At 37.4% G+C, this 67,999-nt stretch overlaps 1 protein-coding gene across 1 annotated transcript; it reads left to right on the forward strand.

The window, feature by feature from the left end:
- The first annotated feature begins 4,434 nt into the window (after window positions 1-4,434).
- On the forward strand, window positions 4,435-41,129 carry LOC139117827 (lysosomal-associated transmembrane protein 5-like). Its single transcript, XM_070681069.1, has 7 exons — window positions 4,435-4,706; window positions 21,391-21,454; window positions 24,662-24,747; window positions 25,620-25,712; window positions 31,156-31,215; window positions 35,631-35,708; window positions 39,809-41,129. The coding sequence occupies exons 1-7, from the start codon at window positions 4,632-4,634 to the stop codon at window positions 39,920-39,922; spliced, it is 570 nt and encodes a 189-aa protein (XP_070537170.1). The 5' UTR covers window positions 4,435-4,631; the 3' UTR covers window positions 39,923-41,129.
- Window positions 41,130-67,999: the final 26,870 nt, after the last annotated feature.

A 67,999-nucleotide genomic window follows, 5' to 3' on the forward strand; every position in this document is an offset into this window, starting at 1 on the left:
GATTTGAAGGGTATTACCAAGGCTTGTCAATGCACAAATTTCAACCGAAAAATGTGCAGCGTGTTCGCTTAAGGGAGAAAACTCGGATTTTTGGAAGGTTCAACAAAATGTCTGTCACGTGACTATTATGCAAATAATGACTATGTATTGTGCACGGTCGGATTTCCCAATATCAGAGCTTTCAGAAAATATGTTTCATTGTGGTTTGGGACTTCTATAACTGAGAAAAAAATAAAAATGTGAAAGTGTCTATAAGGTATGTAGCTACCTTTAAGTAAACGTTAGAGTAACGTTTCGCGTAAGCCAGACGTGCATGCACAGTTTGTTTCCAGATATGATCACCAGATATAATAAGATACGTGGCAGGATACAATTGCTTTGTCAATCAACAAAGTTCAGCATCGTTGAACAAGCAAGCGACCTACCATACATTAGGCCTAAAACAACCATACTGAAATATTCACCAACGACAATCATTGCGCAATACTGTTTTTTTTTCGAGTGAACATGTTTAGTACGTTTTATCTACATATGACACTGTACGTAGCACATGATTTGACAAGTTTCCTGGTGAAGTGCGATTGATGGCATGATCATGTACGAGACTACTATCAGAAGTGAAAGACGTTATAAAACTCGGATGGCATGCTCCTGAGCAATCCGGTACTGGAATCAATATCTGTGTAGTTTTCACCACATCCACCACCAGTACCAACAAAGCATCACCATCATCATCATCATCATCATCATCATCATCATCATCATCATCATCATCATTAACAACAATGCGAGATTATCTTTTATCATAATTTTGACCTGAATCAAAAGCAACGTCCTGAAAATTCACTTCTCGGGTTTGTTGGTACTATCGTACATGATATCAGGTGCCTTTGTTTTGAAGCAATTAACACAATAAATGCAATACTCGCTTCCGCGCATAAACCAAGTCCAAAGTTTTTCACCAATTTGACGAATTGAGTCTTTTGGAGAAAACGAGACTGCAATCAGTTTGTTACATGTCTCCAGGCTTTTTTAGGGATGCCATGATGAAAATATTGCCCACGTCTAATATCCTATGAAAAGTGAAGAAGGAAATGTATTACTTGAATCCCTATTTGTACATATGTATGTATAAACTTATGATAACACGATTGGAACTAATTTAGGATAATTGGATTTTCATATTTTTCAAATTTCTCAGGTGCCCTATAGCTGAATGTTGTGATATTACAAATTACTCATTATAACAAGTGTATAACCTAAAAAGAAAAGCAGAAGGGCTCACATTTGAAGATCAAATAAACATTACTTCATCATCCAATTATCCCAAATTAGTTCCAATCGTGTTTGGTATAACCAAGCAGTGCATACTGCTTATTAAATGTTGATGAGAGTGTGACAAACTCCTTCCCCTGTACTGGAATTGCACGTCTGTTCCTCCGAAATGAATTTTGTCTAACCCTTACATGTGCAAGTCGCTTTGTCTATCAGTTTCCCTCGTTTATCGACGATGAGCGTCAAGTTTGTCTGTCTACTGATAATATTTTCCGTAAATTTTCATCGTGCACAACACCTCCATATGTTAATCTAGTTTCGACGATGTCAGGTCAACCGGGTTAGGAGCACGCGCATCAGCTTTATATTTTTGTGTTGCCTGACAACCATTTTTTCTTACAAAGTCTGAGGTGCATTTAAAATACCTTTTTTCTTCCATACACTGATTTCTATAGTTTTTGTTCTTCATAAATTTATCGAAAGGATCGATTCAAATAACCTCAGAATCGTTTTACGAAAACATATTAACCCTTTGAGTGCTGTAATTTTTCCCTCCAAAATTTTAGTGCACAATTTTACCAATTTAAAAAAAAAAATTCTGTAATTTCTTTGATAATTTTGGACCAAATGGAAATTGCATTTCATAGGCTACAGTTTTTTTATCAAAATTTTGGCAAAAATCTGAAAATAATTGACTGGGGTATATTTTATAAAGGTGAAAAAAATTGACTTTGGCGCTCAAAGGGTTAAATGGACATGGAAGAGTGAAATCCATCACGAAGAAAGTGATAAAAACGTTATGAAGGAATATAAAAGAATGACCGGAAAGCTTGTCAACAGCATGACGTAAATACAACAGTTTTCAAAAGATTTTATCTATCTAAGACAACAAAAGCTGTTACCTAGCTAAATAAATCCCCTTTGGCAAAAATACACAGCGACATAGGATAAAGGTTCCGATTGACTAATGCTGCCGACCCGCAGTATATCACTTTCTTCATCGTAAATGGCTAATTGCTTTTAGGGCGACACCTACGTTGGAAACTGGGTGACACATAAATAAACGTACGATGTGGAGCATTATCGTTTATTGCAATCTTCTCGTTCGAGTCGTAAAATGCATCCACCAATTTCCCATTTATCAATTCGCGTTTCAACTGGAGCTTAGTATGTCAGCGTTTTTACCTTAGTACTCAGAATCTGCTGGTTCATCTCTTTAAGGAAGTAAGGAAGCGGACATAACTTACCGTGGTTGGGTTGATGGGTTTTAAAGACTTGGGGCCTAAAATACTTGATATCCCTATGCTTCACAATAGAATGCCAACCTGTCCTCTTAATCCTGCATGAGAATATATGACACTCCCAACTTTCACAATACACCATCTTGCTTCATTTATATAGATCTACTGGTCTTTGTATAGCGGAGGCTCATGGATATTTAATGAATTGAAAGCACTTGAATCGCTCTAATCTGCAAGCCGTCAGGTGGTACGACCATGGATTACATATCTAATGAAGCCAGGATTTTACAACCTCGTTCGTAACTAGTGAGTCCTAGTTGTTTTTAGTAGTGGTGATGACGGTTATAAGATAGTGATACTGCTGATATCGATGATGATTGTGTGATGATGATGATAATAATAATAACAACATGTACAACGTATTAAGATAATACAAATAGTTGCAGCGACAAGAGGAGCAAAATAACAAGCAAATATTTGAAAATCAGAAGTGACAATTCTATATTTTGTGTCACAGAAATGTTTCTATACAATAACAAAAGAGCAAATTTTTATCGCCGGTTGTAATGACAGTGATATCAAAATAGGGATGATGAAAAGTAAGTGTCATCAAATAAATTAAAAATATGTGAAATAAATAAAAGGAAATAGTCATCGGGTTTTAAGTTTTCCAATTCATACAAAAGGAAGGCATTTAATAATCCGCACGTCACTTCAACGCCTCAACTCTCATTACGTTGCGGGAAAACCATGTCTGGTGAATGCTGCTAGAATCACATGTGTAGATATGCAGGGTGCGTCATTTTCAAAAAGTACATTATGATTCAGATGTTCAGGTCTTCATCAAATACAATGCTTTAAGATTGTGTTTAATCAATGCTTTTTATTTCTCTCTGAAACCATACCCACTTTCAAGTAAAATATTAGTGAAAGCCAACTGCTGTTAAAACACTGTTTTAATCTTGGAATAATGTATTTATAGGTTGTTTTATTTTAATCTGTATAGTCATGTTATTGATACAAACTGTAATATTTTCACCCTAATGTTCTTTAATTTTTACGTCCAGCGCATACCCTTGAAGACAAATGTGAAAAGACCTATTAATCTCTTTGCTGGGACTGAATCTAACCCATCAATACGTTAAATTGTGACACACCTTCCATAAATGATATGTAGTCTCCCTTGCTTTAATAAGCACCGGTTCGAACAGGCATAGCCTTCAGCGGAACGGGAAATACAAGTGAAGGACGAGTTCTGAACAAATTTAAGTAGGCCTTGGCAATCTTTTTATTTCGAACATGTACGCAATACATACACGTAGCTGCCAGGGTGGCGCTCTCCATCGGCGAGAACTGACAACATGATGCAGTGAGTTACAAACCCAGGGAGACAGAAATTGTACAACTGTAGGGTGGGACATGGATTGATTCAGGGACTAGGAAAGGGTAGCTGGTAGGGTGAGTTTAATTTCTTTAAAGCTGTCAGGGAGGGTGACAAAATCAAGATTTGAACTTCCTACTGTTTGAAACCGAATATGCGTTTGTAACTAATGAGACCAACCTATTAATTAGTCAACGTGATTATGTTCAGGCAGATTTCGTGTCATGAAAAAAATCGACCAAATCAACAATAACTACTTAAAATCAACAGCGAAATGACTATAACACGACAAAATCTACATAACAAACAAATAAACATAAAAACGCAGTCTGTTTCGGATATTTTATTTTTGTCATGATTTTCCTCATAAAATTATTTATGATAGCGGTTACCAATCACCGTGTCACAAAATTTAAGTAAACGGAGATTATACCGTTTAGCGACTTTATCGTTAACGTTGACAGCTGTGCAGCCCACTTCAGTCTCCACAGCAACGAGGAGACACACAATAAATGGAACAGCCATCCAGTTAGCCTCAACAAGACGATTTCACTCAAGAGCAAAACGGTTATTCCGTAAATGTGCGGAGGGGAGATTCAGAATTGAGAGGGGCATTTCCTCGAGAATAGGCGTTTGTGAGATTTATTTAAGCTGGCTTTAACATAGTCCTTTTATAAGTTTTATCGCTACCAGCCAAACGACATAAGATCGCGCGCGCGGGAACGACAGAGAAAATGGGCCTGCTATCGACGTGCTGTTGTTGCTGCAACGTCAGAACGGGTAGTTTGGTGATCGCAGTCTATACACTGGTAAGTTGTACGAAAGAGAAGTGTGTGGCAGTGCATGTTATTGCTATTGGAATCTTTTTTTTTGCATGTGTAAGATTGTACAAGATATTTCCTTTACGTTTTGAAAACTTCTTTCTAGGTGCAAAAGTCAACGAGGAATTCACGTTTGTCTAAAACGCTTCAGAAAATGGGAAAAAATTCAAAGGCCTCTCATTTGCATGTACGAAAAACAGGAGGCAAAGTTACCTGTTTGTTTTTCGTTGCAAAAAAAGGACGATGGAGAGATTTGGTCTTGCTAAAAATTCAGATCGCCCCTTACTCCGGAACGCTTGACCTATGATATTCGTCGTTAACTCTGTAGCCCATACAGCATGGACCGACCTCGATTTTGCTTTACTCAGTTTTTCCCTCACCGCGCTCCTGCCGGGCTTCTCCAAATTATATCGTCAGTGGCGTGGTGCCGTTGGCGGAGTAATGGCTGCTAATAGCACACCTGTAAAGACTGCGACGGACCTTGACATTCTTGGCAGACTACTGCATACTACATTGTCATCAGAAGCCACCCAGAGCCTTGCGTGTTTTTCTTGATCTTCTATAGCAAGTCAACGACTCCTCCCTGTACCCAAGGTTAAAGTGGGTATGCATACAAAAAGGCAAACTGGGAGTAGATAGACTGACGAGTCGTACGACACGCAGACATGTGTAATTTCTTGTACATGTTGTGATATGCAGATACTCAGCACTTCAGATACCCTTTTAAAACAAACAAAAAAACTAAATCGGTTTATCATTATCACTCCTTTTTCTTCAATATCGCGCCAGTGTAATTCTGGGGCTGTAAGGCGGCTTTTGAATATAAAGTTATCATGTAATCTGTAAAATGGTTAAGAATATCCACTTTTTTCGACAGATGGTCAGATCGTTCACTCGTCTCTTCAAAATAGCTTGTAGGTGTCCGCCAATCAGTATAGCTCATCAATCCGAATGACGCTTAAACCTCTCATAGGACCATTACGGCGATATCAGGTGTGTAAGATTTTCAGATGAAATAAAGTCAAAATGGTTAACTCACCACTCAGCATTTCCTCAAATGCAATTTTCCTGAAAGGCTAATAGTATGTGAAAATCTTAATACAGATTTACAAGCACAAACAAAATATGACCGGAGAGAGTGGCACGATTTCTGAAGCAAGATGGATATTAATATGTGGATCTCGTGCGTTTATGTCATGAATTAGTCAAAATATCGTGGTACACCCTACGCCGGGGTAGGAAATAACTTTAATTTATATTCTTCTTTTGCGTCACAGTACACGATTCAATTATCGTTGTATTTACCAAGTTTCAAGACTTACCAGGTGCGTGTATAATTCGATATGTGTTCAAACACCCAGCTGTGTCGACTCGATATGAATTTTTTATTCTCCTTTCGAAGAAATATGTATCAACGCAGAAAAGTGGAAGACGACATGAATAGCAAATGAGGTGTTTTTCAGTAGTTTGCTGTGTTCAGATTGGACATCCAGCCATATGTACCGCCTGTTAGAACACAAGAAGATTATTAAATCCGTATAATTTTCGAATATTGAAGAAATCAAATGCTTCTGGCGTTTCCATTTTCTCTTACATTGTTTATCGTCAAATTTTCTCGTTTCGCTCCGATAAGAGAAACGATAAATCATGATGAAACAAGAATTGTTTTTTATTCGACCGCCGAGAAAGGTATTATTGGTGTAGGGCAAGTATTTAGCACTTCAAAACAATGAATTCTCTGCAAAAAACTGCGCTTGTACCTTATTTAAAGTATACATTTACTGAAAGCCTGGATATTGGCAAATCCTGTGATTTGTATTTGTAACCATATCTTCACATAAAGATCATGTGACAGTCAATTTGAAGAGCCTCTGAAACTAAATCGGTTTTACCTTCGCCTCTGTTCGAACGCTGAAGTGTTTTTTGGTCGAATTAGCACCAGAAATTGACGGCATAATAAACTCGAAAAGCGCGCTTAAGCTTTCTTTTATCTGCTTTAGTTTTTTGTTATGGATTCTTAAAGTTTTTAGACAAACTAAATTGTCGCGTCATAGAAAATGACCTGGAGTATAAAACAAAATTCGTGGACTTACCTTGCAAGCTTGATACAGCAACTTTTATGATGCAAATTTCAACTGGAATTACTGCAGCGCTTGTACAGCGGAAGAAAATACCACAGATTTTATGCTCAGAATTTATTGTTTGAAAGTGCCTAATACTTGTCCTGGAACCCTTTTTTACATGTCTCCGAGGTCAAGATAATGGAATGGTGTCATTAGAATGGTGCGGAGAATTCAAAACAATACATAATTTGCTGTCATTATTTTTGGAACATTTTGTATCCCAAATTCATCAAAATGATGAGATGGCCGTCTTTCCTGTTGCTTGAGCTGCCTGCGACACAGTCCTTTTCTTTGGGATTTTTTTTTTCAAAACAAATTGCGTAATTCGTCTGTCTGCTCTAGACTATCAACCTGAAAATGTCGAGCGAGATTCAATTAACAGGGGAAAAACAAACCAAAAAAGAGTCAGTCATCCCCGCAAATCAATAAATTAATAGGAAAATCGGAACCGGCATATTACATGCAACAAATTGTGTTTACAAATATTAATGATAATAGATAGAAGTTACAAACACCGAAACTGCACACGCTGAACTGAGACTGCGCAGAGACAATGGTAATAATTGTCTTAGTTAAATAAGCCATGGCAACCAAGTTACCTGCCAAGTTAAGTATTCTTAGATTGTAGACACTTCATAAATCCATCCTTGCCTTGAACGTGTCTAATAATATCATGGAAGGAGCTAAAGTTGTACTTAATACTCATTAAAATGTACAGAGAAGTATTGCTCGTTCTCAAGCAACCATTTCGTCCTGTTTTTTCAAAGATGCAATTAAGATGGCCGCGTTGATCTTACGTTACAGTAGCGTTTAATGTCTGTGCGATTTTCAGGACATTTCTTACTGTCCATCGTGATCACGTTGGCAACTACGCTCACATGCTTAACATTCAAAGGAGTCAGAGAAATCAATTATCGGTCAGTATTTGAGACACGCGTATTTCCCCCCGCCAGTTACAGTGTTTGTAATCCAAGTAATCTTCAACAAAAGCAGCCGAATAATCACGAAGTCAAAACCATCTGCACACTCATTTGCAATGACCTATGTCAGGTGCAGCCAACGAACAATGCACTTTTAAAGGGGTCCTTACTATGATAAGATATATTGTACATGACAAGTAATGTGAACTGACTAATTTTAAGTCAAGAGGGTAATTAATTAGCTGTTCATAATTTGCCCTCCCAATGAAAATTTTTCGAATTACCCTATAGCACTCAAACTTCATTTTTACCCGCTCCCCACACATTTTGCCTGTTTCCCCTCCCCACTGTGAATGTTTGAAGCTCCCCTGCCCTGTAGCGAAAAAAACTTGCCGATTTCCCCTGCCGTGGAAAAAATTCCCCTAAAATTTTGTTATTCCATTTCCCCTGCAGACATGAAGCTACCCTACCCTGTGATGAAAAAAAAAACTGTCGATTTTCCCCTGCCCTGAGAAAATATTTAACATTCCCATGCAGACACATACTGCAGTGGCCTTGTATTTTGTTTCCATCTCGCAGTACATAGAGTGAGATGTGGGGTCAATCGATAGGCTAAGTAGTCTGGGTAACCTTTAAAAGGTATAAGTACTTGCCCTGTGTCCCCATCCCCGGAAACACCATGGCTGAAATTCCCCTGTCCCCGTTTTAAAAGTAGCTTCCCCTCTCCTCGTTTTTCGCCAAGCCCTGTCCCCAGGACAATCAACCAATATCTGCCCTGCCCGACAAAAAAAACTAAAATTTGCTCCCCTGCCACCTAAAAATATGTCCCCTGCCCAAGCAAAATTAAAATTTCCCCTGCCCTCAAAATTTGCTTCCGGAATATAGCTTTTTCAATGAATAGCTCCGTTGGCTGACCCTGCTATGTGCTAATACATGAGCAAAGATGTATCGTTTTAAACAAATATATATAAGGTGCAAACCTATACATGCAAAGAGGATTTTTGTTTTAAACTGATACTAGCATGAAACAATCATTTCCGCTAATCTGGTAAATTTAAACCGTAAACTCATAGAACCCTATAAACCCTATAAATTCAAAAACTCTACTTTCATGTTCTCCCCCTTACATTAGAAAAGAAGCTGATTTTTTCCCTAGACACAATTGCGCTTATATACCCTGCCAGGGTCGACATTTTCAAAAGACTCTTAAGGGATATATATATAATATATATATAATATAATATATATATATATATATATATATATATATATATATATATAACACTTTCAGTGTGTTTATATATATAAATGTATGACTTTACGTTATCGAGTACTTGCCCCCAGGCACACTCTGTCATAAAGCGAAGATTGTAGACACTTCATAAATCCATCCTTGCCTTGAACGTGTCTAATATTGTCTGATTTCCAAAAGAGCGCGGAGTTTAGACTTAGTTGTACCGTATTTCATTTATTATTTGGAGTGGATAGAGCAGGCTGGATATAAACAACCCCAGTTTCAAGTTGTCACTAAGAAAACACTGCATTAACGTTATAGAAAATTCTTCAAAATGCATTTCGTTCGTATGACTATGCTTGTTTATCTTCGATGCAGTCGTCAATGAAAGCACGTACCGTCCATGAGAGCCCTTCGAATCTCCCACTCCAACTAACGTTGGAAAGCTCCACTCAAGAAGACGTGTCGGTGAAAAATCGAAATGCTCCTACAGTAAAATATGGAGTGTGTTTGCTGCTACATAAGTGTCGAAGTACGAAGCATAACCTGCGGCAATTTAATCTGACGAAGAGGTGATCACCTCGCGTTATCCGAGTTTAAAATTAGCCTGATTTTCCGCGAGCACAGTGCCTACAGGGGAAGCGTGGCGGCCATAACTGCCAATCAGACTAGATTGCCTGTTGCGCTGCAGAGGATGTCAAAGGGTAACGAAGATAAGGGATGCAGAGTAAAATTTGCTCCAGGGTACTGAAAATAGTTTGTAGGTTTTCCTTTCAATAAATTCTCACGGCGATCGATTTAAATGCTAAAGCGACGTTCACCAATCGGACGATACTAATCGCACCCTTATTTTTGCTGTTCAGACCCCTGTTACAGTCTGAAACTTCTATGAGTCATCGGTTGCCAGCCGAGAGAAATCGTCAATCACTCAATCTGTAGAGCCAATGATGACTTGTGTATAATCTTAAACACTGTTGACTACAATACGTTTGTACGTCATCGTGAACATTTGAAAAAAATAAGAGTAGCATTAGATCTCGTGAAATCTCCTTTAGTACGGAAAAGTAAACAGGTAGAGGGAATGCCAAACCTAAATTTTATAGCAAATGTAAAAGTTCTTTGCACGCTTCGCTACGTTTTAATATCAATACTCTCAGTACAGGACACGAAGACAAAGCATCACTTCTCACAAACTCAATATATCAGAAACTGTCTCATTGGGGTAACATGTCCCTCGGGACAGTTACTTTTAAATTCTTGCTCAAATTTTCTACAAGTCAACTTTATACTGTTCCTTTTCATTTAAAAAATCAGAGGTTGTCAAAGCTATGTTTACCGACACTTGAAATTCAAAATGGCTGCTATTATGTAAGGCTGTGTTAACTGTATGAAGAAAGTAGAAAGTTCCGTGTCCATGGATTTAAAAACGACCATGAAAAATTGAATTTCGTTTATTCCACAGCCTTGAAAATAAGTCCACACTGGCATAGCAGAAGGCAGAAAAAGTATTTTGAAAATTTGAGTGTCCCAACAGCTATCAAGAGGCACATATTATCGACGGGAGTATGAGAAATTGACACTACTTTGCATTGAGTCTGCAGGAGTTCCAACATTTTTTGCTCAGAGTCTACTTTACAATGGACACACTTTGTCATGCAATGACCCCCATCCCTTGACAGTCACGTCGCTTACTATGGTTTTGTAGGTTTCTAGCAGCCGGTATTTGCCATCTTAAGTTAAAATTACAAACGTCGTCTGTGTTTATTAATCAAAAAACAGTTTTGTTCTCCAAGAAGTAATGATTCAAGTTGTTGACAATAATGTACATTTCCACACTGGAATGTCATTCCATAAAGTTATATTATTTGTTATGTCTTTTTCAAACATAATCACTTCTATTTACCAATTGGAGTAAATAACGAGGTATAAAAGCTGCATCGTCGAGCATCCGGGCAAAACGTGTGCCTTGATATTATTTCTTGCGCACTAGCAAAGCTTCGACAGAAATTGACCCGTCTTCAGACTGATTTGATTTCATGATGCTTCGTATATGACGGTAACAAGCAGCGATCGCTTTTTGCATAATTGTCTGGAACATCTCATCAACGTCTGCAATACAATGTGCTGCCTCTTGGCTGTTTCTTGAGAAGTTGACCCTAGATGCGGTACGCCTTTTATCTATCAAAAAAGTGAGATAAGAGCCGGAATGGTGATATGCAATTAGACCGTGCATCTCGAGCCACGAGCTGAACTACCCAACGGGGACGGAAGCATTAGCGTCGACCCACAAAAGCTACCCTATCAACGTGGGAGAGGCGGAGAGAAATTTTTAGTGTACACGCAAAGTGACTTGAAATATTGCATCGGTCATCATCACCTGTGCGATTGATGGCTGCACTCTATTTTGTGCAAAATTTGCAGTTTCGGCAATAAAATCATTACAGCTTAAAGCTACGGTGTAGATTGAGAATACATTTACTCGTAATATGCTCGTTCTGTTGCCGTTCGTCACGTGACATTTGTGGCTCATGCGTGCCTGCAGAGGGTGGACGAATTATTTCATGCTCGCGGACCGTAGTCGAATATCGACAAATATCTCATCAAAGGAGCACATCTAATTTAACACAGCCAACTCTCATTTAAAGAAAATAACTCTTGTTTTTCGCAAACAAACCATATAGTCTTTCTCTGAGAAAACCCTCATTTCCAAAGACCAAGCCATAGGTACGATTCTTGGTTGAAGTTGCAAATCTAATTTACAAAGTCTAAACTCTCTCTTTGACAGACAAACTCTTAATTTTCAAATACTAGACATGATAAAACATACCTATTTCAATGAATAAACTTTTTATAATGACGGAAGTAAGACTTTATCCCCGATTGCTTTTGTTTTTTATCGAAAGCCAACATTTTATACCGTCTTTTGTATTTAGCGTTCAGGATAGTGCCATTCAACCGATGGGACAGTGGGACCCCTCACACAAATATGTCTCCATTCGAGTGACTAATACCTAATGATAGAAAAAAACCGTTTGATTAAAGTAGTTATCTTGTCGCTCACTTCCATGTCAAGTACATTAAAGCCTACTTTTCACAGAGTTTCCGTAGAGTAAAAACCTCTTGATATAATAAGTAGCGAATATTTTACTGCCCTCTGCAGGCTGTTATGCTGCACTCCATATAGCACTCGACTAAACGGCACATTCATAGAGAGGGTGAATGTTACCGAGGCCATTCACTCTGATATTTGACCATGATGTCAACTTTGCTATCATAATGTAGCATGTCAAAGGTCGCAACTTGTTACCCTTCGCCCACTAAACTTTTAATCTTTCGCCCATTTCACATGTTGCTTTCGGCTGGCTACCGATAAGTCGAGAAGTTACAAACAAAACCACAAAGTGATATTGACGTTGATGTGTCAGAGGGCCCAATCGCACACGATGTCCGTATACGTATAGGAAATAGTATGATGAGTTACACCTGTATGAAATAAGCACTTCATATAGAAGGAACGTTTGCCAATACAGGCGAAGAATTGACAACACCGGACAGTATGTAACATTTGTATTCATAGCATATAAATTGTGTTATCTTTGAAGACTTGGAGCCTATATTCAGTTTCTGCATCCTGACGATCTCTCGTTGGCTAATCCCCGATAGGAGACAGTGAATGGTGCTATATTATATGATGCGCAGTGCCAAAATCTCGCCTGCACCCCGCATACGGCGGGGTTATTGTTCATAATAATTAACCGTTCCCAGTTACAGGACCACTAGTATCACATCTTCGTGTAGAAAGCAGTATAGTCAGAAGAAATATACAATATCATGGCTTTCCAAGCTTACCCTATGATTGACTTTCACTTTCGTTGGTAAATGTGTTTGAAAATCCGCAAGAAATTATAAAACTTTGTGTTGACAACTTAGTATTGAAATTGTATACATTACGCTAATCGTTTGTTATGCCCGCTTTAAGAAGTGACACATCTCCTACAGCGAAATGAGATCAAAAGTGAGTCCTTGCTCCGCAACTCGTCAGAATGCAGGCACACATCACGCCAACACAGCGCCACATCGATCAAATTTCAAGTCAATATAACCCCTATGTGTATCCTATACGGATACATGTAGATGCACAATTGCCATGACCGGGTGAAACAATCACCATTAATCATCTATCGTCGACTTATATATTCATGACTTTTAGACCTCAAGCAATAAAGAAGACAGAACACTCACATCTTGAAGGAAAATCTGAAGAATCCCGACAAAAGTGCCTTAATGTGGAAAAAAAACAGCAGATGGTGATTTTCCGTGTTTGGTGCTGTTCATCTGCTATCATGTATTTTATGTACTTTAAACTCCGCCAAGGACAACTTAGAAATCGAGTCCATTGGATAACACAGGCTTCAGCTGTCATCAAGATTAGTGTCCCATTTGCAAGAAAGAAAACACTTCGTTCGAGCGAGATACCAGTAAGCATCCATGAATACGCCATACAACGAGTAACTTTCGGGAAACGTGTGATTCGTGTACAAAACATTCAGAAGCGATTTTTGTTTCACTACCGGACATGCGTTCCTCTAAACCACCTACTGGGCCAATCTCATGTAAAAGCAACACATTTTTGGCGAATTTTTAGGCCCTCCCCAAATACTATTATGCAAAAAATGACTCTCTCCCTGCTCCAAATTCAAAAGTTTGAAATGAGTCCATGACATCGATTGAACTGCTTACTTTATTGTGTACAGATACAGTTGGGCAAGTAATTACTTTGGGTAAAACATGATTACCAGTCCGGGTCATTTCCAAAATTGGCGACTCATTATGATAATGTATTCCGGCTTTTAGCCAATCATCGACCAGATTACATCATTAATAAAGTACAGGTCACGCTGGGTCACAAATTACCCACCAAGTGTGATCGGCAGTTTTGGGCCGCTTATTAAGCCTCTGTCTTGTGAATTTCGACGAATTTCGACTGTCAACATAATCCACGTGTTCTGCAGAAGGTCATGTCCAACAAGGAGTCCGATGAGTGAAGAAATATTCGAAATATTGACAATTCATTTCTACCCCCAGTTTATCGATTTCGCTCAAGTACCGAGAATCATTTTGTGGATGTTCGTCATCTCTATTAGAAATACTGTTATAAAGGTTATTTGTGTAGGTACGCGTATAGCATTTTGCAAGAAGGAAGAGCAATGTCAGAGCTTTAAAATGATACCTGTTTTTAGTTGTCCAACGCAGACTAAAAATGGTTCGCGATTTTGAAAATGTGTTGACAGAGTGGCCACACAACTGTTCGCCATACGGTAGAATTTGTATCGCTGCCATCTCCGATACAAACGGGTTTTCTGAAAGATCTGTGTAGGTACACGATTTATATTTCGCAGGACTTCAGGCCAGAGTCTAGGAATCACAGCGATATATGGGGTTTGGTTGTCTAAGCCAGAATAAAATGGTCCGCGATTTTGAAAATGTCTTTTGGCAGAGTGGCCACACAACTGAACGACATTATGACAGAATACGGCGCGAGAGTTCGACACAGTATGGCGTACTTAACGAAGGACGCATGTGGAGGTTGCCAGGAAATACAATTTTTACTGATGGCGCGCTGGTCGCTGATTGGCTAATGAGAGGAGGAAAATATTATGGTATAGCGTCGCAAATTTTGGAAATGACCCGGACTGATTACACTTCCTTCATGGTCGCTCCCGACAGGATATATTTTGACCATTAATGATCGTCATCTGATGATCACGATCATGACATGACCTACTCTTCCTCCTTCTCATCGTCGTCTCGTCGTCGTCGTCGTTGTCGTCCTCCTCCTCCTCCTCCTCCTCCTCATCATCATCAACATCATCATCGCCATCTTCGTAGCCAACACCGATTTCTTCAACCGTTAGTTTACTGCGTGATCGCTCTTGCAATTCTCATTGGATTAACGTGCAAAAATTCACAATACTATGATCGACAAACTGAGACTTTGTATCAGCACAACGCAAATGTAAAATGTGACCCTCCCCTAAGGCTAAGTTTGCTGCATGCGACCCTCTCCGAGGGGCAGCAGATTTGTAACAAATATGACCTTCTCCAATTCCTTGCCCTTATAAACACTACAGGCTCCTCAACACATACCTTTCACGAACTAATATCACACGATCTCGCGAGAAGTGAGGCTGACAAATTAATGCTATCCATCCTGCGAACAAAGGGACTCTGAAAGAGTGAATAGAACAGGGTACAGTTAACATAGTACACAGGACCTGGTTTCATCAAAACCTTGTTTATCTCAGCCTATCCCATAGGGGGCTGCACAAAATGTCCGTCCCCAGTTAATCCGGTGATAATCTTGTGACAGCGGCCACAGATTCGTAATTTACCCTTGCTTACTTTGGCGCATTAGGCGATCGAACCCTTCAGATAATATAGACGCAGCATAGTGATAAAACGTTAACTTTACGGAAGGTTGTCGAGGGTAGTGCTAAGTTAAGACCAAAACACCAAAGGTTGGTAGAGTAAAGCTTTATTAGCAATACAACGAAACACTTACCCACCCCTAGAGACGGACATGCAGGCAGCTCCCTATGCCTATTCACAGAATTTAGTCGGCTTGCGCAAAAATTCTAAAGCTAGCGCATTAGTGCAAATTTGAATGTGTCCGCAAGCAATAGAACGAGAATGGCAAAAAGATGAAAGATACACACAGGGCGATTCCGCTGAATCTGGAGCGTGGTAGTCACATCTACAAGTATCTCCATGACCAGACTGCGATAACGAGAAAGTTCTCTGAGATGCTTGTTATTCAGAATGCCTTATCCTCAATGATGTGACTGTGACATACATGTACATCATTTAAACGACCACTTTGATGGCTTAGCCCGTGCTGACAGTTACCATGTCTTGAAGCCGAACCCTACGCATGCCTAACGCATCAGGCCAGACTGAGATATCGAAGCCAGTGCACAGTCACAACTGTTGTGTAGAAACTACATGATTGTACTTTCAATCCTTAATATAGATTGCAGCTTGCTTTTCACTTGAAATTATCATTTGCAAAGATTCCAATACCTCCATATACCACAAGGTGATGCTTCAGCGTGCCGTCTTCGAGTCTAATTGGGTGAATTTTTTGTTATGCACGAACCCTTTCCAAGATCAATGATTGGTTGGTTCAGAGCTGGCAATTACACTGTATACGAGAAGTGGCACGACATACAGTACGCTACTTTATTAGCCGAGAAGGCATAAAATATAAAAGGGAATACCGAGAAAGCCTTTCCCGTATTACTTAACAAAGTAATTTTCTATACCAATAATTGTCGCGATGTCAATTAGAAAAAAACGCCTTCTTTGCCAGTCGTGCATGACCTCTGGGATGAGAGTAAACGTGCCAATTATTATGGTAATTTGAAAATGTGAGTACGTGATTTTCCATTTGGATGGATGTGTAGAAATATGGAGATATGAAGTAAATAAAATTGTGTGAGTGACAAAAGCTTTCTTTGCGTCGCTGGCATTGCCTGGAAGCGAGACGTAATTAAAACACGCCCCGAGGCGCATCCAATCGTCATAAAGGCCAATGGCCCTATTGCTCCAACGAATTGGATATCGCCTTCGGTTTTAGTAAACATGGCACGATATATATCGTATTTTATACGAATAAACCAGGATGGTTTCTTTTATAGCCAAAAGTATAATTCAATCGAGGAATAATTACTGACACCAGATTTCGTCTTTTGCGCTTCAAAGAAAACATCTCTGAAATTGGTGACCCCTGGTAAAACATTTATGAAATTCATGACCCTTCGGGAAGTTTCGGGAAGTTGTTTTGGTAAAACATCTCTGAAATTCATGACCCTTAGGGAAGTTTTGGGAAGTTGTTTTAATAAAATATCTCTGAAATTCGTGACCCCTCGGGTAGCTTCAAATAGTTGTTTTGGTAAACTGAAATTCATGAACCTTTGGGAAGTTTCTGGAAGTTGTTTTGGTAAATTGAAAGGGCAAAAATGGGTATCAAGTTCAAGAATTAAAAATATTCTTTCAAGAGCTTAGACATAGCAGTTGTCATGTTTGTAAACCAAGACATTTTAAATATATTTGGCAAAGCAACCTCAGGCGATAACCCTGGCGACAACGTCTGAACAAAGATAAAACCATTGCTAAGAGCCATTGCGAAAATTAGCTTTTATCGTATATTACGCATAGCCATCAATTTTTCTTTCAGAACTATAAACGAAGCAATAATGATTTGATAGAAAGATGGGTTATATTTTCATGGACGTTTCAAATATGCTTCACCAACTGAGGCAATTTTTTCCAGGAGATTAATCTTCGGGTATGTCTTTTACCGTTAAAACGAGAATGGAACAGGAAAGATGCAATACTGTTTCCAAGAATATTTCACGAGATACATTATTTATGGTTTAATTTCGACAATGTATCTGGCAACGCTGTCCTGAAAATTGAGAAAAGTAATAATTTATAATTTGTCATACTAAAAAAAAATGAATATTGTTGTCAGCGTCATATTGGATTTCATACTCAGTGCAATGTCGCCATATGATCAAGTCATTTCAAATGCCATTCATACTACTCACTGCCAAGGGACCGAAAACCTATCTATGTTTTCTAATAATAATTTTAGTGTTGAATATTTGAAAGGCTGAAGTGTGTTCTAGTGAAACAATATTTGTCAGGTAGTCGCCTTAAGCATATTTTCACTCGTTCAAAAAATTACTACATTTACAGCTTTATTGAGAACGAGTAAATGCAGGAAAGGTCGTGACATTATCAAGATTATATGCTGCTAATTTGAAGGATACGTTGGCGACATTATGATATAGAGCATTGAGAGCAATTTACACTGGAGTTGATGACGTATTTAGCGTGGCAGTTTGGATTCCGTTGATCGACCAAGCTCAACGCCTTGTATTGTGTAGAAATTGTTCAGTATTGTGTCTTGCATCTCCACGAGACTCATTGTAAGACATGGACCCTTTAAATTATCTGAGCGCACTGTTTATGAGCCTTACGCCTAACTCGTGCTCGTTGGGCGTGAAAAGCGATCAACTGGAAATTTCGTTTGATCGCAAGTGAAACCACCCGCGCGTTTTACAGGAAATCTCGAAAATTTGCCACGGCTCTGTTTGAACGGTTAATGAATCGATTATAATCGAATTGCTAATCTAAAGATAATTTTGAAAGGTAATCCCTTAAAAACGTGAGGTCACGTATGTCAGATCACTTTGCCAGGAAAAACTCACTGGCTCATTTCAGTCTCACGCATGCTGGGATATATGCTTGGCAGACTGTGAACCAAATTGTCAGATCCTGGAAGACGATGATAGATATACTTTCACTGTGCTCTCATAGCGCATCAATTACTGCTTAAGAATGTGCCTAGAGTATAGAGAGTCGGACTTTCAAACATATGCTATACTGTTTTGATGTATCAGTCGTGACGGTTCATTTTGAAGCTGATGGACTAACTAAAGCTCTCAATGCCTTACTTTTATATATATCGAAAATTTAATTTTCCCCCATAAAGTTAACACGGGATGGCGGACATTTTGACTTTCAAGAGTCAGCAAATATTGGACAATTCGTTTGTCTGATAGTAAAGTTTGCATGGTGAAAGGGAAGGTTTAAATTTAAGTTTTCTGGCGAAAGTTTGAGCAATATTTTAAGTCTTTCAATTTCGAGGCACAAACTGACTTGAGGCCTATTTGTCTACCAAAAAATGGAAAGCATGCAAAAGTTGCACATTGGGGAACGTTTTGCGTCAGAGCGATTTCTTTTGCTTAGAAGCTTTATACCCTTTATTTCTCAGGCGAACATTACGTGCTGCTGTCTTCACTCTTGTTCACGTCTCATCTCTATGCAACTCACTGTTAAGAAGACGACACAGAGTGAGGGTGAAATCCCCGTAGACATGAAGGCTTTGGTGACAGTAAACTGTAAAATGTTAGGCTGTTCCCGCCCTCTTCATCAATTACATGGCCTCAATAAATTAAGTCATCGAAATCGATAAACAAGCGCCACTTAATGTAACGGAATTACATTTTAGCAATTTCGCCATGACAATGACGAACAAGCTTTCTCTGTGCTGTGACAGTGAAGAGGTCGGTGAAGTTCACGTTGTCCTTGTATTGAATTTTAAGTTGTAATGGGGGTGCTTGATTGAATTTGACAAGTCCGAAAAATCTGCGTTCGTGTAGCAACATGGTGAAATGAGTGTAAGTTACGAACTAGTTTTTGAAAACGTAACGAATCATAACTATGAAAACGCAGCCGAAATTGTCCCATACATAGAAGAGAATAGAAGTTGATGAAAGCTGAGTCGAGAATGATAAAAGAAGGGAGGTTAGATAAAATGAGATGGACTTCCAAAGATAAGATAATGTAAGATTGAATAAATCTCGTATGTCATAGCAAATAAGATACGAGACGAACAAAACAACGCTAGCTTAGATAATATAGAAGGCTTTGAGTAGGGGGATTGTCATTAGAAAATTTTAATTGGTGTAGAAAATCTGACATAAATATCTTAAATACTGTATTCTGTCTTATTAATTTAATCATCAACGCAATAAATTTACCAATACAAGCACAATATATCTGGAATTCAATTTCCAGAAATATATGAGACTCGTTGATGTTTGGTTAAACAGTCGTTTCCATGGGTACGTCAGTACTGCCTTTTTTCGTCACAGCTGTGGGAACAAGAAGCAGAAATACAGACCCAAGGCTTTTTACGGGAAATTGAGAGATGTGAATTGACACAGATATCATGGCGATCAGTTCGAGAGGATAATCCATTTTTATGGGAAGAATATTGTTTGAAAAAGTGATCAGGGTATGTTAAGGGGGCTTTTGCTGGCGTCTGTTCTTTCATTAGAATGAAGTGAGAAAGAACGACGATGTAGGATTGGCTCGCATGGCAGGGAAGACATGTGTGTCGCTGGTCACCGTATCGGCTCATTGTTCTTTTCTCAATATCTCTGTAACATCACTTACGTTATCATGACGAGAAACGACGGAGATTTGCCCTACGGCTATGATGCGTCAGTCAGATAAAGCAGAAGACTCGAGTTACTCTCTCATATCATTCTCAGAATTATGTATTTTATAAATACAATTTCCCGCTATACTATTAATGAAATGGATAGTGGTTCTTTCCCATTGATTCAAAGAGCCTTTTGCGTTTTTGTACAAACCCGAATTTAAAATTTGCCTTGAAAGATAGGACTTATCTCGCGCAGATACATTTATAATTACAGCACCATCGATCAAACTTACAATGTAGTGTATATAATTTCAAATCTGACGTCATTGCGAACACCCCGGGCTTTAACATAAACATTGAGGCCATAGGTGCTGCAAACGGACTTTTTAAAGAGTTGACACACCAGGATTTTAACCGTAATTGGTTCTCTCTCGGCACAAATGAATTCTACCCCCGGAGAGTCATCTCGGCGATCGAAGCAAAGACGGTGTGAAACCGACTCCCAGTAAATTGGCGATAATTGCGTGAGAAAAATACAAGTTGCGTTCGTAGAGTTTAAAGTTGCCGACATCGTTACTGGTTTAATAGGTGGTTGCCAATTAGTTTAGCTAGCAGGGTGTCCAGATAGTTACTACCTGTGCATGTCATAACTGGTGTATTGACGAGTACCGAATGGGACTTCCTAGGGTTTAAGGGGACAGTTCTTAATTGTGACTTTCAGCACATGCAGTAAGTCATCAGTACGGTAGCTCAATTATACTGTGAAGTGTCGGATGGTTCTACAGCTAAAGTTACGAAGATTGCTGTCTTGGTAATTGTCTTTTCCTTGATAATACAGATCAAGCATGGCGTGCGTGTCAAATAAAAATCCCTTTACCCCAGGCTGGGATTTGTAAATTGTGAGAGCAACCGTCAATTTATTAGCATATCTCCATGAGAGGTATCTTCTTTAAGAGTTGGAGGTACATTTTGGACCACTCTTTAAACATATCCACTTTGCCAATTGTATTAGCTAACCTCTCATGCAGCATTGACAAAAAAGAGAGTCGAAGTGCAAAGTACTATGAGGTTGTCCAAGTATAATGCAGAGCACACCATGGTTTCCTTCTGTGCTCACAGCTACCACACGGTCTTGCGTCTCATCACCGACCAAAGAAAAATGTCGAGTCTCACTTTAGAACAATAAGAATTTCCCAATTCTCACCTGGTCGTAGTGAGAATGACGGCAGAGTCTCACCAATTGTGAGAGTGACATTTTCTCGAAGTACATCAGTTGGCACAGTTCGAAAGTTGAACTTAAATTTATGATGATGATTATTGATGATCATGAGGTGGTGATGGTGGTGGTGGTAATAGTGATATTTACTTTCTTCTTCAGATCTTGTCTTGCTTGGAAGTGACTTTGAATCTACTACTGGTCGTTTTTGGATTTTACACGCCGGGTAAGTAAATCCTGATGAAAATCTGTCGCTTCTGAATTTTTATGATTTCCAAGAGCCTACAGGTATTGTCGGGTTTGTTTGTGCCATGAAAATAAACACGGTTTATTGCTCCCAGTGTAAGGGTATTAGATTTTACCAAAGCCATACTTTATCACGGAAATTGCTTGTTGGCGCCAACACTGTTTCCGTCTGCATTGAGCAGAGTTATCGCGTGTGAGCAAACTCCGAGACAGTGCTGATGATCAAAGTAGGGCTTTGGGAACAGTTTTTACCCGGTAGCAGAGTACACGGATTTCTAATGCAAACGGAGGGAGACGGGTGAAAATAAAGTGTTGTAGACGCAAAGAGAAATTTCTTTCCGTTATGTATACTGCGTATAAAATTATATGTGTACTATTTATAACATTGTTTGTACCAAGTGTCACATTATGTGTACTATGTATACTATGTATAACATTATGTGTACCAAGTGTCACATTATGTGTACTATGAATAACATTATGTGTCCTACGTATAACATTATGTGTACTATGAATAAACATCATATGCCCAAAATGAAGTTTATTATGTATAACATTATGTGTGCAAAGTACATGTATAATTTATGTGTGCTAAGAATAAACATTATGCCCAGATCAAAGTTTCATTTTATCTACTCTGTGTTCGAATAAGTCGGGCAGAACGGGCCATCTTTCTGTGTTTCATTTTTATTCATTAAACGAAAGTACAGATACGTCAAACATGGATGATAACATTGCAAGGACTAGCTAGCCTTTAGACGATTGATGCATTCAGTTGTAGGCCCAATGGTAGCACTACATGCAGGGAAATTCAAATACCACACACTGAGGTATAGCATGCGCAAGCTATGACAGTCATGACAATTGTGATAAATTCGGGTCAGACTCAAAAAGATCCTATTGACAAGGCGGAATGACTGTCGGACTACGCGAAAGAAGGCAATAGTTTGAAAAGAATCCCGAAAGTTTGATTTGTCGGTTTGTTGTTTATATTATCGTTCACAATAGAGCAACGCATGTGTGCGTAACATCTGTCAATTTATTGCAACGCAAACACAGAGCCACCACTGTTCAAAATGGCCATCTAAAATATCTATGTACATTGGCCATATACAAATTTTATAGGAATTAACTAAGCCTGATGTTTCAATCTTCGCCAGGTATGTCTTCCCAGAGAATTTGACCAAATATTGTCTGTCCTGCTGCCTAATAGGTTATATATGAATGCAACCAGAGCGATTGAAAGAAGCAATAGTTTGAAAAGAATCCCGAAAGTTTGATTTGTCGGTTTGTTGTTTATATTATCGTTCACAATAGAGCAACGCATGTGTGCGTAACATCTGTCAATTTATTGCAACGCAAACACAGAGCCACCACTGTTCAGAATGGCCATCTAAAATATCTATGTACATTGGCCATATACAAATTTTATAGGAATTAACTAAGCCTGATGTTTCAATCTTCGCCAGGTATGTCTTCCAAGAGAATTTGACCAAATATTGTCTGTCCTGCTGCCTATAGGTTATATATGAATGCAACCAGAGCGATTTAACTATTTACTCCGTCGCAGTCACAAAATACTGTTCGAAATATAGAACACATCCATGGCAGCACTTAAGATATGGAATATGTGTTTGCATTTGACCCATGTTTGCCCTTCAGCTGCAAATATAATTATATATGCACATGCAGAAATGGGTGACTGCTGTACTGTGATACTAGAGTTGGAAGACGATTGAGAACAGCGAGAAAATAATTAAAACTGCAGTAGTACGCGCCATGAAAGATTTAACGTTTTCTGAAACTTACAGTAAGGACACTTTAAACCATCCCTTTCGAAATTGAGAGTTAAAATCAAGAGTTACCTCGCAAAATTGATACTAGACAAACAAATTACCTAATACTCGTATTTACCTACATGTGAAATTAAAAATGTCCGTCATTCCTGTGTTACCTATATGGGACAAATCAAAATTTCGATTTTCACTAAAACAAGACGCGTACGATGAAAATTTCACTTACTCCATCAACGTCAAAATGAGCCCTCACAAGTGGTAGACAATAGCGTATTGTAAAATTTTGTGAGTCCCAGTATCTATCCCCAAGGTGCATTCTTCCTTAGATCAGTTTTTCCGTGCGTGCGCCTTTCATGAATAGAAATAGCCAGCCACAAGGAAGACACAGAAGAACAGCGGATATGAGTTACTCCTAGGAAGTCCGGAAAACGAGCAATGTTTGAATCATTCGCCAATGAAATTATGGCTTACCGCTGACTTTACGATCCTCATTTATAACATCTATTCATGGACATGAAGATTATGGTTATAAAAAGAGCGAAATGAAAAGAGAAGTAAGAAAACATTAAAAGAGACGGGAAACGATTAAGTTCATTTGTATTTGATTCCCTCATAATAAGATGGCATCGGTGGCCTGGAGTGACATCAGTCAGATCATGTTGGAGTCATTGTGTATTAGGTTCATAGAATCTTCGTCTCTCAACAAAGATTTGATATTCAAGATGATATGCGTCTCCCATGATTATCGCTATTATAAAATGAAGAGGATAGAGACAAGTCTGGCGCCTGAAGATCGCAGAGAACGCACATACAATACAAATGGATTAGTTATAGATTATTACACGCGTATTTAGAGGACTGTCGCCATTTGTAGTGCTATGACTTTGATTATTTGTGGCAGAAGTGTACTGATAATTGCCTTAATTAAGGCATCAGTATATGATTATTAACAGATTTATAACTCCTCAATATATATATATATATATATATATATATATATATGATATATACATGTATACCAAGAAAAATATATATATATATATATATATATATATATATATATATATATATATATATATATATATATATATATATATTTATGCTAAGTATTCATGTATGTAACCTCAGTAACTCTGATTTTATGCACCAAAGCGAACTTAAGTCTTAAAATTGAACTAAGTGTGGTGTTCATATAGAACAGGTATTTATCATGATTTTATCGATTATAATGTTATTCCCTATTTCCTCCTGTTATTTTCAATATTAAATTTTATGATACCAACTCAAGGTAAGATAATGATTTCAAAATGGTCACAGAGCCATCGAGAGTGAACGCTTAAGTGAAGTTTGTTGTTTAAAAAAGTGACTCAAGTGTTTTTTTCTCTCTACAGTCGGATTTATCTGCCTTGTCACGTGTGTGGTCATTTTTGGAATTCTCGTCATCACCTCTGTCCTGTTGTTAATTGGAATTGTAAAGGTACTTCTCTATTCATCTTTATTGCCGGGTATAGAAGGACCGTCACTGGCCAAACATTATTTTAATAAAGAATGTAGTGTTTGTATCATACCCCCGCCATGGATTTGCACCGATGTGCACCCACTGTCGTGAAGGTTTTAAAGATTTCATTATCTGTTTGCTAATCACTACATATTTCCTGCATGTGCGACCATAATATGTGTTTTGCCCTCAAAATGGAAGTCAAACACAGTTTACCTGACCCGTGTATTATGAAAATAGCATTGACGTTTGTTTGAATTAGTGTGAATTAATGTCCGAAAACATGTGAGTAAAATCATAACAAGAAACCACACAATGATACTTATACTAGCAAACACATACATGTATATAAATGGAGAAACAAGTACATCGGTTGATAGAGACATACATAGCTATAAATGTTAGATAGATAGATAGATAGATAGATAGATAGATAGATAGATAGATAGATAGATAGATAGATAGATAGATAGATAGATAGATAGATAGATAGATAGATGTGTGGAAAGATAATTGATAGATGGATAAATTAATAGATAGATAGATAGATAGATAGATAAATAGATAGGTTGATAGGTAGGTAGGTATGTAGGTATGTAGGTAGGTAGGTAGGTAGGTATGTAGGTAGATAGACAGATAGACAGATAGACAGACAGACAGACAGATAGATAGATAGATAGATAGATAGATAGATAGATAGATAGATAGATAGATAGATAGATAGATATGTATTTCTCTGTGTTTGAAAGGGAATTGTAATGCAAAGTATTGAAAGAGCCCATTTTCCTAATACATCCTTTTACAATTATAACTATTTGTATCACTTATAAACTCATATTTTCCTCTTGAAGGACATAGTTGTTCTACTCTTGCCGTGGATGTTCTGCATTGTTCTGACTGTTGTATCTATCCTTGTTGTTGTCATAGCATTGCTAGCGTCTATGGTAAGTAACGTAAAAGTGTTACTTCAATAGATGTCATTATGAAAGGCATTTCACAGGTTACATGAATCGTCAGCAGGTACCATATCATCGATAGAAATTTAAAATTCCTGTCTACAAACCTTATTTTTATGATTCTGTCATATCATGTACACTTTCGTTTCTTTGTGTCTGTTTGTTTGTGATGTGTGTTCGACGTCATTATCATTGAATAGTACATCAACATTATTTTAAACAACCTTGGTCGTCATTGTTATGGCGAAAACGTGTGTAGCTATTAAAAACGGTAGCAAAACAACAAATTCTATCAACTAGTTTATTGTGAAAAGCTATCAGTATTATTTGAGAAAATGCTAGGATATCTGCAATGCTCAATGGTTTTTATTGGAAGCGTCACACTCTTTTGTGTACGCTCGGTGTCGTCTATGTCTTAGATTCTATATACACCACACAAAAGCCGTTTAATATCGTGCCTAACATGGTAATGTCGAAACCTCCCCAGCAAAAGCGTATGACAGAAGCCAGCGTAAAGCTATGGCGCCGCCTCTATCAGAGACAGTGTCTTTACTGGGTGACAAGCCTGAGCGATTTACGTCACCGAATTGACAAGCTGTTGGCACTATATAACCACTTCAATGAAAGCCATCAATATCTTCAATTGGTTCACCCGCTGAAATTTACACAAGGTAGAAGATGTATAAGACTGAGCTGAGCGATTACTTTGTTCCATTCTTGTGTATAAGCCTCTCAAGCATTTGTTCACTGTTTGAAGCCTTACAGCTCACTGACCTATTTCTAAGAATCAAGCACTTCAGTATGGAAATCCAGGTGTACATATAAGCTTGTACCGGTTTCAGGTCAATGTAGTGAGAGGAATAACTGACATCAAATAATGGGCAGTGAAGCGAGCTTAAACTCTGAACGCGTGATCTTTGCGAGAAGACGATCGATCAGGGTTCATTTAATTCAATAACACCATCGGTGAAGTTATTTATTACACATCACGGAGCATGAACTTGTTTTCACGCGTTGTATTTCTCAGTAAGTCTACACAGAGGCGGATGTATTTCGCTTGGTTTTTCTTCAGAAACCTAGAGGTTTAATTTTTGCGGGGATTCGTAACAATTTTTTTTCTCGCTTGTACATCATTCACACTGAGCCCAGGGCACTTCGTGGTAATTTGACGCAGGCATTTCATTAGTAGAAAACAACTTTTCATTACCTGTAGTTGTCCCCAGTGCTCTCTGTCTGTTTCTACATTAGTTTTTATAAGTCATCCCGTCCGTCCAACTCGTATACTGAGCAATATCCATCACATTGAATGCTATTTTTCCCGTTAAATCATTACGAACTAACAGCTAAATGGTGCCACGTGAAGCAGTGCCCGAAGCTTGCCATTATAATTTGCATTTCGTTGCCTAGGTAATCGTGAATGACTTTTCCACAACAGAATCATTTGAGCACTTCATATTTGGAAAAAAATTCTCACTTTATTGATGACATGCGGCACAGAGAAAAATCATTAATATCATTACACAAAGACGAAGAACACACTCGTCTCGCGATATCTTTAATATTTCAATCAAAGCGACACCGCTTCCTAAACGACCAGGATGCATATGGTCGCTTGGAATATCCAAGGTCATTTCATGTTCAACAGTCTTTCTGGTCCTTCGAACGGTAATAATTTCGACAATGAACAAGGTAGCGGTGAAATACGTCGGCATTATCTTGTAGTCTGCAGAGTCTTACCTCTTTTGCTCTTATTATTTTGTTCTAACTTGAAGCCTCAAAACCAAATGACTGGTGTCTGGTACTGCACATGTAGCTTTCATATGTCACCAGCGGTATATTCGTCTTACGTCTGTTTGATCTCTTTAACTCTTGAAGTTCCGGCATATTTGTCTGAATTCTGAAACTGTTAAAAATTACTTTTATGTTACTACATCTCTTTTTGTAGACAACAATCAGTGACGTCAAGTTCTCGCTACCTTGAATAGCCTTTGTATTGAGCTAAAGGGAGAACTACATGATATTGCAATGCATTGTGGGTAAAATGTCGACTTCCAGCACAGAAAGAGTTTGAGATTGTGATTTCATAAATTCTTTTAACACAAATGTAATCACTGTCATGGCAAAAAATCTTTTTGTTCGTGAAACTAGCTAAAATGATTCATCGTTTCATCGTTTTAGGCATTTCTGGCATTAAATTAATGCATTAGCTAAAAAGTTTACTTTTGCTTCTGTGATCTTACAAGTATGTGTTTCACCTGTAGAAATCCACCATATTGAAAACATGGTCGGCCGCCTGAGACTTATGACTCACTTAGGTGGTAAAATCGTATCTTAGGTACCGAGAATTGACATTGTTGTCATTTTTTTCGACTGAAATACTTACCGATTATAATTTTTATATGTGATTTTTTTATATAATCGTAAGTTTAGGAAACCAACTAGCGTTACAGTCAAATTCCGCTGAATAGAGGGTTGACAATTACTACACATCTTGTAGACGTGAATTCGATTGTAATGTCTTTAATAAAGCGACAAGCAATAAATATCGTGATTGATGATAACAGCAGAAAAAAAGAAATTAGTATATATTCTCAGGCTGTCGGGGTTTCATTTCTCATGATTAACAAATCTGCAGTGAAGCGCATACGAAAATACCCCAAAATTAACAAAAAACAAAAAACAAGATCAGAGCTCAGTATTTTGGGTTAACTGCATGGCGATGAAGTCAAAAAAGAAGCCTTCTAATTCATATTGTCCATCTTTTTCGTGGTACCAGTCTTTTATGTTTAGACGAAAATAATAATTACATTATTTTTGCGCCAGATGAAGTGTAATAAAGCTGAAAAGGCTTTTAGCCGAATCGATGCAATGGTCCTGAAATGTTTCAAATTCGATGTTGAAAATGTTGTGCTATTTTTACCAACCATTATTTGGATGAATGGATGTTTATTTAATTAGCTTGTACTCTTCTTTTAATAAGTTTTTTATAAAAAAACCCCCAAAATAGCCAATAAAACCCTGGATGACACAAACATACATACCAAAGCCCAACATTGGGGATCGATCAACGGACATAAGACCAAAAAGAAGCTCCCTTCATCAGTTCCGCGTGTGATTATCGGATTCCTGTCCAGCAACCAATTACGACCGAACCGCAATAGTGATAACGATAAAGGGTGGCGTCGGTGTGACGGTAGCTCACATTTCCTGAACGGAAAAGGTAGTACATCAGGAATCGGAGAAGAATATTCTGGTATAATACCGATTAAAGTGTCTGAAATGGTAACTTCAGTCATGTGTGAACCAAATCATAAATTTGATCAATTCTAAAATTTGAAAGATTAGTTTTGTCATGGGCTAGGAGCGTAATGATCCGATAATCTGAGCTTTCCTGATCGGTTTGTGATTTTTCTATATGGTTTCAAAAGCGGGTGATTAGACGTGGCCGCAGTGAAAAAACGATTTCATTCGTCGATGAAGTCACGGTCGTATTACAGAACGATTTCAGTCAAATTGATGAGATATTGCGGTAATTTTATGGGAAAACACATTAATCTCGCGAAGTTTGAAGATTATTTCGTTTTCCAACGACCTCAGGGTCAATGTTCTGAATAGGGCATATCATGATCGACGACAGCAATCGTGCATACTAATCACAATTGCGCGTAATTGTACAGGTTTACAGGATAGCCTTTTGCACCTTGTTTTTCTCAGCAGCAATGAAATATCGGTCAAGGAGAGCGATTCAAGATTTCTCGGTAAACCATTTTTATTTCTTGAGCAATATGCCCGTCAACCCCCGCCCCTCAAAAACCGAAACAAATTACTCTCACAACGCCCCGATGTTCAACGTTTTGTCGATTTGTGAGCAGTGCGCCATTTTATGCAATGTCGGTCGATGGCTATGCCAGGATGGTAGCGTGTGTCAGAGAGTTGTCGTCTCAAATTCCTTTGAAGCATAATAAACTAAAGGATTTGCCTGATGTCATTTAGCGCGCATTTAATAAACCATTCACGGCCGTAGTAGACTGCTCTCCGAGGACAAAGTTGGTGGCGAGATGGGCACATTGTCAGTACGTGTATATCCCCGAACGTCATGCTGCTTTGGTATATAAAATGCTTTACCATAAAGGAATTCTTTCAACAATTACCATTTAGTTTGGAAGGCTCTGTACGACGAAAATTCACCGATATCTATTTCGAAAATGCACTGATATTAATGAACATTAATTGAAAAGCATCTATTAATCTTGACGGAACTCTTTCCTCCTTCACATTTTACCTTGGAATGAGTTTTACTTCTAGAAATACATCGATGTTTATGCCATTGCACCTCAGTAAGCTTACATGTAATTATTTGGAGTTCTTCCGATGACTGACAGGCATAATCCGCCTAAAACTAACTGTTTGCGCCAACGGGTTATTTGAAATTTCCCAACTTATCAAACTTATGAGTTAAAATTCTCAATTTAAAAATATATTATTTTTACCCTAAGACTTGCCACTCATTTTCACAAGCAGAAAAAACACAAGTACATAAAGTATAATACAATTCGTCATAATCGTGTTTGATAGGGACATATAACGTAGGGGAACGTTGCGAACAAATTTTACTTTTAAAATTGCAACATCAAAAAAAATGCACACAAACCTTCCATTTTCGATTATGTAAACTCACGGGATGCTGTAATTTGTTTTATTTTCAAAATAAAACGATGAGATATAATACTTCGAAAAAGTACGGGTATCGGCCGAGATAAGGACCTCTACCATCAGATTATCGCAGAACAACCGCCTTACCTTATAGCACATGTATGTTCTACCTTTTGTATATTTTCATAATAAATTAGCAATATAGTATGTACATTGGAAATGATCACATAATCATAAAGTAATACCTGTAGCCTAAGATATGATACGCTTTGAAGTTTCTTCAGTCTGAAAGAAAAAGCTAGAAATAGGTTAGTTTAGAACTGGAGTTGTGAATGGCGCATATAGTCTTCAAGTATAGTGAACGGTACAATCATGTTTTAGGTCAGTAAAGGCCAAATCCATTTTGAAAATTTGCAAGTTTTAGAGTCCAATATAATAAAATGACACGAGACTACAATTGACAATGTGTTCATCTCGTTTTCGATAACTGTCACAGGTAATGGTTTTACTAGTGACTCAATCTGATGTTGATTATTAGGGTCAAAAACGTTTCCCATTTATCATGTCCTGTGTTAGAGTTGTCATGGAAAACTTTAAATCTCATACAGGAATACTTTTAATATCAGGACCCACACGATGACTGTACTCAATGTGCAATGTTTTATTTCATAATTCTAATTATTTTGTAAGACCGATTTCACAAGTCTAATGCCACATTATTGATATTCACATTTAGTTTGAAATATCTGTCAACTAACAGTTTTTTCTCCTTGAACAGGGATTTTCCATTTTTACACTTGTATATCTTGGGGTTTGGATTGTCACCGGCTGTTTCAATGTGAGTATAAACTTTAATCAGTCCTTGTCATTACGTATGGTTCACTGCATTTACACGGAGTAATTTTCCAGATAAGTGCATTTACGGTATTGGAATACATAGCATTAATGAAGTCCACGTGGGTAACTAAACTGACAGGGCGTCTTCGCAATTTGACGTTTTCTTATGGTAAAGAGCGTGGCTTTATGTGGCCAGTTTACCGACAATAATCATGGAAGTTGCTGAAAATATCCTTGCGTTGGGATTTGGAACCCATTTTCGATCATTTAATTATGCACCTTAGTATGATCAAGGTGACGCCATAATGAAACAGCATTTATTCTAAGCAATGTGATTTCAAATCATACATGATTTATATTCCGCCAGTGTAATATTTTTAAGAGTGAAAATCACTTTGATGTTTGCCGATCCAAACCAGGCCCTCACGTTATTATGGCAGTCAGTGCTTCAAAAATTCAAAAAGCTCTTTTAGTATTTTGCCGAACATTATCGTACGAACTGGTGCACGAATAACGCAGACAAATGCATCTTCTTTACACATGAGCATAAAAGAACATAACGAAAAAGAGTTCCCCTTTTACGAAAACTAATAGAAAATCAGGCTTTTCCTTGGGAAATATTCCGTACGAGGTAACTTACTTTTAAAGTTTGTTGACATATCTATTGTGTCCTTGACCAAGACAATGTTGCTGTGAAGCATTTATGACGGATCGACCGCAGAGCCCACAGCCTTCTTAAATTTGGTGGAAACACAGCAGTTGAAATCGCATTAACAATGCCGCAGTTAGTTTTCCTAGCGAGGTATCGGAAATGAAGTTCTCAATTATCCTGCAATTTTACCGGTCTGAGAGTGAAATACGATCTCTCTGTGGACTGGCAGATCAGAGACAACTAATTTTATCGGTGTGCAATGGCCGTGCATTGTGTGGTAATAAATGGTACCCAAGTTCCAGACTTCACTCCAGATGTCACGTCTCTGATAAGGATTATACTAAATATTAAAGATTACTGAGATTACAGCAAGCTGATAAATTCAACTGTGTCCTGATAGGATTGGAGAAGAAAATTCCAAACAACCCAGCTTCATTGGCATTTCACGCTTGAAAATCTTAACATTTGAGACAGATTGTCCATCATTCAGACTCCGTGGCGCCACGGATAGTTTTGTAGCAATTACTTAGGCCAGTTAAGTAGACACCTGTCTGTTGAGCTCGAGAAGTCTTGTATAGGGACTAGTAGTTTATTTTTAGGAGCTACTTAAACTATTCGCAAAATACCAATTCGTTTACGACAATGAAAATGTCGTGATTTTCGGACTTACTTGGTGAGACAGTAACAGAGGCGGCGTGCAATTTTCAACTTTTATCGAAAGCTGCGTATTCCAGATAATATTTGGACAATGAATGCCTTTATATGATAAGTATATGCCTCTGGCGAGAAACAGATGCCAGATATTGTAACTGGCAAACATATCTACTACCTAATAAAACAAAATTTAAGCGAATTCGGTCGTTGATGGAGCACTAAGAAAATAGTGGCGTGAAAGTATTAGCAGTTTAATCCGTGGACTTTTGAACCGAAAAAATGAAATCGGCAAACATATAGAAGCGGTCGATCCATCAGCAAATGTTAAGGTAGTATCCACCTCGAAAGTGAAAGACTTAAACTTTCGCTTAAGGAATCTTTCAACCATAAATGAAATAATAAAAATCGGGGTCGCTCAGCAAATTTTGGTGATAGAGAAACAAATAACCCAAGATTTACCGATGTTTAAAATACAAAATGACCGCCATCCCTGTGTTAACCTTAATAACAAAAACAAAATGTTCGAATTTCAAAAAACTAAGCCGGTGAAAAGTTTTCTTACACCCCAACAAATGGTATATCAGAAAAGAATTGTTAAAGTCTGAAAGTCGGAATATTTGTCCCCGAGGCGCGTTCTACCTCAAAGTCACCTTGACCCGTGATGGATTTCATCAAAAAACTCTGTGTTTATGTTTTGCCATTATATATGAGACTTAACGGACTATTCTAAAAGTATGGAATCGGAATTAAACAGACACGGACGTGAATAACACAATAGCCCCGTGTCTACTACCAAAACAAATAAACCACAGTACTGTTGTCTACCGTCACGAACTTTTGGAATGACTCTTTTTGAAGAATATGCCGACAGTCTACTGGGAATAACCAGAAAGAGGTTGGCTCGATGTAAACAAACTGAGTCTGGTAAAATTTTTGCGTCGACACACTTAAGAGGTAACTCAACAAAACCGACATTAATCCTCCTCCTTCCCCGCCTCCTCCGGCTCCTTCTCCAACAACAAGCACAACAACAAGCACAACAACAACAACAACAACAACAACAACAACAAGCACAACAACAAGCACAACAACAACAACAACAACAACAACAACAACAACAACAACAACACCCGCACAAGCACAAGCAAACAACAACAACAGCAGCAGTAATAACACAGCAACAGCAGCAAGAACAGCAACAACGACAACAATAGTCGTTGGATTTTGTTGTATTTATATTATGGGTACTTGCCCACGGCGATTTTTGAAAATAAAATAATGTGTTGTTATATCATGGAATCAGTCACTCTCAGATCGTCCAACGGATGTACCATATCAACTTGGAAGGTGAAATAGGTGTAGGCTCTGAGCATACGAATTTATCTGTTAAAGGCATTTTATGTAGCCAAGATATTAAACAATTCATGCAAGACCTGAGTTGAGAATTTGCGAAAATTTCCCTTCGACGGTTAATGTTATTATTAGCACTTCTTATTGTAATTTTGTAATTGTAATTTATTTCTCCAGAAGATCACGAACATCGTACATAGCAAAGGAGTAAACTCAAAAAGTATTTCTGGTGAGGTCATGGAAATAGTTCTATTTGAACTAGTCAAGTCCACGACCCTAACAAATGTGATTTTACTATAGCGAGTTCAAGTGTAACCGTATGAGAAACCTTTAAACGAGCATAATAGTAGTTTACTAAATGTCAACTGCAAATTAAGAAGATTGCAATACTCAATAAAATAAAATACAATACACAGTAAATTACATGAGCAAGTAACAAGTACGCCTTTATAGCAGCTGCAAATAATCTTCTCTCTGAAATATTTTGATATGATTTGGTAGGGAGTTCCAATGAAGTGTTGCAGCATACGTAAAGTTGTGTTTACTCTGTGTCAAATGAACTTTTAGCTTTCATTTTATTTTACAGGCGTCACCATGTATAAGTTACTCAAATACACATTGAGTGAGCTCTCTTCCAACACATTGAAAACGTACTTAGTATTTTATTTTTACCCTATATGTATTTACGAAGTAAATAATACTAGAAATTCAGCTCACAGGTTGATACGGTGAGAACAAATCCATCCCAATTGGTACCAAGGTGCTCTCAGTCACATTCCCAACGGACTAGGGAAGCTAGAAATAATTTTCCAGCAGTTTTCAATTTAATCCCAAGGGAAGAGTCGAATTTAATGTCCATACAGTACGCCTAACCCCTAACAGATTGCTTGAGTGAGTGTTACTATCCGTTACAAACAGTAATCAGAGCGTGGCAACTCTCCAAGAGACTAAGCGCTGCATTCACATGCACGGGCCGTGCTAACTTTTATGATGACGAGACGACTGTGCTAATCAAGCCTTATGACCTCACCTTTTTATAGTTTACTATTGTGTATAAATATATGATATTCTTTATATATATATATATATATATATATATATATATATAATATATATATATATATATATACATACATCCGTTGATATGGTATTCTTTTCCCCTCACATATATGCAATGCTACAATTTTTTGTAAATCCCCAACCAAAATATGGTTTATCCTTTTTGGCGTTTTCATTTCTCTTTTTTAATGATGATGATGATGATGATGATGATTATAGTTATAGTGAATAATAGTGATAATCTTAGTTATGACAGCAACAGTAGTAACATCATTCATATAAAATTGCCCAAAGTTAGAACACTGCAAAGAAAACGTAAAGTCGTAAAAAATTCGTTTGACTAAATGAGATATAAAATGTCATGTAAGACTCAATCTTCTATTAGAAGCATAAGGCAGTAGAGTCGACCCAGGATTGACGAATTTAATTTTATTGAGTTTGAGGATTCAAAGTATTTTATTGAATATGTGCTATCGCTGACTAACGCAAATAATCACTTGTAAGTTGTGTACAGGAGAAAAAGAACGAAATATTGTATAGTCTGACAAAAGACTGATTTGAAAATAGAACAAGGTTCTCTCTATATTATATATCACAGGAAGTGGAAGAAATAAAGCTATCAAGATATGGTATGTATCAAATGTAGATTTTATCCATTGACAAACCACTATTAACACTTGATTCATTTCCGTATATCCTAGATCTACGGTCTGCTTATCGTGATATCGCAATATCAAGAACTAAAGGCCGGAAGAGGAACAGCGTTATACTATAAAAGGGTAAGCAGAATAATTCCTTTAAAACAACTTCCAAAATAAAACAAATTAAAGTGGCGTTTATATATCAATGGCAGTTTTAGCCTGCTATTTGAACACAAACATCAATAATTCAATTGCAGTTTGTTTGTAATTAATAGTCAGATTGACTTTGCATTATGCATATCACACAGAGATCTCTTCGTGTCTCTCTAGGCGTCATTCTTCCAACGATGACGTCTTGCGTTGCAAGCGGCGAAACTAAAATCTTAACAAATCTGTCGCTACAATGATTTGATTTTCCCTCTCCATAGTATTTAGAGGTCAAAACTTCAAGTTATAACTAGCTACTGAGACTACGGTGACAGACGGGTAACTAAACAACGGATGCATATTTACATTAAGAAAAAGCAAGTACACTGTAATAGTCGCTACGTATTTAAATTCAATGGAAGATAAAGGCTTGCAAAGTTTGAATGAGATAGACAAACGTATCAATACTGGTATCTAAATGTATCAGTGCGATTGAACAAAGGACACATCCTTCAAAGCATTTGGAAGGAACTCCGATTTTGTTTAATGAGTGAGTCGGGGTTCTTTTCCCCTTATCTGTGATTGCACATCGTAGACTACCTTATTTGAGAAAAACTGATGGGCGAATCTAATTGCTATTAAGAAAACACTTCTTTTCCTCTATTTGTCAGCCGCGATAAAAATACCATAAGCCGAAACCCGTTCTACTAATGATTACAATGCGTTGACTGTTCATGTGATTTTGATAACGGTACCATTACTGTTACGAGAGGAACATAAGCTTATAACGAAATGATCTAGCCATTCCCTCGAAGTTGCTTCGGAAACTCTGGGCTGATATTAGCTTTTGATTGTATGATGTGCAGTCCTTCACAGTTTCTTTAATTGCTGTAGTATAATTTCATGACAAATCAAGTTCAAACTTTCATTTAACTTCAGATGTTCAGTGGGATTGAATATCTTGAATACATATCAAGCCTTAAGCGATTGATAGCCTGCCGTCGGGCAGGGCGCCATGATCTTAATTTTAATAACACATTCTAGCTAGGTAATCATCGACATTTGTCCCGTGAGAGGGCTGCAAAATTGTCATGTTGCCCTCGTGTCCAACTATTCTTGTATCGTATGCATGTAATAACGGTCGGTAAAAAGGGAAGGGTCACTGTGTCAGATCGTTTGATACCGATGAGCCCTCTAAACCTCAGCACCACTAACCATGCTTTGGAAGATGTTGCTGTACTGGTGCGGTCTTTCCATTGTACTGTTGAACAATTCTGTTAACAAAGGTCCCATTTAATGAACGACAAATTCTTGCGATGATGTTGGACGTCTTCGCGTCGAACTCGTGAATCTCAATTCACCTAAGGTTCCAAGGCAAGCAAGATATCAGAGCAACACAACGAGGTGAAGTACGGCTGAAGTGCTTTTTTTCTTTTGCACTGCCACTTAATTTACTACCATCAAAGTGCAAATAGAAACCTAACCATATTTTGTGCAGTTTGGCGTATTATCTATCTATCTATCTATCTATCTATCTATCTATCTATCTATCTATCTATCTATCTATCTATCTATCTATCTTTCTATCACAATAGAGAGGAGAGTTTGTAATATTGTTGTAAAATATATATATATATATATATATATATATATATATATATATATATATATATATATATATATATATATATATATATATATTACAACAGGCAGGAGAGTTAACGCTCTTGAGGCGTTTGATCGTTTTTGTGATACAGAATCGTGTGCTCTTGCGACGGACCAGACTATTTGACGAACCGAAACGCTGATTTTACGAACTACGCTTTATTTAACGGGACCTGGCTTTGTCCACAGCACGACGAAGGCCACAGATAATCACCGAGAATTATTATCGCATGGTTTCGCTGTTGAATGTAAGAGACACGATTCGCTCCAATGATTTTCTCGCTCCAATGATTTTCTCTTAATCTTCAAAAATTTCACATGGATCCAGGTCACCATAAAACGCTCTGAAGCGTCTCTAATGACTACTATAATCTACCATAAAGAACGTATGCCCTTGTCCGTTCATATTTGTCATCATGTTTCCTTTTATGTTGGGTTGATAAGAGTTAGATATTGAAGTAGGTCACGACTTCCTGACATGCATAGCTACGCCTTATCGCGCACAAAGAATACTTATCTATAGTGTACGTACAGAATGTTAACTTTGACGTAATCTACATCATTAGGTAACAAATTAACAGTCATAAAATCATCTTGAATGAAAGATATCATGAAAACATGTATGTTTTGACCCTTTTAAGTAAACAATATGCCGTAGATTACGAGTGCTGGCAATTCATAGGAACCCGTTGTTATTTGTGTTGTGTCGTTGTTATTTGTCAGAAGCCTATGATAATATGTGTCGGTGGTCGATCATAGAATAATAAGGAAAGAAATCTTTAAACGTTCCATTATGATACCCCAGTGACTAATATAGCTCGTAATATTGCACAGGTTACAGAAATATCGATTTGGGAATTCACTGTTGGGGCTGGTCACCTAAACATTCAAGCCAACCGCATATCATTTATTGTCGATCATAGCAACTTATATCTAATTTCCCTATCTACGAAGCTAACTAATTACAGGCATAACCCTGAATGAAGTTAAAATGCCGCTCTGGGACAGATATTCGGACTCTCAAACTTTCACAATTCTTTTCTGATCTACCACTTGTGGGGGCTCATTTTGAAGCCCCTGGTGTAAGAAAGATTTTTACCATCTTTGTTTTTCGAAAATCAAAACTTTTTACTCCATAGAGTTAACACAGGTATGCTGGTCATTTTGAATTTCAAATCGGCAATTTGTCTCTCTCGTACCAAAATTTGCCCGTGACTCCGATTTTTATTCATGATTTTGAAAGAGAGTGGTTGAAAGAATTTTTAGAATAAAATTTTGAGCAAAGGTTTAAGTCTTTCATTCCGAGGTGAATACTACCTTAAAAGAAAGATAACAGGTTCTTAGTATTTCAGAATATAAGAGATCGTTTACGTCTAATGAGGGGATATATGCGTCTGTTTAATTTACCGAAAATAACATATAACAACCAAACACCAAACAAAGGTTATTTCGGGGCATTTATATCTACCTTTTAATCACAGATTTCATTCGACTGAAGGAACTATAATTCGAATTATTGTGAAAAAGATAAAAACAGGATAAATTTTGAGAATGCAGTCGATGGAGTATTTAAAATTGTAATGCTCTGCCCATACGCCTCCTATTCGTTATCTTGAGAAGCGTCAAACAGATTTCCTCAGACAGCTTATAATTTTTAAGTAAGAATCAGGACAGTTTTTTTCCTGCTAGATGAAGAGTACAAACTGACTACAAGTAATGTAACAGCGCGGAGGGTATTTTCAGTCATCATCGATTTGTGTTTGAATAGTCGAATGATGCAAACTTTTACGCAAAAAAAACCCCGGAAAAGTAATCGAATTTCCCGTGCTCACGTCTGGTGTACAAAACATGATATCACTGCAATTTATTTACCTCTTTTAGCGTCTATTTTAAGTGCGATGATTCAAATATAAGAGCTGTAATTTTAGTGAGTTTCTGATATTAAAAATGGACACGTATCAAATGTATTCGTTTCGGTATAAAGACAGTTTAAGCATATTACGTGATGGAGTGGCGTATTCTCGTCTCCAAACTTATAACCACCATAATGGTATCGTAAAAATAATATGATAGCCTATCTAAACCTCTTTAATTTAACTTTGCAGGAACATACAGAATTTGCCCTGTTGAAGTAACGAATTCAATTACTTTACGGCGGATGCATATAGCCAAATAACTTGAAAAGAATGTTCTTTTGGTGCGGTGTTACTAAAATCGATGTAACGATTTAGACGGGCATACGCATTCAGTTAATATAAAGTAACGTGCGCTGGTACGCTGATTGCGTGAAGTCACATCAGTAAAAGCCTTTTCTCGGAAATAATGAACGGCTTTTGTTTACAAAGAATTAAAAAACCTGACGATTTTATGCTCTTTGATACCCCAGACATAATATTTGTTAACCCCTCGTTATTGTTCTAACACAGGCCACAAACGATTCAACGAATGCACAGAGTAAACAACGTGGACTTACAGAGCAGGCAGAAGGATCTCAGGTTTACCAAGAGAAACCAAGCTCGACAACCAACACTCAAGTATAGGGAGATTGCATTTGAATGCCCTATGGAACAACGCCTATGTGAAGCTGTACTGATGGATGTGTATTAAAATCAACGGTTCCATAACGATAACAGATTGCACTTTCTTACAATTATGACAATTCCGGCTGCATGGGCGCATGAAAATAATTTTAACAAAGTGATTGCTCTCGGAAATAAGCTTTGAGCAAGTAGCCAGACGAACTTGAACAATTTCTCTAAAACAGCCGAGTTGATACCAATGCAACATGCATAGAATCAAAGATAAACGGCTGAAAGTAAAATACAAGTGAATATTATTATGTTGACTGTTACAATTGAAAAAGCTTTATTTCAGCTTTGTTTAGAAACTCTATTTCAAACTGTAGTAATTTGTTTTAGAACTTTGCGGACATTTACCAAACGACTCAAGAAGTTTCAGTGACTGTCACATTTTCGATCAATTTAAAGTTTACATTCTGTTACCGCACTAGTGGTGCGAGATGCAAATACATGTAAGTTTATACCGTATGTTCTTATGGCATATTCATGGCGTTGACTTAACTGATTCATGTCAGTGAAATATTCAGTCAAAGAAAATTAGGCTTAGAAAAAGAGGAAAGTCATTTTTGAATGTCAGTTGATTATCGGTGGCTCATATCGACAAACCAATTAACTAATTTGAATTCTCGACAAAAAATTACAATAAGCTATTTTTCAAAATTTGAATGGTTTGTTCAGACAATTAGCTTTCGCGCCTGTTTAAAATGGGGACTATATGGTAGCTGTTGCAATCTGAAGGAGGTCCGAAAGCCAATTATCTAGATGACGAATCTATTTAAACTTTTGAAAATACTACCGTAATAGAACGACTTAGAAAACAAGGAAACACAAATGTTTGAGCTTTGAAAGGGCGCCTATTCTGTCCTTGGAATACACTGTTACCTTTGCGTTTTGTCTCAGTATTAAGAACTGAGAGCTTGACGATATACATCCGAGCACTAACGCCATTTATGAATGAGCAAGAAAGGGTATTGACCGTTTGGAACTTCCCACGATCTTATAAAATATCAGCGAAAATACTCGCATACTTTCTTGTCATTCTATTATTAGGCTTAAATATTATTTGGGAGACTGGAAGATGGCTACACGAGGAAATGAGATTGTGTCGTTCAAAAATAATAGTTTACAGTCACTACGCAGCCAATGCTGTCAACATGTCTTTCTCTTTAATTTAGGAATACTGAATAAAAAATTGCTGTCAAGATATGCTTGAAACAATTGGCAAATTAAAAATAAAATAATTGTTTTTGTAAACAATAATTATTTGCTTCCCTGGAAAAATTCATTTACTGTTTTACTCAATCAAACCAAAGCGATCAATTTCATGCACTTTTTAACGTTAATAAAATAGTGAGTTGACATAGATAATGCAGAATTTTGGACAGTAATATTTGCCTTCGATAATGACTCTTTTTTGGTTTATACGTGTATGCATGTTAAAACAATGCTCAGTAATACACATATGTTGATTTACAAAAAGAAAGTTTTTTTCCTGTGAACACACTATTAAGTGACAATTCTTCTGATATGTTTACAACATCATATTATCATAGTGATACTTGTACCAACTTTGTTCGTTGTTTATTTTTGTTTAGAATACTAGAGTTTGAAACTTTAAAATAAGGAAGACTCATGATAAATGGGTGTGATATCAGATACATTGTCTTTCCTTATTTCTCGCTTACGGAAGAGTAGACTTTGCCGAGTCATTTTAAAGGCTTAAATTAACCTTACAAGCTGTTTGTACCTATTGAAGTTTTCATTATCAACATTGAATAACAAATGAAGTTTATGTTTGCAGTTTTTTCACAGAAATTCCGGTCAAGTACTTTTCGCTAACAGGTTACAGATTGCACAGGACAATTTTTGGTAAAGAATGGTGAGATGTTTTCATATTTCTTGTGATAGGATTTAGACTAAAAATACAATTCGATTACATCTGCTGCCTTCAAACTTATTCTTGTCACGTGATCTTGAATCATTCAAACGGTCGTGCATGTGATGATTGCGTGACAAAGTTTCTCGAAAACAAACACAACGGTGTCATACTTTACCCGTGTTTTACACCGCCCAAATCCTTTCATTGTCTTCGACAACGTAATATGTATTTGCCCAGAAAAAAGCTGTCAGCGCGTGCCTGTTTTTATGAATGTTGATGTTGGTTTATTAAAAAGACAGGGGTTGTACCGAGGATTAAACCATGCCATCCTGTGCTCGGCATTGTAACTACACATGCATGTAAATAACCTAGTGGACCCGTCCTATTTGTCTTTGCAAGTAGAGATACATCGCCAGCGCATTTTGTCATTCATCGGATAACTAGTATCTTCACAATAACTAAAGACTGCCGGAAAAGATGAAACAACTTTTACTATTTAGGGGGTTTTGAAGATAAGTTAGGGGGGGGGGATCACGGTCATCCCTGAATAACTCTTATATGGAAGGAAAGAAACTGTTCGTTGGCAATCTTTCTGACTCGTCGCCGATCGACTTGTACTTTCGAAAGTTACCAACATTACCTGCTACATGGCAGGCATACATGTACATACAAAGCACATACACTGTCGCGGTATCTGTTCCACTATTTCACCTGAGTCACCTTTAGCTGACACTTTCATCCGCTGAAGAAAATGCGTGACCTGTTTTAACGATTTGCTCCATTCAATCCTAAGAGTTTGCACACAGAAACCGATGAGTATCCACTATGATAACCATATTGAGTTTCGTACATGAAAATGTCTGTCTTTTTGGAACCAGCGAACGCACACTTTGCAGAGGCATGGAAAAGTCTGCAAGGAGAAACCGATTGGTTTTATCAGGCATCCAAGGCTGCCAATTTTATTGTCACGGACAGTGTGCCCTTCCGTCTGTCTGTCTATCCGTCCATCTGTCTGCCTGTCCGCATGTCTATCTGTCGGTGTGTCAGCTGTGTGCTTGAAGTTAACGGCTTGATACTGTAAAGCATGTAAACTATGTAGGCATGGATGTTCTAGGCTTCTTTCTCACCAAGGCATGTACACGCCACTTTTTAAAAACGTTTCTAAAGCATGTTGTAAAAACTTACCCGTTTTTGTAGTTGAGATAAGCTAGTTTTACGACAAAAACGACATCTCTCTCAAGACAGCTGAAGTATTTTATCCATCGGCGAAACATGAGAGTTTCTAGATAAACTGCCATGGTGATAACGGGAACGGATTTTTGCAATACATTATATCTGACAGCTTGCTCACAACGCGGTCAGTAGTTATGCAGCCGTTCCACATTATCAGTAGCAAAGTACACAGCTAAAGTCGATGTTACTTTATCAAGAGTTATTCACGACCATCGTAACTGGATGATTGTTGCCTGGGAGCCATCAAATGTTAACTGTCGTCGATGGTAAAGAGGAAATTGACGTTTTCAAATAGGATGGCACTCTTTTCAAGGGAATGTACTCACTTCATAATGAACACACACTTACACAGCCAACCGCCTCAGGTGTAAGGCATCAATTTTAACGTGCAACATCCGCTCGCTTCCAAGCTCGCTTTCAGTCTTGCGGGTCTCGTTAGTAACAGAAATTCAGAAATCAATCAAGGTAGAACATATAATTATGAGTGTTTTCTAGCAGGCACTGTTTAACAATATTAACAATGTTAAAAATGTTCAACATTCTTGTGGAGCATAACATGGAACATTTGTTTCTAAACCTAATTGAAAAGTTGGTAGGAGTAACAGGAAGGAATGCCTTTTGGCTATACCCTGAAATAATAGGGTCCAGTTACCGCCCTATTATCAAAGTTTATGTAGCAGGTAGGGGAGAGATAAGTGAATTACTGCTCTTCCAACATTGTCATACATATCCTGTCGCTCTGCGTATGCTGAGATAAAATGGACAAACTTCACAACAATTCTGAAAACCAGCATGATCCTTCCAGAATATCTAAAATATCTAGAGGCCACCAAAAGTGAATCGAGTGAAAGTGACAAAAGTAAACAGGGTAAATAACGAGTAGCTTGCCTAGCATACTTATCTTTATCATCATTATTAGGTTCGATATCATGTTGCTTTGTCCTTTACAAGAAAGGCTCAAGCTTAAATGTTAAAAGCAAACTAGTATATATATAAATGTTCTAAACTGCTACAAAATCGGGACACAGGCCTGTTATTGAGGACTGTATTTCAAGTTTGCATTAATCAGAAATCATCGGTAGTCTCCACGAGCAGCAGTATCGTGTGTCGTCGTTGGCGTTGCTTCTTGGGATGTAGGATACATGGACAGGAAAGTACGTCTATCTTTAGTGCCGTTTGTGTTGTAGCATTCTAGTTCATTGTAGTTCACTGTAATTCTGTAATTCTGACATATGGTAGAGTTAAAGTTTCAGCAATTACATAAAGTAAACTGACCCATCTCATAATTTGTTACATAATCATGAATTTCTTCAGATCACTTTCTCAAGAAAGTAGCAATTATCTTTACATATGATAGCAACATACATAACATGAAACAAAAATCAGAAATGTGGGGGAACTCCGGACGTTGCTTACCATTTTATGTTCTTCTATACTTATCGGTTTGATGAAGAATTCACATTACGTCGCCATTACAGGGGTGTTTGCGAAAGTGTTGCCGTGTACCGACTACATATATAACAAATACTTTCATTTCCTTTCATTTCTATTAAATCATTTCCCTTCATTTCTATTAAATAGAGATAATCAGTAATTTCCACATCGGATTCAAACTCGCCACCTAGGGTGCATATTCGCCTAGTAAACAAGTCAGCGATCAAAAGAATTCAGCTACATTGATCTGCAGTACTTTTGGTTAGCATGGCAGTTTGATAATATGGGATCAAGCACCAATATACCTCACAGATTTATGATGTAGCTTACAATAACCGTTAACATAAACTACAGCTTTACAACAAGATTGGTTAGTTCTCGGGGAAGGCAAAGGGAGACAACAAATATTACATTGTTAAATGGTATATCTGAATGTAGAAAAATACAAGAGGAATATAGAAAATTACATACATTCTGAATAGAAAACCAAGGGCGTTCAAATTACATGCATACATCTACCCTAAAAGCGTACAGTTTTATGACTGTGTCTGTTTATAGTTATTAGGGCTTTCCAAAGCGCGTTTTGGTATTTAAGGTTTCAAAACCTTCAAGACTTCAGAGCCATGTTATTTGTTACAGACGGCTTTGCTTACTAAGCTGCATATGGAGGTCAAAACCTAATTGAAAAGGACAATGAACACTTAGAGAAGTAGGTTACGTTCTCTAGCGTTCCAAGTTGAATACAAGGCGACAAAAGTTATGACAAAGACATGAATCTCAGAAATAATTGGAAATGGAATCTGATTCAAGGAAGCCCCGAGAGACAAATTTACCCGAAAAGCTTTGATCTTTGCTACACTTTTGAGGCTATACGGAGTAATAATTTTACAAATTGTTTTCGCCTACATCTATCCGAACCGACTCTTATTTCAAAGGGACAAATATGCTTTCGAATTTATACCACAGATCAGGAAGGATACAGCCACAAGGCAAAACATCGAATTATGTACGCTCCCGCAGAATTTCATATACCTCTTTGACAGAACCATACAAAATTATGGGAATTGTAGCCACGGTCACGTTTCTTTTCTGTCGATGCCCTCGGGAATGTTTTTTACGCAATGCAACAACGCTGAATAGGCGAATGGGTGATGATATCGACATATGCAAGGCCATTTTATGCATACACTTTATATGGGGCAAATGTGATGCGGAACGCTTGCCAACACATTTACCGATACTTCACAATAAATTGAATTTCTACCGAGTTGCTCACTTCAATTAAAACATTTTAGAAGGTTTTCTTTACACTGACATTAGTATATTTAATGTTTCGACATAAAATTAAAGTTCAAAACCAAATATTGACCAGGGAAAACTTTGCAGAGATGGCTTTGTCCCGTCAAACAAAATAAGCTGACGGTATATTTCTATGAAGTCATTTTGTTGGACCCTGTTTCTTTAAAACTAAACACTAACAGGAAGTACATTTTGATGTATATTTAATATGTAATTTACCCAATGCAGTCCTCGCTTATGATCGCTTCCTTGTATAGTGTTATCCATTTTAATCAAAGGCGAGGACAGATAGACCCGACACACACGGCATGCCGTGCTCTCAACGAAGGTATAATCGTTCAGAACAAGGTGACCGAGGGACTATACATCGTAGACCAGCCCATGATTATATCGAAGATAACGTTGCAAATGAAGTTCAATGTAAGGAACATTCAGCATACTAGTATTTTTAAATGCATTTCAAATGCCACAAATGTTGCAGGTGACAATTTTCCCGACGCCAGGAGGACAAATTGTCTCCCGCTGCGAGGGCACTTAAACCCATGTATTCAGGCAATAATATATAAACCTCTGGCGTCACTTTTGTCGATGAAGTGGGGACTAGACGTATATATATATTTTCTCGTCACGTGACGTAGATTGACAAATCGCAACACAGAAAGAGCATGTGGCGTGATATAAAGAAGAATAATAGACCAGTGCTAAAACAGGCCCCTCAACTAGAAAACAGAAGGTTAATACTGAAACAACGATCGTTTATGTATGAGAAAAGTTAATCTTCGAATAAATTAAAATGATTAAACACATCCATACAATTTTTAAACATTTTGAAATTTTGCTTTAAGAGCTGCCTCATCATATTTAGCTTATTATTTCTTTTCGTAGGAGATTATACATTCAGTTTGTGTACAGCTTGCTTTATATTATGGCAGTCACCTGCCACACATTATACCCAATTCTCGTGCATACAGGCGGAGTTATTGCTTATATACAAGCTTGCAAATTCCAATAAACAATATTCTACCTTTTTGGCCAGTCTTAATAGATGCTACCCATATTGTACAGGAACAATCTCTTACAAAATGCACAAAAATATGCGGATGCAATTACTTCTGTTCGTTTTCCCGGCGCCACTGCGTAAAGCTACCAGAAAGAAAAACAAGACACCCACATACACCAGCAGCAAACTCACAGGAAGCCCGAAAAGTCGGAATAAACATGTTGACATAAACCTCAAAGCTTTAAAAAAACATCCTACATTCATATCACGGCTATATTTGTATCCCACAGCCGAGCTTCAAGGCCTCACTAAAGTTTGCCTTAAGGTAGTATGCGCCTCGAATCGAAAGTGAAATACTTAAACTTTTGCTCAAACTTTCCTGAATGAATCTTTGAACAATTCTCTGACCAAATCACCAATAAAAGTCGGGTGTCACCATGTCAAGTTTTGAACGAGCGAAACAAATTACCCAACATTTTGCGATATTTGAAATTCAAAATGGCCGCCATTCCTGTGTTACCTCTATGGGGAAACTTAATTTTAGATGTTGGAAAAACTAAGCCGGTGAAAGTTTTACTTTCTCCAAGAGCTTTGAAATGAGCACCCACAAGTGGCAGATCAGACATTATTTTAGAAGTTTGAGAGTCCAACTATCTGTCCCGGAGGCGCATTCTACCTTAAGTTGAGCCATGGGTCCAATTGTCAACGTCTGAAACATTTATTTAACTATACATATGCAACTGTATAGAACTACTATGCAACTATACATTTGATAAAATATTTCAGAAACACACAGTCAGTTTGAAAACAGCTCTTTTAAATATTAGTTGCTGCCTGATAATGTTTGATGCAGAAACCAATGTATATGTATACCAAACAGTTACTGTGTTCTGCCCTATATTGTAAAGCAAGGTAAACTTGATGTGTAAATCATAGCTTTATGAGATGTTCCATTCAGTATATCATAGGTGATTGTCATGTGTTTATAATTTTACTCATTCCCCACAAACATAATCTCTAATCTACGTAAATTCAAAAGGACGATACTAATCTGTATAAACGCATAAACATCTTCAGGGTTTAAAGTAATTAAAACTACACTGTAAAGTTAAGTGTTAAAGGATAGAACACCAATTAAACGCCTTTTTGTAACACTTTTTGAACGCCTGTAGACGTTCAGAAATTTAACACTACGTGTTCAACCAACGTTCAATTTTAACACACGTGTGCAGATTTTGAACGCTATAGTGTTCATCAGACAGTATATTGAACACCATGGTGTTCCATATCTGAACACACGTTGCACAGGAAATATGTTCAAAAAATTGAACGCTTTTACGCGTTCAAAGGGCTGTAACACTTTTTGAACGCATGGACGCCGTTCAACGATAAGTGTGTTAAAGGCTAGAACACATGATGCGCGCTTGTTGAACACCTTTAATTTTGGGCGTTCAGGGGGTGTTCAAGCCTTGAAATAACATTACAGACAATTGATATCCAGTAAAATTATTTTATTCTAAAAATACACGAAATATTTCTAGAGTAAAATACAATAATTTACTGTAAAATGGGCAAATAAACATTGCAACTTTGTATGTAAAGTTTGTCAGAGGAAAAAAAACCAACAGTGTTAACACCTTCCTATCAAAACATATGCAATAAAAATCACCATATTGTGGAGTACGTTTTATGTTCATACTTGTTTAAAGTATGAACATAAAACGTACAAAAATCATCTGAAAAAGCTCAAAATTTGGCATACTTATTGTGTTGAAAAGATGTATATGTATGAAATGCATACTCCATTTTTGTAAGATGGTTTCTTAAAGACATTTCCTCTTGTATAGACAATTGTAAATTTTGAAGAAAAAAGAAGTTAGTCAAGGCTTCTCTGGTGCACATGGTATATAGTTGTCCACACTAAAGTAAACACAACATGTCAAGTTGTCAAAGTGTCACAGTAAGGCACAACATGCAGAAATGGGGAAAGTGGGTCCTTGGCAGGGTAAAACCTATTTCCTTGTCCAACAAAGTCCTTCATAAACAAAAGGTTTGTTTGTTTGTAATATCTTTAAATAAACCCTGAAATAAATGGGTGACATTTCAAAAATATACTTCTGAGAAATTTAAAACATATTCGTAAAGACCTTTCAAATTCTGGTGTACCCTGCTATTAATTTTTATACATTTTTTTAAACCAAAAATGGTGAAAATCACCCTTAAAATGAAAAAATGTACATTTCATCATAACTTGAATATATCACATTCTGGTAATCCCTAATGTCTTAAAAATGTCTGAAATGTCTTTAATGTCCTAAAAATACAAAGTTGCAAATTTCTGCATAATTTGAACAACCTGAAAAAGACTATCATTAGAGATCTATGTCCTAAATATCAAAGCTGTTCGATTAGCAGTTTTGAAAAAGATTTTTTAAACATTTTTTGACCAAAAATGACAACAATTGCCATGAAATATAAAAAATTGAATTTTTCATCACAACTAGCACAAATTTGACTAAGGTCATTTTTAGGGACATGTTTACCAAATATTGAAGACGTCAGTAAAAGAGAAGAAGATTTTTGCCAAAAATAGCAAAATTCGCCGCAAAAATACAAATTGAACATATATGATTAGGGTAATCTCTGGGACTTGTAATCCAAATATTAAAGGATTCGTACAGGCTGTTTTGAAGAAAAACCTTTGGATGTACAAATTTGAGGACAATGCTACACATCCACCTATTTAGCTGACACCAAAGCTAAAAACCAGTTGCTAAGTACAAGAGACGTGTTGAGCTACAATACAAAATTATCTACGGTTTGGTAGCAGGCTATGATCAACTAAATGTTACAAGGGCATAAGCTTTCAAAGACGTGAAGTCTCCTTCATCAGAGCAAGGGAGGATGAAAAATTGAAGCAGAAAGTGACAGAAAATTCAGAGTGAAAATTTCAGAGAAATCAGTAATTCAGAGTGGACATTTTTACTCTGAATGGTCTGTCGCTTTCAAATAATTTAAATAAGGGAGACTACACGTCTGTGAAAGCTTATTCTCCGGCAACATTTAGTTGATCATAGCATGCTACCAAAGCTGAGATTAATTCAGAACAAAAATACAGAAACTTATCAAAATTCAGTTACTGACCCTTGGAAGTTTAAATCTACATTAGAGATGAACTGAGGTTCTCAAGCTTGTTTCCAGACAGCTACCTGTACACTCATCTTCTTCGTTATCTGTACCACCAGCTTCTATAACAGCTCTTCGATTTTCAGTTAAATCGAACTTTTTACATCCTGAAAAAATGCAACAATAGGTAATATGGCGAGATGAAACTTTAAATGAAAGACAAGGGGCTGATTAGGTTAAGGAGAAGGGGAGACTTTCATATACAGTGCCTCTCTTCAATACTGTTACAAAATATTTGCTGCTTCTTGTCATCAACTGATTAAAATAAAAAAGCCAAACTCTCATATGCTGAAACAATACATTGTATACTCTACGATGTTTAACTGATGTTTTACATGCGACTGTGTCTACTAAAAGACATGTGTTAGCTTTGATTACGCAGCGGTACTATGCAAGGCGTATCGATCGCGCTCAGGTCAAGGGTTATCGCTACAGTTGTGTTGCGATGACCCTTGACCCGAGTGAAATCGATCCGATAGGCTATGGCCAAAAGTAGTCTGGTTCCCTGACCCATTTTCCCTGGTAGAGGGCGTGGGGAAAAATAGGGTCAGGTACCGGGTAGCCATCTTGAACAGAATTTTGTTCAAGATGGCGGAGGTTAGTCACCTGACAGAACATGCTACAACAAATATGGCTGCTACCATAAAAACGCCGGTCAAAATTCGACTGGATCAGAATTATGTTCAAACACTGGTATCCGAACCAAAAACATTGGCACACGAGACGGGAAACATAAACTGAAAGGATTAATCCAGAAGTACGGGGAAATACAGGTGATTGAAGGCTTGCTGTGATATCGCAGTAGTACTTGTGGCGTGTATCGAACGCGCTAGGGTCATTGAGGTCATCGCCGACTGTGGCGTGACCCCAATGACCCGAGCACGTTCGATACACGCCACAAGTACTGCTGCGATATCACAGCTAATTGAAAGCAAACTTTGTTGGAACTGTGAACGACGATTGATTTCGATGGATAGAATAGTGTCCGAATTTCGTGAAAAATGCCAGGCATCATGTCGACGTTCTAAAAGTATCAAGAGGTGTGCTAAATCACAGTGGCTAAATCATGGAGGTAGAAAGTCTTTCTTTCTACCTCCACGACAAGAAGTTGGTGTCAAGTGAGCCTGAAAGTGCGAAACCCGAGAAACATGAGAAAAAGTTACAAGTGTTACTTTCATCCAATCACAGCTTGTTTTATTTTAACCCAATAGCGTCCATGTTTACATTTGCCGGTACCTGACCCTATTTTTCCCCACGCCCTCTACCAGGGAAAATGGGTCAGGGAACCAGACTAGGCCAAAAGTACAACTGCGTATTCACAGCTAGTTGTTGGTATAGCAGCCACTGAAAGAAAAAAAGGTTTCTTCACGTAGTTAAGCTATTTCAAGGTACAATACAATTAATTTGAAAGGATAATAATACAGATGCTTCAAAATTCAACACCTTTTACTATTTTGGAGAGGAAACTTACCCTTTCTGGTCTTGCTTCCGCACGATCACGACTTCAGCGTGCGTTTACAAGAAAAATGTCGCAACTTCCGTTTTGATGCATGACGGGATAAGAAAAGGCACCAAAGTTGAACACCAAAGTGTTAAGGAGTAGAACGCCTCTTGCACGCCGATGTTAAAATTAAAACGTTCATGGTGGTTATCTGATTTTCTTTTCAAAATTTCAAAATTTCAACCCGTAATAAACGTGTAAAATTATTTTGTATACTTTCTTTTTTAGAAAAAACATGCTTTCAGTAATTTTAGACCGGAGATATTTTTCACTTAGTGGGAAATTCGTTACATCAAAATCCGTGTACGTTTGCCTAACAGCGATGCAGTAGTAAATTTAATATAGCCATAGTAAAGTAAAAAAACACTAAAGATTGTTAATTGTTTTACAGTATTGCAAAATTTCTGTAATGCTGAGTTTTGAACACTTGAAGGAGATGGTTGTTAACACTACGTGTTCAGGTTAAGAACATCATTGTTAATAATATGAACACTAGTGTTAACAATATGAACACTAGCCGTTCAAATTTGAACACCGACATCTACATTTTGAACGCGTAAAGACGCGTCTGGCGTCCGCTATTTTTACAGTATACATGGAGACCAATCTTATAATTGCACAAGTCTTGTAGTGATGCCCTCCTTTAGGAAACGTTGAAAGTATACTTAACGATATCTTTAACATATGAAGGGCAATGATATTTTAACAATTCAATTAACTTTCAGTATATGTTAAGACCAGCACAAGATTTTGCTCTTCAGAATAATATAACCGATCTATTGAACATGTAAAGAAGAAGATTTGCCATCAAATATTAATTTCAACCGTCATATCCAAATGTCAACTGGCATTCTTTCTGTTTTGCCACAAATTAAGAGAGCAACGATGGTGACATACAAAACTTCGCTAAAAGGAATCTTAAGAATGCTAGAAACAGTGATATCGTCACGATAAAGCGACAGCATTCACAGTTTTTTACGTTCGACGATAATTTTGCAAATCCTCTGAGACTTTACAATTCTAGAACTTCGTGCCTTCCGGAACTCTCTAAGGAACTTAACACGGAAGTTGTAACTGCGACTGTTTGTATGATTTGCTGTTGTCAACTATTCTGGTTTATCGAGTACTATAGTGATACTGTAGCCTTAATTAAGGAGATTTGCAAGTAATCACAGACCAGGTTGATTCCGTCCAAGAAAGTATGACATCAAGTGGATGCAACTGGAGAGACGTAGCGCCGCGTGCGAGTTCTCATGGCGACAGTCGGCAAACTTTACCAAGGCATGATTATCTGTTCTTAATCCTGACTTGTCGAGTATTTTGGTGTTTCTGCAGCCTCAATTAAGGAGAACCAAAGGAACAAGTTATCATGGGCAGGTTTTGAGTGCTACTCCAGAGAAATGTAGTGCCGCGAGAGAATTCTTGCGGCGACTAGGTGATTCTCTCCAAAGCCCTTCTGCCATTTCGTCACCTCCACTCTGCAGTCAAGCCTACTCTTTTACTTCGATTATCAAACGATGTAACCGTCAGCAAGACAAGTAAAGCTACGGTAGTTTTTTACTCGATCTACGTCACTTTTCCCGGTGGATTTAAGTGACCTTTAACTCCAGTATTTGCAAGCAAGACTTTCCACAGCAGTAATCTTTAATGGTACAACGGTTATTTGATACGTTTATGCGCACTCTAATTGTCAGAGGAGGGTATGCAAAACACATCGAAACATGCATAAAAATCGATGATAGTAAATACCTTGAAGTTTTTCGTTGGCACAGGCATGACGTCACGGATCCAGTGATTGCTGACAAGAGAGTTATTACATCCTGCCAGGGGGAGGGGTAATTGATGAACTACAAACACTGCCGACTTCCACTCTATCATAAATTCATGGTCAACATTTACCATTTGTTGATGCCACCTGTCTGTCCGTTTGTTTGTTTGTTTTCTATCTGTCTATCTGTCTACCTGTCTGTCTGCCTGTCTGTCTGTCTGCCTTTCTCTCTGTCAGTGTGGTTATCGCTTTATCTGTCCTCCTGCCTTCTGCCCGTGCTCTCTCAAAGTGCATCCTATAAGCTCTTGCCGTAAGGAACTGTAGCTTTTACCAATATGCGCGTTTTTTTTTCACTCAACAATTCACTGCAATACATGGCATTCATAGGTTCAATGAACTTTGCTTGTATGAGATTGTTAGATAACCGATAGAAGACACAAGAGTAGGCATATTATCTGTTAATAAAAAAATTACCAAGGAAATTATGAAGTTAGCACCTGTGTCATATCAACAACGAATTAATTTCACTATGACGCTCGATTTTTATCGCTGTTTTAATCTGTGTTTTAAGAACCCGAAAAATGTTTCAAAATGTAGCATACATCTGAAATTAAGACAAAATGGGTTTGACCGATTTAGACCCCGCTATTTCCTTATATCAACGGTCTCTTGAAAGTGCTTCGATTGACGTCATCATATCTGCGACTGAATACCTTTATCCGTCGGAGTAATTTGGAGCCACTTAAGACATGCTATGAGGGCTTTTTCATTCAAACTACACGCCACTGCCGTATGAAGGGGGATGAAGAATTACTCATACATCATGCCCAATAATTCAAGGTAAAGATAAATCGTAAGCTCTACTTTGCACTCATAACTGAATTACCAAGCAGTGCTGTTGAACAATATGTACATGTTACAGTATATTTAAGGTATGCCACCATAATTAAGTCCGTTGCAACTGAATATGGGTACTGAAGTTCGTAGATAATTGTTGTGTAAAAATTCTTGTCGTGAGTTATGTATACACGGATAAAGCGTACTTCATTGCTCCCTTTGTTATGATCAACGTGCCCATCAAATTTTTTAGACTCTTCGTTATGAAATGAAAAATTAACATTGTTCCAGAAAGGGAGTGGTAACCATATCAACAGCATTTGAAAATCTCAAGAACACAAAGAGATCAATGATCGATTAATGCATATGACTAGACCTGAAGTAGTGACCTTTGAAGTCCTTAATGAATGCATTTGTTATGACATTGCAAAGTTACCATTGTTACAGACACAATGCCGTTACCATGTCATCAGTATAATCTAGACATCTCAGGAACACAAAGAAGGGTTACTATACTGTCTAGATATGCCATTTATTTACTTAATTACTTCTTTTTTAATCTTCTCAGGTTAATTGCGTGTGGTGTTGGGTAGAAATTCTTCCATCACACTGATGCAGTGAACACTTTAGACATGCAAAATAATATATAAAATGGTATCTATGGACATCGTGTAAATTTTCCTGTGTAGATCCCTTCCATTGAATCGACGTCGAAAAGGAATATCCCCTTTAGTGATGTGATCACGACCTCTCTGAAAAGATACGCCGCACTAATGACACCGAGGTTTCCGATTAAAATCCTCGCTGGAGCGTGCTGTTCACCGAATCAGTGAACGCCTCTTCCAGGCAATACACACGCATGATAAACCGTGTTGCTCGGGGACCCTTTTCTTAATTTTAAGAGTGTGCACTTCGAGTAAGTCTTTTGCCTGAATTGTTTGCAGGGTAAGAAAGTTCAACCCTACAATGCGCATGCTCACATTGTTGAGCTGCAGATAGGGTCGATGTATCACAGAAGTAAGAACTGTTTTTGGCTGTTATTCTGACAACGAAGATGAACCTGATCGAAATCATGACAAAGGAGCAACCAGCTCTTAAGCTCAGTGGGATATGCACGACGCAGAAAACGATATTGCCTCACAGGATTCTTTTAATCTTTAGCACATGACAAACCGTCATCTAGACAATCTCCTCCAGGCGATACAATCAAGCACAGACTCGCAATGATTAGCGGCACCTGCAGTGCCTTCTCATCCCGTCACCTTTGTTTTTTAATTAGTCGCGAAGAACTTACACACGTATATACAGGTATATTAACCCGTCACGTTTTGGGAAACAAACTTTAGCGTTGGATTGTATTTTCTAGAAGTGCATATAAAATAAATGTAGTTTAAACTATCACATTATTGTACAGATGTTGTCAATAGTGATATTGTCGAGCACGCGTTTCAAAAGATTTTCTGTTGACAGGGTTTCCACCTTTAATTGTGTTTTGACACATTCTTTTAAAAGCAGAAAGACGTTTGTTAACATTGTCGAATTCAAAAACATGAAGTTAAAATCGTTATGGATGTTAAAAGTCGAAACACTTGAAAGTAATGCCTCAGAGAAAGGGACATTGTAATTGTGTACACTTTTAAGTGTATACACAGACAAAGTAATTCACGCGAACCATTAACCAGGGTATACTTTTTTCCCACTGCATGGCATGCCCTTGGGCTGCAATAGTGTTCGTACATGCCTACCCTCTAATGGATTAAAGGGGCTTGCGGTGTCACGTGGCACCATTTTTGTAAATTTAATTTTGTCGGCTAAGGGAGATATGTCTCTTCGCGTAGTAGCAAAACACAGTGAAAAATCTAAGTTTGAGGTGCCCTAGTTCTACATTTCCAGTAGTTAGAACGAACAACTAACGTTTGGAGATGTGTAAACCGTAATGTAAAGATCAGTACTTCGAATCTTTGAATTGCGTGGCATGCCAAAATGATTTCATACCATGTCATATTATACACTAATAATAATCAAATATCAGTTATCTCTTTAGCTTGCTCAGTATGATTGAGTTCAACGTAACGATACGGCTACAGCAATGGAGCATTTCAGTTTTAATAGTTTACGGAGGAAGTACAATTGTATTGTCATAATTACATGCAAGTCTGTCCGCATATTAATATGAAGCGAAAAATTTGAAGCTCGCACGACACGTACTGCACCTACGCTGTGACACGTTGATACCATGAGGCGTTATCATGGTCGAAAGTATGACTGCCAAATATGGATGAAACAGCACAGTGACGGTAGTTTTAATTATCTGCTGCCGGTAGGTTTATATACGTCATATACATATACATTATTGTACATAGCATATTCATTTGGCGATGTAGTTTCCACGATCCAGGGACACTGAATCATGTTGCATATAAAACAGTTACTTGTTATTTGCTAACAGACGGCAGGTACTTTGAAATTATTATTCTTAAATGTCCTGATTTCGGATTTCTGTGGAACTCAAACTTAATTATTGAGATCCGTTAATAAAGTGTTACGGTTTTCTATTATGACCATAGATCGATACATTGCAAGTATCACGTGTGTGACAGGATGTGCTCACTCTTTTCAAACACCTGACATCACTTCATGATTTAAGAAGACAATACATTTGTTGTATTGACTTAACCACATATTTGTCACGTGTTTTTCATGTTTTGCTTTTTTAAATGTATGCTGTGCTTCTTGCCCATACTTATACCTTGTAAACATTCTATTAAGATATCAACGATTTAAGATTGGGATTTGATGAGTGACTGTTTTTATTACTGACTGTGATAGCGTTTTGAACACAGCATGCGTGAGAATACTGTACCGCTCATATTAAAAAAGGATGAGTCTGCCTACCCCTTCATCCTTTATTGAAAAGAGGGACCTTCAGTTACTTATTACTTTGTCAGGATTTACTGGCCTTCGTTTGATACACTGTGCAACCGACTACTGTAACCTGGCTAGTTGCATGAGAAATCGGAAAATCTTTTGTACAATAAGAAGAGGTCTAATGCTTGCAGTTCATTTTTCATCACTCAAGATCACTTATTTCGTTTGGTACGTCTGTGAAATGAGAGCTTAAATGAAATACTTCTTGTTCAAAAGGATTTTCATATTCGAATCCATCATACATTAGGCATCCAGGAAAAACTCTAATATTTAGTTTGATATATTTTATGCTGATGTTTTTGCTGCTGTGGTGATGTGATATGTCTGTTAGTGCTGCTGCTTCTGCTGCTGCTGATGCAATGACGAGTGCCTATCGTGTGGAATATAACAACGTCTTCGTCGTTATTGTTGTCAATTATGCTTTTGTGTTTGCTGCTGCTGCTGCTGATGATAAAGAAAAAGTACTGCAAAGACATAGTATTCTGGCTCATCTGTTACACTGTGCATTAAAGTTGCACACGCCAGTCATTGTCAAATTATGTTACAAACATGAGATCGATTCACAGCCCATAAGCTTAAGGAAATTTGTCCTGATATTCGGTAATAAACTAACAAATCATTGCAAATTTTTAACCTGGTCCGTCTATTTAAACCTTTCTTTGCCTATAGGTTCATATATACCATGTATTGGTAGTGACAAGACGAAACTATCACCATGAATAGCATCTTTAATAAACGTTTGGGCTTGGTATTGTTATAAAAGTACTGCGATTCATTCCTAAAACCATAAATGAAATACGATGACCTTTACTGATTCTTGCATTAAGACTAGTATATTTTCTTCAAGACAAATAAACAATTTCATAAAAAAATAAATAAATGAATAAATGAATGAATAAATAAATAAATAAATAAATAAATAAATAAATAAATAAATAAACGCCAATAATAGAAAATAGGCCAACCTTTAATTCGATTCGAACGAAAGTCGGTGAAATCATCTTCAAGAACGAAAACAGTTTGTGCACCTCACTGTTTAGTGTGCCCTCTTCTCTCGACTTCCTTCGCAAAACAGTACTGCTCAATGACGTTGAAAGTTTTTTCATCAATGTTCCACACATTTAAGGAAAAGCAGACCATCATGTGTTGCAGAAATGGTGCATTCTGCATTTATCACCGACAGAAGTTCTAGTGAATATTTTAATTGTAAATTACAAGAAAGAAGTGATGACGACAAGTGGAACAGCCACTTAGCATGTTGTTGAGCGCAACAGTTGTTGTCAACTGTGCGGAGGGGAGATGCATATAAATATGAAGGGCGTTTCCTCGAGACATGGTGTTGCTCGGGATTTCTTTCAGTTGACTTCAATATAGTCTTTGGATTAGGCTTTATCGCGCATTACCAAACGACACAAGATCGCGCGCGCGGGAACGATAGAGAAAATGGGTCTGCTATCGACGTGCTGTTGTTGCTGCAACGTCAGAACGGGTAGTTTGGCGATCGCACTTTATACACTGGTAAGTTGTATTACGGAGAAATACATGTATCAGACAACATATTTCATTTCTCTTTTGCATGTATCAAATCAAAATATTGTGTCCCCGTTTAAAGCCCACTACGGTATAAAAAGGTAACCAGAATTTTATACTCATAACAGGAAAACATAACAAAATAAAGCAAACAAGATCAAATGACAGCTTTCTATCTGCGATTCAGACTCCACTTTACAGTAGTGGGAGTTTTCTATCTGTGTATTTCTCTGAAAATTGATGGCGCCCAGTAGTTGGCTTGCCTTGCATTTCATATCGGAACGCTGTTAACTCTAGAGCCCAAGCAGTAAAGAATATCAAGCATCAATTTATTATTTGTTTACCATTATACAATGCTTCTGTAGAGCTTTGTCAAAGTATATGGCCTATACTACGAGGTGGGCGAAATGGTGGTACTAATAGCACCTGTAATTTTGTTACCGAGACGATACAGCTAAAAATTCTCGGCAGACTGTCTTGAGATAAACTGTAATAGGAAATCGCCCCTAGAAAATGGCAATTTGTAATTTATAATAAGTCACCGACTCGTCCTTGTGTGCAAGTTGGAAGTGTCTATTTACAGAGAATGCAAAAAACAGGGTAAGTCAAATCATAGACGGTAGAGAAACTGTCTATGATCAAATTGACAAATGGATGTTCCTTCAACAGACAGATGCGCGACTGACCTTTTACATGTCCTTTATGAATTAATACCTCGTTGCACACGTCACTTGAGAGGAAAAGGGTTTATCTTTATTCCTGTTTAAACGTCAACGTTGAAACATAGCGTTGGCATAACAACGCAAAAGTATTGGGAGGACTTAAGAAGTGTGAAGTTTTTTAAATATACGGACTATAATGTTATCAGTGAAATAGTCTAGAGATCTATACTTTTCCCTTCAGATGAATAAAATGATCGTTCCCTGCCTCTTCAATATTGCTAGTAGGACTTCATTAATGTGATGTATCGTTTATCAAACTCCATAAAATATAAAACTCTTGGGACGAGTGGTATCAGTTATGTAGAATGAAAAGTCGAAATTTCTGATTAAATGTTGACCATTTTTGTGTGAATCCCTGACTGAACCTCTGGAAGATTAAGTGTGGTTATAAAAGATGGCGTGAACCCAATCAAAATACGTTTCTTCGATCGTGTGCATAGACTAATTGATGCCACAGCTTTTTAATATTCTCAAATATCATACACGACACAATAAATTGTGTCGTAGACGTGTACTATTCCTATACGCGATTCGTCGAAGGACTCAAAGTATCCGAAACCACAAAAGCACGCACTCATTGCCTCCACGTTGTTGTGGCAAATATCTCCACCTATAGCCACGATTCTCACACGAGAACTCTCGCATTACGTGTATTGAGTATCACGGCAACATTCATCGTCCAGTTTGAACCATCGTCCATTGTCGCATACAGTTAGCTAAATAATAATGTGGCATCAATTAGTCTATGCACACGATAATATATATATATATATATATATATATATATATATATATATATATATATATATATATATATATATATATATATTATCCCTTCGATCACTGGGTAATAAAAGCCTCTGTAGGCTAAACAGCTCTTTTTTATTCAAGGCACAGTAAAATGTGTTTTATGCTGTTTTATGTTGTGCTTGCTCGGTCAGGATAATGGAAAATTAAGTCTGTAGATTACAAGCCACATAATTTGCTCTCCTTACTTTACCTTGTATCTTTCCATCATCAAAATGCGTAAGTGGACGTCTTTCCTGTTATTTGAGCGGCACGCAGCGGTGTCAGGGTTCCCAGGGATTTTTCCCCGAAATCACGCATAATATGCTTGTCTTTTTCATCAATTTCTGATAAATCTTGTCAGAATTTATCATGAACATACCAAAACGGTCAGTTATTCCTGCGGCACAATAAACATTTAAAGAACAAAGGAACAGTAATTTTATAGTAAAATTTAATTGTAAAAATTGTACTTTACAAATGTTGCAGCTTCAATTAAAATGAATGACAATCAGGAACAGCCTTCGTAGCAAACTGTATACTGAATATTAACCCTGCTTGGGGAACGCTAATGATGTTTTTGATAAATGTCGTCTTGACGGCCAAGTTTATCCGTAAGATATTTCATATTTGAGATATTTTTATCACAGCAAAGTATTCAAGGACAGTTCGTTTTACGTAAGCAAACATTAAATTTACAATGTAGCACATGCAACTATGAAGAGGCCATTTCTTCATCCTTCAAAAGTTGGAATTGCGATAAGCAGAGTAATTCAAGTATTGAAACGGTTAGACATTTGTCATGGTCCATTTATATTGAGCTATCAACAATGCTAACATTCAAGGCAATTAACAAGTAACAGAAGCGTCAATTGACATTTCAATTGCGCTTTTTTCTTCGGTATAAAATCAGTTCTTTGCGCTTTGTATACCCGTATATACGAACCGTGTCAAGTATTTTAGTTCTAGCCGCCTGCGCACACGCTTACACAGACGTACATAAAGCTTACATCATCCCTGGATGTTGCATACTAATATATAGTTATGGTGAAGATCTATATTTATGTTAGGATGTTTCATGTACAAGGCAAACACCTATTTAAAAGGCTATATATTACTATCATACATACATACATACATACATACATACATACATACATACATACATACATACATACATACATACATACATACATACATACATACTTATACACACACATAAGCGCTTATATGTATATATATATATATATATATATATATATATATATATATATATATATATATATATATATATATATTATATATATAATGGATTCTTAGTTAATAGATTATCAAATGAAGCTTTGGCTTGCGTTTCATAACAAGGCACACCGGCGAAATGTATCTATTTTTGCCTGAAAAACAAGTTGTACGGTCTAATTTATCTCTCACTTTATCGTCATTGAATAAATAAAGGGAAAGCAACTCATCTCACTGTTCATCTCGTTGATGTTTGCGTTTATCTTTAATGTATGGTAGCGTGTATTTTACATTTCGCTGCATTGTGTATCACTTCATTAGGCCTGGCGAAATATTTACACTAACATTTTCACCATAAACCATTTAAGATGCAAATTCCTTTGCCTCGCGTATGAAAGTTTGATCTTTATAAATACTCAACACTTTTTTTACACCTCTCGCGAAGAAAATTTAAATTATTCTCTTCCTTAATATAACAAATAGGGTTTACGGTATAAGATTTTTGATCTGGGAAGTAGATTATCCTAATTCTACCGTTGTTTTGAATTCACCGTTACCGCCTTTTTATTTGTTAACTCGATTGGTAAAAGGTGCGACAAAACACGCGACAGCTTTACCGTACTTTCCCCTCCGGGCTTAAAATGGGTCAGCGAAATCTATAGCCTGCAGAGAGTCGGAAGACTTTGAGATACCGGGTCTCTGGCCCGAAGCGCATACTGCATTAAAGGATACCGTGTTACAGAGAGGGATTCTTTGATCTTTTATAGACATTGAAACTGTCCGACAGCACCCGCTTTCATCAAATCGTGTATTTTGAAAAGAAAGAATCAACATATCTCCTATTTGAAGTTGATGGAGCAAAGTTTAGCTACCTGCCTACGAATCACGAAGAAATGTTAAATTCACATTATACAAATATCTTTACAAAGCGTTCCATTCCTAGACCCTCTACAGCTCCCCGTTTACCTTGGATCAATGTGTGACCTTGGAATAGATAACACTCTATCTTTCTTTGAAACACCATCCTGAAGATGCACCATGTGCAGTGAAAAGTGTTGGGTGCTACTTTAATGCTCAGGTATATGAAATCTATCATACAACAATTACATCTGACGAAGATATAATCAGTGAAAAGCATAGCCTTATTTTGAGGAAGTAGTTTCTACAGAGAAGTATCGCTATAAACGACAATCAGACCAGACGACCTGAGACGCCGCTGATGGAGTCAAAGGGTGACCAAGATAAACCAATTTACGCGCAAAGGAACGCATTCTCAGATCGGTCGAGTAAATTGCTAATTATCCATCTCGTGCATCGAGACTTTGACCAGCAAGATAACTGAAATTAAACATGGCATTGATATATGTCTTGCTCAGGGCTCTTACCTGGCGGTTCTAAATATACACATAGCAACACATATAATGTCAACCGGTAAGTCCAGAGTAATGGACTCACTGTCAGAGGATGCTGGCTTTTGTGACTCCAGCACGATGTTTTACCCTTGAGAAAGGCACTTTGCTCCTCACTGTTCTATTACGTAGTGGGTTATGGGTACCTTATCCTAACGATTGGGAGTCCGCCTGATGGATGATGGATTGAATAAAAAATAGGTTTTGTGGAACCGGGATCACTTTATTTATTGTAACAGTAAGTGTTGTTTAAAATTATGTAAACAGTTGCCTGTTGCTGTCTACAAGCCTCGCAATGCTGGCATTTTTGCCAAAATGTCATCTGCATTTAGAGTACGGGCCTTACGCAAATTAAAATTTCATTTAAATATATTTCAACAGTTCCTTTGACAAATTTTTAAGCTGTTAAAATTAATTAAAGCGGCTTTTTTTCCTTCATAATTAATGTTAATGTGGTATGTACAGGTACATATTTTCGTCGATACACACATTTGTCATACAGTACTACGTAATTTAAACAGTCCCATATTAAACAATAATACGATTGGTACTAATTTTTATGGTCGTCAAAACAAAGCTCTTTTCAGGTTTTTGGCATCAGCATAGGTCTTTCGTCACTGGAGTTTCTGTACAAGGAAAATTAACTCTGATCATGCATAATTATTGATTTTTGCGGGAAATGGTGAAGATTTCATGTCCCTTCTTATCAAAAGTCACTCTTTGACTGGTCAAGGCTGCGTCTACGATTTTGCAATTTCAACATTGATTTATCCATGGCAATTAAGGCTTTACATCATTGCATTTTATCGTCTATAGTGAAATACGGTGTAGAGGTCTTGTTTCTTGACAATTTATTACACTTGCCGCTCAGGAATTTGGCTTACTGTATCTTTACAAGCCAATAGGTTAGTTTTTTTCTAAGGATCATCAAATATTTGCACCGCCTAAACTATGTTTCTGGCTTTCTGAGGCAGACATATTTCAGGTCTATTAATAATATTAATGTATGCAAATTCTGGTGACCGCATGACGTAGTCATGACGGCGTTGTGACTTTTGAATATCAAAAACTAAATTTGACAGGTTTAATACCAAAGTATTAGGCCCTTGACCAAATATGAAGGTAGAGGCATATATCACTAAATATTCCTTTATGGAAAAATAGCAAATGCTTTGTTGACGTGCTGTTTGCTCTCCATCTACTCACCATATTTTGTCTGAATTCATGATTAAGTAGTGCAATAAGCACATAAAGTAACCGCTGCAGAAGAATCTGATCGGTTATACAGGCTGGAGGTGCGATTCAGATATATGAATACCAATGAGTCCGAAATAAACACGCAAGCGAGACGAGTTTTCAATGATATACCATCAATAATTTTCAGAAACGTGAGATGCGCACAGCACAATGCAACCACGATGATGGGATCATTTCAGGACTTCCGGTATATAGACATTGACCACTAGTCATTTCTCATGCAAAAATAAACACACTTTCCGCCAATATTTTAGACATATATACTGTTCAAGATTACATTTTAATAATTGAAACTTGTTGGCAGATTCATCTTACATCATCCTATAACATTTGATTCGCCTTTACAGCTATGCCTTACTCTGTTGTTAAGTAATCTCATTTCATCTCTGTTGTTAAGTAATATATCTCATTTCCAAATTGAGATTATTCGTTCTTGTCTAAAGCAGATGGGGAAACACGCGGATTAGCATGTGAAAACCCCACAGCTGTTAAAAGCTTCACCAATCTGTTTAGTAACTTTGAAACATGTCACAGTATTATCTAACACAGGAAAGAGCAACTCTAATCCACCTTGTACTCGGACCCTTTCTTTGTCAGTGACAACATGTTATCTCTTTCAAATGTAAAGGATAAAACATCTTCCCAAAATATGGTAAAGAGTTGAAAGAACGCAGTAGCTTAAAAAAGGAAAACAAAACCATTTTCTCTCACAAGCGAAAATACTAATAAAAAGTGAACAACAATGTCCCTATTGCAGATCAATCGCAATCTTCTGAGAAATAAGAAGACAATGCTAGCTTTCCAAGAAGCCAGTTGTTGGGAAATTAGAGAAAAAAAATATCCTAGTAAATCAAACCATTCTTTATTCGTTATTCTTTATTGGAATCCAATCAGCTTTCTACAAAGTAGTAGCTGTTTTTCATGGAGCCAAAAAATCTCTAAAAGTACATCTAAATCGAAATTGAAATAAAAGACTAAAATTGACAAAGACAGAACAAAGCTGAGAAAGATAACTCGTAGTACAATAAGTAAAAGTGAATACATTGCAATATTACAAAACATCCAAGACATGGCGGGCACATGCCCGTTTAAAACTATTCAGAGATTCCAGCTTTCTTATGTAAGTAGGAATCCTGTTCCAAATATTGACTGCGATGCATTTCAAGGAATTTCTATGGCGGTCATTGTGGTAAAGATCTTCTCCGTCACTTGCCCTAGTTCTATTATTGGTTTGATCTGTTCTAGATGACATATTTAGATAGGGAGGAATTGAATTATTATTTCATCAAAACGCATTTACAAAATTACAATTTTTGTTTCGCTTACATCCAATTCAACCTTTTAAGCATATTTACACTGTGTGTTTTATAGTGACATTTCAATATGATACGCATACCACGGTTTTGCAGCCTCTGTAGTCGCAAAATAGTGGCCTCACTACAATGAGACCAAATAAGAGTATTACAATAGTCAAGGTAGGGAAGAATAGTGTATTGTATAAGGTTGCAAACAATCATGCATTTGTCTTCCCGATGTGAAGGCTTAACCAATTAGCAAATTAGCCAATCCTCACCTCGACAAGACCCTCTTGTAATATGGTAGAAAGTTTATTAATATCTGTATCAACAACAGAATGTTGTATCATCAGCGTTTAAGTTACAAGTGCAATGTGACAGACAACCAGGCAGATCATTAACATAAACCAAAAACAGGAGCGGACCAAGAATAGATCCTTGAGGAACTCCTGTTGATGTTGTACGAGTTTCAGAATAAATTCCATTGATAAAAACAACCTGGGTTCTGTTGTTCAAGTATTACTGAAACCAGCAACAGGCGCTGTCATCAAGACCATACTTTTGCAGCTTATTCAGGAGGATGGTATGGTCCATGGTATCAAATGCTTTGCGTAAGTCAAGACCCACCATGCCAACCATCCTACCTGAGTTAATATTACATAACATTACGAACTACAAAGTATGCCAGCTAGCAAGAATGATAGTATAGAGTTTAAATAAGACTAAAATGAATGAATGAAAGAAATACCTTCTCACAACTTTTGTTTTCGACATAAGATGTACCAAAACTATGGAATCCGGCCGGTTTATACATAAACGTGATAGGCGAGAGTGTGTGTACCTAATATCAAACAATGGGTAGATATTTGTGTGCGTATCGGTCACCAGCAATGGAACGTTTGTCACGAAGTACGAGAAAAACCCCAACTCTACAGAGAAATTCCAGCGAAGAAGTCATAATGATAAACATTTCGATCGACCCTTGTATTGACCGCAATTGATCGAAAGGCCAAAAACATTGGTTGCTCTTACTTCCTGGTTCTTTCTGTCAGATGTAACATATACTTGCTGGGACTGATCGGTTCGCTGCCCTATCCTCCGGTACCACAACTGATAACCACTATGTATTGAGAAAGACAAGACACGTGTGAAATAGCGAGCCAAATCCGACATATACGGCAGACATAAATTGATGAGTAGGATCTTTCTCATGATATAATACATTCTATCTTGCATCATTATTTACATTTACTTATGGATGCTCATACGGCCATTGGATATACAATGCACTTCAATAACCTACCGCCGCAGAAAACGCGATGCTTACAGTGTCGTCCGCCTGTCTAATTCGTCGAATGTTTGGTTAGAACTTCTAAATGATAGAAGATTACTTGGGTCAAAGTTACTCACAAGAAACCACACAACATACAACATGCTACTTTATTAGCCAAGAAGCCCGTAGGAAAATACTAAGAGAGCCTTACATGTATTACCAAAGTAATTTGCTATATCAACAATTACGGGCCTGTCAATCAAAATCCGCCTTTGTTGACAGTCCTGTCTGAACTCAAAGGTACAAGTGAACCATACCAATTACAGATGTGATTGAAAATTGTGAATACGTGATTTTACATCGGAGTTGACGCCGAGGAATACATAGACACATAGAAATACAATTTTGTCCGTGAGAGACAATTTTGCGCGTGACAGATATTTCTGATGTTGCCGGCGTTTCACAGAAGCAAGGTTTGATTAAGATACGACTTCGGGATGCATCATGCTATTTTAAAAGGCTCTACTTTGCTCAAAGAAATGACTATCGCATCCATGTAGTACACTGAAGACACGGTGTACGTCATTTTAGACACGAATAAATTAGTGCGGTGGCTTTTTTTTGTCTACAGTAAATTAATTTCCATACGGGAATAATTATCGAATCTTTATTCCATTCTAACTTTCCAAAGATCTGATTCCAACCTTTCATATTCACGACCGTTGGAAATTTATGGGCAGGTTCAACAGTCGTACAGCAGCGGACGATTCATGTGGGAATTTCAAAAGATTTTCTTTTCCTCAGTTTCCCTGGTGCATTTCACAAAAGCTTACTGAATCGATTAGAAAGAGTATACAGCACATGGAGTACCAGCAAGTTCAATAATTACCAATCAATCACTGAAGGAGGTGCCCCAAGTTGTATGTACATGTAATTCAGGACAACCTAGGAATTTGTAGAAGCAAAATACACAGGCCTACGTTGAGATAAAAATATGCACCGGTGAATCACACTGGCATAAGTCAAACGACAAGCATCTTACAATCATATCGAAAATAGGCGTTGCTATCTTCTAAATACATATATTATTGGCATTTCTTCCCAACCTTTGCTTGATCGAGTGCAATCACCCGCTTTACAAATGGATGGTTTGGGTCCGAACGTTTGTTAAATTTTCTGTTTACAGTCGTTCTCAGCAACAATCATCTTTCACTGGGTTTCATGTTTTGGCATGTCTTGTACAATCATTTACAGCCAAAATGAAAACAGATAGGAAAGGAATGCAGATAACGCTTCCAAGAATGATTCATAAGGTATATTATTTATAGGTTACTTTCGAACAATCTATTGTAACTTTGTCACAGGAAGAGAGGATAAAATGAAGTGTTTATATTTTATTACTTTTTAAAATTTTGATACATTGTTCACGCGTCTTATCGGAGCCGAGGCTGACAGGAATGTA

This window comes from Ptychodera flava, chromosome 18 (genome assembly GCF_041260155.1).
Source record: "Ptychodera flava strain L36383 chromosome 18, AS_Pfla_20210202, whole genome shotgun sequence".
Lineage (NCBI taxonomy): Eukaryota > Metazoa > Hemichordata > Enteropneusta > Ptychoderidae > Ptychodera > Ptychodera flava.

Coding starts and splice junctions, on each gene's coding strand:
- LOC139117827 (XM_070681069.1), top strand. CDS start 4,632: ATGGGCCTGCTATCGACGTGCTGTTGTTGCTGCAACGTCAGAACGGGT. Junction 4,707..21,390: donor TGATCGCAGTCTATACACTG/GTAAGTTGTACG, acceptor TTTCTTCTTCAG/ATCTTGTCTTGCTTGGAAGT. Junction 21,455..24,661: donor TTTTGGATTTTACACGCCGG/GTAAGTAAATCC, acceptor TTCTCTCTACAG/TCGGATTTATCTGCCTTGTC.